Source organism: Solea senegalensis, linkage group LG9 (genome assembly GCF_019176455.1).
Source record: "Solea senegalensis isolate Sse05_10M linkage group LG9, IFAPA_SoseM_1, whole genome shotgun sequence".
Classification (NCBI taxonomy): Eukaryota; Metazoa; Chordata; class Actinopteri; order Pleuronectiformes; family Soleidae; genus Solea; species Solea senegalensis.
In genome coordinates this window covers 4345864-4417952 of record NC_058029.1, presented here as the reverse complement: position 1 = coordinate 4417952, position 72089 = coordinate 4345864, and the positions used below count along the sequence as shown (strand labels likewise).

At 39.6% G+C, this 72089-nt stretch overlaps 1 protein-coding gene across 2 annotated transcripts; it reads right to left on the bottom strand.

Annotated features, from left to right (window-relative positions):
- Nucleotides 1-27791: 27791 nt before the first annotated feature.
- On the bottom strand, nt 27792-69973 carry LOC122774533 (inactive phospholipase C-like protein 2). Of its 2 annotated transcripts, none has more exons than XM_044033915.1 (7): nt 69831-69973; nt 68641-69135; nt 46562-49045; nt 45215-45421; nt 38779-38854; nt 31794-31903; nt 27792-29393 (listed from the first exon to the last, which is right to left on the bottom strand). In XM_044033915.1, the coding sequence occupies exons 2-7, from the start codon at nt 68902-68904 to the stop codon at nt 29190-29192; spliced, it is 3345 nt and encodes a 1114-aa protein (XP_043889850.1). In that variant the 5' UTR covers nt 68905-69135; nt 69831-69973; the 3' UTR covers nt 27792-29189. The 2 variants fall into 2 exon arrangements, with proteins under 2 accessions (XP_043889850.1, XP_043889849.1); XM_044033914.1 differs by lacking the exon at nt 69831-69973 and adding an exon at nt 69506-69824.
- Nucleotides 69974-72089: the final 2116 nt, after the last annotated feature.

Genomic DNA, 72089 nt, shown 5'->3' with positions numbered 1-72089 from the left:
TGATGAAGGGGCTCTGGGTTTTTTTTTTTCTTTTTTCCTCCTGACTGTGTGTGTGTGTGTGTGTGCGCACGGAGGCAGGTATTAGCCCTGACAGATCGCACTGTTAATTGCTAATTGTGTTTCTCATTAGGCGCAGGGGTGACAGGTGTTGTTAGAGTGTTGTGAGTTCGGAGCTCTCCCATGAATTGTGCTCGCTCCCCGCGCTCCACATTGCCGATCCGCTCACTAATGGTTCCCCAGAGAACTCCCATCAGCCCCTGGGCTCGGTGCAGCGAGGGGTCGGCTTTAGATACTGTGTAGCAGCAACAACCGCATTGGGAGGTCTCCAAACAGAGAGCTTTGTCAAGTCACACTTGTTTTTTTTTTTTTATCAGTCACTGTCATACTTGTGTGTAAAATAAACAGTGTTCTGTATTAAAATAGGGCTGTAAATGTAGTAAAATTTGCAAAATATAGGTACACTTCACAGATACTTTGTTGAGCTTTGCTGTGGGTGTGGCCTCCAGTCTAGAACGATAAAATTTAGACAATAAGTTAAAAGGTTAATGTTAAAGCCATATCGAGCCCATTTACTTTTATTTTGTGGCATTTGGTCATGCTTAGCACTTTAAATTTGTATCATCCTTTTTGTGTATATGCGAATATGCGTTTGTGTGTTTGTGATTGGGGGACATATATTTCCCAGTTTGGATAAAAACTACTGGTGTTTCAGACTTTTCTTTAAAATGCGACTGATCTGGTTTTTCTAAATATATTTGTCAATGACGTAGCCGACAAAGACAGGAGATCCATCCGTTTAATTCACTAAAGCGTCATTTCAAGCAGGCAAGTCCAGCCAATGTGACCCAACATGAACGTGAATATAATTTGGGTCAAAGTGCACAAGGTGCATGCCTCAAAACTCCAAAAATCTTGTGATTGCATCAGTCCCAGTGAAGGTTTACATCTGAAAGTGGTTTGGTGAATTGGCGTTGAATACTGGAAGTGGCAGGGGCTAAAAACTGACCCCCAAAATTAAAATCTATTAGGTGATCTGGTGTCGGGTTTAACGTACATGAATGAAACTTGGTACACGCGTTTATTTGGCTGGGACGGTCAAAAACCTCAATGATGACCTATGCTCAAGCCCAACATGAAGTCCGCCATCTTGAATTGAACGCCAACTCAGATGCGATTTTGGCAATTCCCAACCTCTGGTGTTTGAACAAACTTGTCCTAGAGCTTTACTGCAATCATCTTCAACTTTATATTATAATTTTATAAAATAAAATTAAAATTCTTCTTTCAACATGATGAAAAATCAGCAAATGTAATTTTACATTTCAAACCACAGCACAAAATCAGGTTTTTCTTCTATTTTCCTCAAACTATTTACTTCATTCCACAAACTGAAAAGATCCAGCAGCTTGTCAGGACATGAACACTTCTCGCGGTCGCTTCTACATCCTCTCTACTTTCATTTTACCACATTTATTTCCACATAACAGGACAGAGAGGACTCTAATGTGACACACGTAAGACGCATGTGGCATTCATATTTAAAGCTACACTCAGCCGGTTGAGCGTTGCAGGTCAGTATATTCCTCGACTCCAGGGACAATGAAATATGAAAATGTGCGCTGTTTTATTGAACGTGGTAATTGCGTCTTAGGCCATCAGCGAGGACACAAATTGGTGTCTTGGTAAAGGCCTGATGTGTGTATTTGAGGAAGGATAATGGGGCTTCTGCCTCGTTTTTTTGTGCGATTGCCGTTAAAGCGTTTGCACTTGCCGTGCGTGCGCTCATCACTGAGGCTATTTGCTGTAAAATTAACAAACAGTGAGCCGCTCATGTGAGTCGAGTCTTTGTAAATTGGGAGGCGAACGACGTTTGCCAGTGACTTTTTTGTTGATTTTATTTTGATAATTCAGTTGCAATTTCACGGTTTTTATGAATTTGTTTTCCACCATGTTGGGTTTTTATGAGAGCGACGAGAGATTCAGTGCAACACTGAACATAATCACAGAAATAGACAGTGGAGAATGTAAATGTCTGGCTTTTAGATACATTTGACACTTTTGGCTTTATGTTTTAAAACTTAACGCCATGTACCTGTTTCTTTTAGACAATTTATCAGAGTGTTTTGTGGTTTTTAAAACTTGAAACAGGCTCCCAGCTTCTTAAATGCGAATATTTTCTGGTTTCTTAGCTCTGTGTTACAAAGAAATCATTAAAACAGAATCACTTTGGTTTGGTTTGTTTGTATTTTTAAATTTTAGGATGTTTGTTTTAAGGGTTTTTTAAGTTTAACAAATTATTACATGCAAGTCATAGCTGTTTTAAAGCAAAAAAAAGATGACGAGATGTTGTGTCTTATGAAGATAAAATTTGATATTTTTCTTTTTCAGGCAAAAAAAACCACAACAAAAAAAGTAAATTCCCTGAAACTCGGCCAATTTTACTTTCTTGAAAATTAGTTTTTGGACCAAGCAACTCTTTGATTATCAAGAAAACAATCGTCAGATTAAGCCTTTTTAAAAAATGACCGTGAGATGCAGAACTCTCGCTTCTGTCTTCTGCGAGCGACGCGCAATTTACAGTAAAATAAACAGTGAAAAACAATCCTTCACCACAGTCACAATGTCTATAGCTTTCATACTATGTCACAACCAAAACATTTGTGGTACCTGTTTCAAAGTAAAAGCACTCCTTGCATACGTTCTTCTTTTCAACAAGGCTTTTATAGTGAAATATTTGCCTCACCATAACGAAGCTTATTTAAAAGTCATTTATCGTTGGCGATATCCGAGTTGTGCATTAGACGCAGCTGATGAGTGACGCAGTGTACATGCATCCAGGTGTTAAACTGCTTCCTGTTGAAAAATAGAAAAGGAAAAAAAACTGATTTATTTTAAAGTGCTATGCTTTGTTGAGACTGTGAGTTGAGGTGTTGATAGAGTGATAAGTTTTAATTTGATTGAAATTTCAAGGGAGGCTTTTGTTCACACTGCTGTGTCGCTGGATTTCATGATAAATTCACACAAACATCAACCTTTTTCTTTTAATCTGACAGGAAATGTATATTTTTCATGTGCATTTTAAAGTAACATTAGCTAAAAGCTGCAGTAAGCAAGATTGCTGGATATTGTTGATTTTCTTGTAGTTTCATCCATAGGTTATATAAAATAATTGGGTTCCTAGAGTGAAATAAATCTTAAAACGCTACCGTAGTATTTTCATGTATACAACTAATACGCAACTTTGGGAAAAGTGATGATGTCGTAGCCCCGCCTCCTGCTAGGTCTCTTGCATTTACAATCGCCATTTTCATTGTCTTCCTTTTCTCGTGTTGGATTGTCCACGTCTTCTCTGATGTTGGTGTATTTCTGCTACAGCGCCACATACTGGCCTGTATGTGTATATTCTACAGTGGTTAGTGTAGTTTTGGCAGGTTTTGAAGAACCAAAAAGAAAACGGATCAAATCTGGAATGTTTTTGTTTCCATGTGGATCAGGTCGTAGTTGGGTTTTAGAGTTTTAAAACCTTTTAAGCTGCTTTAATAGTGTTCATATCTTTTGTAAGGATCAGACGACACAAATTCAGGGCCGATTTTCAAGCGATTTGGTCGTGACCGACGCATTTCTGGTGTCGGACCCGATTCTGAACGCCAGGAACGTTGTACGGACGCGTAGTGAAGAACAGAGATTTGACTTCTTGGATGCTAAGAAATTACAGTACAAGACTGTGAGCATCACCCACAAAGTTTCATTAGCCACTGACAACTTCTTGAACTTGCCCAATGTCATTGATGATTAGTAACATGGAGCCATGTTGTGGACACTGTCCCTCTTTCTCTCCACTGTTGACGTGAGATTCCGTGCAGAACAATGCGCGAGTAAAGTTAAGCAAGAGAGAGCAAATGACAACATGAAATGAAAATTCTAACATCTCTGTTGATCTTGAGGTCATGGGCGAAGACGCTCTTACAAGTTGCCCTCCCATCTTAAGATGTGTCAGTTTAAGGGAATATTGAGTGAATTGGTCCTGGAAAAGTCCTTGAATTTGTTGTCAACCAAGGTGTGGAAACCCGGTATATAAATGTAAATGATTTTGTTGATATAGGTGCGAGTCCAGCCTTTAATTCAAAAACACTTTAATCCCAGTAAATCTGTCTTTATTGTTTTCGAAGCTTCAGACAGATTCTGGCAAACAGTTGTTCAAGAATCCGAAAGTACTTTAACGTTCTGAGTTTTTGAATGATTCAGGATTCACCGCACAGACCGTGTAACTGATCCTTGAATTTGAGGGAATTGAATGTCTTGTTCCACCCCTCCACATATTAAACAGTTGTAACGTCCGTCCAACATAATCCCCGTTGTCCATTTCTTTGGTTGCTGAAGTTCTGAAGATCTCCGTTGTTCCCTCCAAACTTTAACAAACACCATAAGTAATAGAATATTCAAAGGGCGTTGATTGTTTTGGTGACTGGTAATTATTATTATTGTCGTCGTGCAGGCCCTCGTGTACCTGCTGCTTTTCCTTTGTTGTCACCGGCTACTAATTACAGCCCGAGGACGAGGGCCTCTGGTTGGCCAGGTTTAAGTGAGGAGTGTCCCCACGGTGTCACCTGCCTCGCTCCCTCACCGCCCGTTATTAGCTCCGTGTCGGCTCCTCTTGGCAGCCATTATTAGCCTGGGTATTAACGTCTCGCTGACTCACTCTAATGCCGAGATGAGCCTGTCACAGCACCCATGTGGATCATTGTTCCGGAGGCATCATGGGAACGTGCCGCCGCTCACACTGCTAATAATAATAATTACCCCTCAGAAGGCGGTTGGGTCCCAGCTCGTGCGGCCATGTTTACAGTCCCTGATTAGCATTTTGCTCAAGGGACAGTTGACATTTAAAGTGTCTTCAGGTCAATATCAGTGTTCCAATATTGATATTTTTATTACACGGTGAATATTGATGAATGGTGATTTATGCCACTGGTTATAACAGCCATCCATAAACTCAGCTATAGCTTTTATTACAAGATTGTTATTCTTTGTTCAGTTTACAGCATGATTTAACTTTTAATAACAGCAGATCTTCCACAGGTTCATTCCTCTCACAATGAGTTCTTACTACTTCTTTGTTTTTCAAATAATAAAAAGCATTAGGAAAAAAAATTATACAATTATTTTACTTAATCTCAGAATTCCAATTTTCTGAATTCATGCTGTTTTTTTTTACTTTCTTTCCAAAAAAATTTTTACGTCTCAATACTCTTCAGTAAGGGGAAAAACTACAACAATGCTTTACAGTTTTCTGCAGTTAAATGTCCCCCGCTGCTTTGTCAGTTGTTTTTATTTAGTTTTGTTAGGTCTGTGTCTGAAATCCTTTGTTCAGATTTACCAAAACAACATTAATCAAAGTTATAAGGGATGATTTGCTTTTATTGTGACTGTATTACGATACTTGGGTACCGATTTAGATTCATACTGCAAGTCTGATAGATTTATTTCACATATTGATTGTATAGTATCGATAATATGCAATTTCTTTTCCTCCTTAAACAAAAATTACATTCAGTCAGTGTCAGTCAATGTCACATTAATCTAAACTTAACGTTACATTGGTTTATAAAACTTACAACAATCTGTTTATAGTTAGTTTATAATTTAGCTTCTCCTGCCAATAATAAAATAAATCCAGTCAGACCAAGTAGAAAATAATTTTTTTAGCTTTTTCTTCTGAATAAATTAGAAATACTGGAGCCAAAATAAAAAAAGCCTCTCCCAACTCCCAGATTGAATAAATTCCTGATTAAAAACAACTTCCAATAAAAGATGAGTAAATTAGCGACTGCCAAATTGACATTTTTTAATAAAATATTGATCATTTTGTCATAATTGTCTTCAGCATCGACAGCCAAGAGCAGTTTAGCAGTGTTTTCCCTCAAGTAGCCTTGACCTTTTGACCTTTGTGTCACCTTTTCTTTTTCACTTTCCTCGCCAGTTCGTCAACCTTGACCATCCTCTTTGACCTTTTGTGTCTCACCTGTCTCCTTGTCCACATCTGTTTCACTACATTAGCATTTACACACATACACACACACACGCCCCTCTGTTTCCCAGCTGGAGGTGAGTTGAAATCCCTGGAGAACTTTTTATTTTCCAGCACACACAGCAGATCCATCCAGTGCCAATTAGCTCATTATCTACGCTAACAACTTCACCAGCAACCCATGCATTAGGTGAGTGATGGAGTGACACACACACACACACACACACACACACACACACACACACAAAGCCCAGCTTTTGTTTTTACTCTAAATCCACGCCCGGAAACGTCACCGGGGAGAAACTGTCTTCATCTTCTGTCATGTTTATCTTTATTAATGACACCATGTGACTCTGCAGACTCTGACACTCGCGACAAATAAGCCTCTGGTCTTTACTGTGTTCCTGGAAAGAGAACTGAAATATTCTACTCAAGTAAAAGTACCACTAGTTTAATAACATTTTATTGAAGTACAAGTAAAAGTACTAGTCCAAAAATGTACTCAAGTTGAAGTAAAAAAGTAGCTTGTTTAAAATGTAAAAGTAACTTAGTTATCTTTTTAACAAGGTTGGGGTTGTTTCTTGTGTTTTGCAAAAAGGACAAAGTGACACAAATCTCACATGAATTGTTTTTAATTAAAGACAAACCTTTAGTTATTAAATTGCTGACAAAATTAAACATTTTAACACACACAGTATCATTCAAGTGGGTCAAAGGTCACAAATGTCACTCAGATGAATGCCTATTCTTCTGTCCTCATAATTCACTGCCAAAGTTTCCGGTGGGTGAATTTTTAAAAATCTAAAAAAAGTAAAATTGCAAATTTTATAAAGTACAATTTAGTACAAAAAAAAGTACAAAAAGACTTATAGTAACGCAAGTAAATGTGATTCATTACTTTTCCACCTCTGGTGGTCAAGTATTAGTTAATTCAAAGAGAGTTCTAATGTGATATTTATCTCTATTAAAGGCTACAGAATTCATGTAAAAATTATCGTCTTTTAAAGTTGACATGACATACACTATAAACTGCCTTGTGACCTTGAATTGACCTTGAAATGATTCAGTTACACTCTGTGTTCTTTTACAAAACATTGATGAAAACATGATCAGCATAAAGATATACAGGCCTAACAATCCTAGCGATGGTATTATGGGTTGGATAAAATATTGATATGGCATTATATTCCCTATCTCTGCTCGTCGGATATAGTTATCAACATGTTGTTACCGTATAATTATAATCCTGCACCTTTGCCATTCAAGTCTTTATAGATTTTCTCACACATGCACAAAAACAAATAAAACAACAGATATAAAAGTACCTTCTGCAGTATTTTTAATCAGAAAGCGCCTCGGATTTGTACAAAAGGATTCCCTCCAAATGTGTTAATGCACTTTGCCTTTTAATGTACAGGAGGAAATTATCCCAGACATGTGAAAATTTCCCCCGTGTGTTGTTCAATGCAACTATTGAGTCTTCATAAGCACCGCTCTCAGTCACGAGCCAAGTCGTGCACCGGTAACCAGTTATTGAACGATGCTAATCTACGTTTTTATGTCTGCAGTGCAGTGCAATTATATACAGTGTTTAAAAAATAAATAACCTTTAAAGGAAATATTAAATACAGGAAACAATGTATGTGTTTACATGTACACACAAACAAACGTAATAATTGCCAATGCTGATTCATTAAGAAATGGCAAATGTCGTCCCGATTAATAAACCCAACCAATTAATTAGTCTTACATAATATGTAATATATACAGAGTTCCAAGGGCCTTGAGTTTCCTACTCGACATTCTCACATCACACTAATGTATCATGGAAACAACCTGTTAACAACCTTCAGAGTTCTCAGGATTCCTTGAAATCCTTGAAAGTTTGTTAATTTGACAAAAATACCCATTGAGTTGATATAGATATAAGCCCAGCCGTTTCTTAATATAAACTTTACGCCGCCAAAGAATCCCAAAAATACTCCAATGTTCAGGGTTTGTTTTTTTTGACTGATTCAGGATTCGTGTAAGTGGCGCTGACACTGATCCTGACACGAGCTCCGCTGTTACCCCGCGTGGAAGAACTCACCACCAGTCTGTGAGGTGTCACGCAGCAGCGGGGCGGGTGTGAACGCACCGCTCCGCTGATGGGATGTGACAGCAGATCCCAGAGCAAAGCAAGAGTGTCCACACACATCTTTGTCCCTGTCACAAAAAGACTGCAGAGTCATATATACACACACACTCACACACTCACACACTCGCACACTCCTCTGGGCTTGTGTGTGTGTGTGACTTACTCGTAAACACCTGACAGTTTTTGTGGATTAAATTAAACTTGACCACTGTAATTCTGCACAGGTAACGAGGCACCTTGCCCAGTCAGCAGCCTGCTCGGCTGCTCGCTTGACGGACAGGAAATAATTGGCCAAAATGTTGGTAATGAATTGACGGTTTTTATTTGTTCCCTTAAGCCACCGCCAGGCTTTTTAAAGATTCAAGCGGTGGCAGAAAGACATGACACGCCGTCTGTCACCATAACACGGTTTTATTCATCTCTTCATTCATTTATTTATTTATTCATATTCACACCGGCGTGACCTGCTGCTCTCAGTCTGTGTGCTCTTTAAAAAAACTGGCTCGGGCTGCAGCACGTGTTTGGTTATGAATGTATTGTGAAAATGAATCTGCGACTATTTTGGTTTGGATGGTCAGTTTTCTGCTTTTTCAGCTTCTTAAGTGGGAATATTTCCCGGGTTCTTTGCCCCATATGACAAAGAAAGTTTAACAAGACTCATGTTACTTACATTTCTTACCTTTTATGAACTAAACAAGTAATCGATTCATCAAAACCCTAGATTCATTACAACATGGAAAATAGTTGCTAAATAGAGGAAAATACTTTTATTGTATTGTAACTAATGCTGACGTTTCTCGTCCCCACCTGCCTCTGCTCTGCTGCTGTATACACCCAAACGCTCCCTCAGTTGGGTCTGATAGTTTGCTTGACGGAGCCTGTTTTCAGATTAAAGACGCAGCAAACAAATAATGAAAAGAATGAAAGAATAATAACGTCAACAAAAAGTATCGCCAGAACCGCAATGATGTTCTCAAATGTCATTGTTTTTGTCCACAAAGAGCAAAAAAAACAGAAATATTCTCCTTTAAGGAGATCAGTTATCAAAATAGTGGGCAATTCATTTCATAATCGATTAATAATTACGCATGCTGCAGTATAAAGTCATGAGGGCCTTCGACTGTCTCTGTTGGTGCTTCTTCAAACACATGATGTGACTTGCTTTGACATGAATTGGATCCAGAGTTTCTACAGAAGAAGCCTAAATGGACAAACTTGCCAATGTGTGAAGCTTGCCATAGAAAACTGGGATGAAGGATATGATATTTTCTGGGATATGAAGGCCACCGTAGTCACCTGACACGCTTGAGAATGGGAGGGGTGAGCAGTGTCAACATTACGCTGTGTTCACACCAGACCACGGGATCATTTTGTATACTTTGTGAGGCCATGGACGCAGAAGTTATAGAATTAACAGAATTATACCACAACATAAATACTGATATCGTAATTAATCTGTTGACTAGTTTTTTTGATTAATCGATTACTTGTTTGGTCGAGTTGGACCGCTACTGCGGGAGCTAGGAGTGGGTCTTGTCCATATGTAGCTCCCCAAGTAAACGGTGAAACTCACCAAGGAAGGTGAAGACGTTTCCACAAGAGATGGAGATGCATAACCGCAGAAAAAATGATATGTTACGAGTGTGGCCACTGGCAGGTACGTGACATCATCCAGAGAATCTCAAGACCGAGTTGATCGCTCAATTGCAACTTGAGCGATCGATGTGATATGTGCGATGTATGTAAACTTCTGTAAACCCACAACAAATTCGTATCGCATCTACCTCATGCTGGCCAATCAGTGTTGAGATTCTCCGAATGACGCCAAGTAATCGCCAGCGGCCGGACGCTGCTCGGACCCCAAAACCTTCTCTAAATCCTTGAAATACCTCAAAAGACAAAGTACCGACCACAAAAGGAGTTTATTTTCTTGTGTGTTTAATTTTTTTTTTCATTTTGTAGACATCAAAATTTGGGGCCTGTCTAAGATCCCCCCCCAATCAACAGTCCATCCAGATTCCTCCCTCTCTCTCTCTGTCTCTCTCTCTGTCTCTCCTTCCAGCAAACACTGTTTAAACAACCCGGTAAACATGTCTGTCTTCATTCATTACCCTGCTTCTCATCATGATCAAGCCTGCCGATTTAATGAGGCAAATAGATATTTCTGCGGTGATTGTCTCGCTCTCCCACAAAGTATTAAGACTATTAAATGGACACATCTGTTTTTAATTAGGAGCTAAAGTCACCTCGACACTGCCTTCCATGTTAATGGACTCTGATTCCATCAAGGCAAATTCCTCTCAGCCTGACAAACAATGCGGCGCGGTCGCGGTTTTTCAGTAAACAAAGAGGCCCGGAGTGAAAGTGAGGAAGGACGAGAGACAGCGATACACTCGGGCGAGACAAAGACAGAGATCAGCGTTTGTCCTACAAGTTCACGCACTATTTAAAATGTCACTCTGGTTATCAGTGATCTTTTTTTAGCCCAAACCTAAAGAGAAAAGGCTGTAGAGGCCTTGATTTGACAATGGTGAGATCTTTTTTTCTGTAAATACTGAATTATTTTTCCATTTCTTCCTAAAAGGACTCATCCTAATTGTTTCCCTGATTAATTGATTAGTTGTTTAAGACATACGATGTAAGAAAATGATGAAAAATGTCCATCAGAGCTTCCAAATTCCTCAAAGATGGATGTTGTCAAACGTTAAACTGTTTAAAATTATTCAGATTTTTTTTTTTTTGTTTATATGGAGCAAAGAAACCAACATATTCACATTTAAGAAGCTGAAAAATCAGAACTGGCTGTTTTATTTTCACTATGATTATTTTCTCTACTATTTGAGTACTTGTTGATATTTTCAAATATCTTGTTTTGTCCGCCAACCAAACTTTATCATTTTTAATGATTTCTTTGTTATATGGAGCAAAGGAACCAGAAAATATTCACATTTAAGAAGCTGAAAAATCAGGAAACTTGCTGTAATTATTAAGAAAAAAAGCATCAAAGTGATGAACCAATCATCAAAATAGTTGGCGGGAATGAACATTTAAATAATTTTCCTATTTCCAGTCCAGTCACAGTACAAGATCATGGTCATTCTTTACTGTTAATGCTATTTTTTCCCCAAAAAATACACTTATGTTATTATCAAGCCTGCAACTTACAATTATTTTCAAAATAGCCTAAACACCTGAGTGTTTTTTTGATTAATTGAATTATTTGGTCTTTAAAATGCAACACAATCTCAAAACGTTCCTGAATGTTTTCTACGTCCAAATAACTTGTATTTTCTCATTAAAATAAACTCACTCACACTGATTATTTCTGATTTGCGGCCATTTCTAGCACAAATACTATTATTATTATTTGTTGAATATTTGTTGAATAACTCCAGAGCATGAGAGCGAGTCAAAGTAATGCAGGGTTCACATTGTGTTGCTTTGAATCTTTTTAATTGTCTTCTTAATTATATATAATCAAGCGAATAATCAAATATCCCCATTCTGATCGATTAATCAACGATTTAATTGCCGCTGCCTTTGTGTTTTATGCGACTCATCTTCATGTGTGAGTGAAAACAACATTTCAACAAATCCTCCCCGCGTGGCTAAAGATTCAAAGGAGGCAAACATCTCATATTTTTCCTCATTTAGTTAAATAAATCCTAATTACATTAAGCTTTAATTAGTTTTCCAGGTTGTAACTATAGAACTTCTGTCAGGGCTGATTGAGTTTCACTTTTGTTGCTGTCGTGGGTAAAAGTTTCCGGTCCCAGTTTACGCATGTTTACATATGAAAACGAGACGCGCCGACATTCCTCAGAGGACAAAAAGGTTCCAAATGTGAGGATAAAAAAAAAAAAACAAAGTGTCACCTGATGCCTGCGAGTGTTCGGCGCCTGTCAGTGCTCACACACAGCATTTTCATAATAAAAGTTCATTTTTATTTATTTAAAAGAAATAAAAGAAAGAGCGTACCATATGCTCACAGCACCGGTGTTTCCTAGCAGACAGAGGGGAGCAGCAGTGCATTGTGGGGGAGCAGGCAGGTTACTGCGTTCCCCCGGCGTGCAGACGAAAAGGGAAGTGGGCAGGTGTGATAGTGAGGGAGGCGGCTCCCAGAAGAATAAGACGTGATTAGATGGAAAAAGTCATGAGCAGCTTCAGGAGCCCTGAAGGAACCGTGGTGACGAGTCTCTGAGCTCAACCTGCCATCTAGTGGACGTAATGCGTACGCGCACATAGATTTATTTATCACACATCTTCTTCTTTTTGGCTTCAGGTCGTCTTGTCCTCTCCCCTTGTAGCCTCATGTCCTCCTTCACAATGTCCATGAGCCTTCTCTGTGGTCCATCTTTATTATCTGGTGTCCCATATAAACATAATCCCCACACTCTTCAATCTGAACTATTCCTTGAATATGATCATTTCTAATCCTGGTCTAATCCTAATCTTAGCAACCTCCAGCTCCAGCACCCCCTGTCGTCTAGAATGTGCAACTGTCTCCAAGTCATACATCATCAGTCTTATATTAAGTACCGTAAAGGAGATGGTTTTGGTAGAAGTTGAAGTTTGTCATTTTACTTAAGTAAAAGTCTTAAAGTGTACGACATTTGCCATTTTTGTGAATATTTGCTACGTCCAAAAACACACGATTTTCAGTTTTCTGTAACAGAACAGCAAAAGAAACCAGAGCATATTCACACCTGAGAGGGGAAAATCAAATAACTTGCCCAAAAAATGGATTTGTGGGGATTTTTCTAGCAAAAAAAATACTATTCAAAATATTATTTGTTTAAATATTTTAAACTCTAGCGCATGCGAGCGTGTCAAAGTAATGCAGGGTTCATATCGTGTTGATTTTACGGGCGGATTTAGTTGGTAAAAATGTTTTTAATAGTCTTATTAATGATATTGTATGAACAGTCTTGTATAAAGTATCTTAAAAGTGATACTTGAGTAAAAGTACAGGAATGTTACCAGAAAATGACTTTGGTAGAAGTTGACGTTACTCTAGTAAGTAAAAGTTTTAAAGTGTGTGTGTATATATATATATATACATATATATATATATATATATATATATATATATATATATATATATATATATATATATATATATACACACATATATATATATATATATACACACATATTTATATATATATATATACACACATATATATATATATATATATATATATATACACATGTATATGTATAGATATGTATGTGTGTGTGTATATATATATATAGATGTGTATATATGTATATATATACATAAAAGTACATTTGCCATGGTGGCTCAGTGGTAGTGCGAGTTGTCTTTCAATTGGAAGGTTGTTTGTTTAATTCCTGGCTCTGCTATTGTCTATATGTGTCCTTGAGCAAAGACACTTAAGTGTGTGAATGGGTGAAAACTAGTGTAAAGCAGCTCAAGACTAGAAAAAGCTCTTTATAAATACAGACCATAATATCAACTCTTCTTCTTCTGATTTTATTTGGTAGTAACCCACCCTGCCTTCTTCACGTCTCTTCTGCACCGTCCGTTGCTTTTGATTTATTTAATTACAAATATTTTAGGTAAAAATGGTTTTGTCTGTGTTCAGACGTCAGGAAAAATAAGATTTTTCCTCTCAAATCAGTTCCTTTCAGAAGCTAATTTATTATTTTTATAATCAATTAATCTGTAGATTATTTTCTCCATTAATTGAGTACTTGTTCAATCTGTAAAATGTCAGATGTTGAAAAATGTTGATTGTGTTTACCAAACTTGGAAATGATGATGTTTTGAAATGTCTTGTTTTTATCCACAAACTAAAATTATTCAGTTATAATGATTTTTAATTATCATAAGGAGGAGAATCATTGTGGACAAAACAAGACATTCTGAAAAAATAAATAAACAATAATCGATTATAAAAACAATTGTAAATGACAGCTTTAGTTGGAGTATTTGAACTTTAATTCACTGAATTTACAATTGAGCCGTTTATAAGAAGATGGGAAAGATGATACAGATCAATTTATTTCCAGCTAAATTGATCCAATAAACACAGGTGCAGATGAATTTGGACTTGCATTGTGTTTTAAGTTTTAATGTGTTTTTTTGTTACATGGGAGTAAAAATAAAACAGGAGATATTCATATTTAAGAAGCTGAAAAATAATTAAAAAAAACCCACTTAAAAAACAATTAATTTTATTTTAGTTAATATTGTTATTGATAATAATTTTTGCTCTGTATTCATCTCCGGGATTAATATAAAATATAAAAACGTGAATATGTACATGATTATAAGGCAGAAGAGTGATTTATTTACACGCCAAATGATTACATTTCTAATTCAGATTAAGTGTTTTTAGTTCACCTGGTTTCATTTGCTGAAATTCACCTGCAAAACAACAAACATTCAATTTTAAAACAAGTTAATGACCTTTATTTAGAATAAGAACTGGTGCAGTTGATTTAATGTGTGCATTAATGTTAAGATTCTGTTGCATTACTCCTGTTTAATCACTAGGTGGCAGCATATGATCACTTTAAAATGCACATCTCCCCACACAACTCTTATTGTTATTTTGCTGCACACAACTGAGAGTCAAAGTCATAATATTCCTGTTTTTCTTGAAGAAAAAGACATTAACAGGAAGTCAAGGCAGCTTTAATTTTGTAGTTTATTTCACACACAGAAGCAACTTAATGTTCTTTACATTCAGTACAGAGAAATAAGTACATATTGTTATAGGTTTGCCAGTTATGGTGAATTTTACATATAAATCAAAGTTAATTGGATATAATGTGTTTTTTTGTGTGTGTGAGTGGAGATTTTAATCAGAGTTTGTGGTTTGTTGTGAACACTGAAACTTCCTGAATCTGTGATGTTGACAGGTACAACAGGGAACATTGTACCTGTTCCACTTCCTCTCTGACTGAGAACGAAGATTATCTTTCTCAGCTGTGGCACCAAAGTCGAAATGCATTCATTAGCGTGCGATATGTCACAATTTCAACAGAATTTCCATGATTTTGGCTCATTTTTATAGTGTCTGCAGTGGCCCACACACCAGAAAAGTGTCACTTTAAAACAGAGGACAACATTTTTATAATAATAATATGTCACATTATTAAAATATATAACTTTTAGCAGTAAAAATGATGTGTGTATATATATATAGCAGCTAGTCTTCTTTTTCTCTTTTTTTTAATTAAAGTTGTCAACATGTTATTGTTTAAATTCACAAATGTGGACGTAATATTGTCCTGACTGACACGTCATATTCTACAGATCTGCACTAATATCGTCTTTTGAATGAATGAATGAATGAAATTCTGTAAAAATTCTCTCTAATATCATGAGTCATATCGCAATTTAAGTCCAAAATAGTCGCCAGACGGTGGGAAGAACTGTTGCTGGTCTGGGCCTTTTCTGTGTGGAGTTTGCATCAGTGTCGCACCACGTGCTCCAAAAACAAGCATAATTGTACATACAGTAGGTGTGAGTGATTAAATGTTTGCCGTGTGTATCCCACCTTTCACTCCAAGTCAGCAGGGATTAGCGCCATAAATCATTTATTAATTCAAACCCGTTCAGCTCTAACTGTGATGTAAACTGTTACCGTCACATTTTTCTCTTTGCGTTCACCGTCTTTTCTGCGCAAATCAAACATTTGCATAAGAAAAAGGGCGTTTGGAAAACCCACCCACACTTTGTGTCTCTTGTGTAAACACAGTTCTGTTGACTTCCTCTTTTTTCCCTTCTCTCTCTGTCTCTTAACAAGTGCTTATTGTCCCATACTGCTTCCCTTCTCCTACTGATTCCCCTCCTCTGGCTTTTTTTTGTCCACTTAAACAATGTCTCATAAGTCAGAACAGGAACCAGCTGCTTCAGCAATTACATTAATATCTTTCCCGGAGTTTATTAGTTGGACGAGGATTCCTAATCAAGTCAGAGGAAATGAGGTGGTCCCTCTTTCCCAGCGTAAAAGCTCAACCCTCAATCTGCTCTGGTTGACACTGGACGTCCTTCGCTTCCTCTCAGCCATTACAGTTGCGGTGTCAAATCGTCACTGCTCGCCGCCCTGCCAACGTGCCTCTGAGCAAGCCAGGCGAGACAAACGGCCTCGGTGACCGCAGCCGCTGTCACTTCAGCGCTCTTTACTGAGCGCACTGTAGCGAGAAGAAGGGGCGCCATTATGCGGCGGCGAGCATAGTCTCCAGTTTGTTTAGGGAGCTGGCAAAACCCTGACAGAGCAGTTATGGCCGCCGTCCAAACAGAGTCACAATGTTCAGTGGCAGAGAACAAGTCGTTATTGTGTCACACGCTGAGAAATAGTGTGACATTGTCCATGACAACAGGTCATTCAACTGCACTTCCTTCCTGAAACCACTGCCAGAGGAACAGTCTCACTTTTATTTTTTTCTTAGCAGCAGCAGCAGCAGTGATTCAGCAGCACGAGGATGATAATGGTGGTGGTGGTTGGGCCTCATTTGAAAAAAAAAAAAGGAATACAGGTTTTCTACGGGTCCTTGAAATCCTTGAAAGTGGCCCTAAATAGACTTGGGTCATTGAAAGTGCTTGAGTTTTGTGCAAGAAATAATTGAAGTTGATATTGAGATAAACGTCACCCTTGTTTGTTTGTGCCATGGTGGCTCAGTGGTAGGGTGAGTTGTGGGTTCAATTCCTGGCTCTGCTAGTCTGTGTGTGTCCTTGGGCATGTGAATGGGTGAAAACTGTAGTGTAAGTCAGGTCATTAAGACTAGAAAAGCTCTATATGAGTACAGAACTCTTCTTCTGAAGCTCTTCCACGAGCATCTTCTGTCCTAGCACCTAGAGAAAATGCAACAATTCCTGTCGAGATAAAATAAAAACAAGAATAGAATAGAAGGAAATTTGTCTTTGGCTTCTGAACATAAAATTATAAAAAAGAAAATAACCTACAGTGAGTCATAAAAAAATACCATGCAGATAAAATAAAACAAGAGGTTAGAAAGAGAGTTAGAGGAAAAGGGAATTGTAAAAACGTGACACACAATTATAAAACACAGTCAAACTGACATATAATTACATCAAAAACAGCTCCTTACTGTAGTGCCAGAGTTAAGAAAACTCTAAACGGAATAAAAGATGCACAGAAAAATGTGTAAAAATAAAATAAATGCATTAATCGTAGTTTAAGATAAGATTAGGTAGAAACAAATAACATAAAATAGTATCCTGTAATAAAGCTCCCATCAAATTTCAAATCTAAATTAATCAGTTTTACTTGTTTTACTTGTACTCGTCTATTTTTTTATACCTCTAAATGAAGAGTTTTTGTTCTCTTATATCAGTTATCATTCTGCTAATGTTTAAGGAGTTGTTACTTCCTGTCTCGCCCTTGTAACAGGAAGTAGCTGCACTTCTGCACAAACAGAGACTAATTGTGTGTCTGGTGCTGGTGGAGTCCGCTTTGGGTCCAGTTAAATGTTGACATACTTTCTTTTGTCGGTCCCACACAATAATCCAGTCTTTTTTCTTCTTCTACCATCACGTAAACGTTCTGCCTGATGTTTGGTCCGACCACACCGACTGTTTAATGTCCCTTTTGCTTGGCGAAATAAAACACTAAGCGATTTTAACAAGGCGTCCTGTAGAACGGAGTGTAGCCTCGATGGCTGTAGGTGAGGTAATTTTTCCCTCCATTAAGTATCTCTTAAGATAAGCAAACCAAACAGTGTCTCATCTCTCCAGCTGAAGAGAGGGAAAAAAAATGTGCTGGAAATGGCCACTGGTTTAGCAGCTGCCAGAGACGAGGCACGTGTTTCAGCCTCGAGACGTGTTCAGCGGACATTGTCTGCGTTTAGTGAAGCTCCTCTGAACACTCATGACTCGGTCATGATCGCAGCAACTGTTGCTCTGCGGCGCGGAGCTTTCTCTCCACAAAGAGGGAAGATGGCGCTCTGGGACATGCAGTTTAGTGACCAGCAAAGCATGAAATATTCACAGAGAAAAGATATGAAGAGCAGGGGTTGGAAGTAACTGTGTCACTGTGTGTGTTTGTTAGCGCTGTAAGACCCTTTTTCTGGCATAAACACTGACCTTGTGAGGACCAGAAGTCCTCATGGAGACCCAAACCTGGTCCTTATGGTCAACTGGTCAAGGGTTGGTTAGGACTAATGTTTGAATTGTGGTTAGGTTAACCCTTAAGAAAAAAAACAAAAACCTGACTAATTTGTCCCTAGTGGCAGAAAATGTCACCTCAAAAACTGCTGTAAAAATATCACATTAATATTTTAAACCTACTTCAGCCTGAAATATACATATCAAATATTAATAATATTTTGGAAATTTTAACCCTTTAAAGGCCAGTTTGTTTAAACAACTCCACTGTTTCTTATTGAAAAACAAACTAAACACAACATTCATTTCAATAAAATACATTTCAAGGAGAATTTGATAATAATAATTATTAGGCCCTGAGATGGGTCAATGATTGGCTGAAACATAGATTTTAATGCATTGTTGTTTTTTTTTTGCAGTGTCAGATTTGTTTTAAACTTCGCTAATTTGTTCCTAGTGGCAGAAAATGTCACCTTCCCAAAAACTGCTGCAAAAATAATATATATCAATATATTTTTTCCACTTTAAATTAGTCAATCTTTTGAAACTAATTCAGCCTGAAATAAACATATCAAATATTAATAATATTTAGGAAATTTTTACCCTTTAAAGCGTTCAACCAGTGCTAGCCACTACTCTGCCATGTGGTCCCAAAAACACACTTATGTACACACTATATTTACCCTCTGTTTATTCTGTCACACATGAATTTACATCGATAATGAACTGAAGGAAATTTCACCGTTGAAACCGCAAACTCTTTCAAATTAATTAAATTATCACACACGTCATTTACACTCCTAACATTTTGCTGTTGTTCCCTGTTGTTGCAAGAAAACAGATGATCAACCATAAATCGTGGTTTATAAAATCATAATCTTCTCACTTATCCACTGTAGAGTCTTTGTCAGCTGGAGCCACTCGTAAAATGTGCTCTAAATACAAACTATTCAGCTCATGTCATATGCGGTTGTGATTGCTGCTTACCATCCACTACAGGCCTCTTAGTATTGTGGTGTATCTTCTTTTCTTCTGTTGTTGTTACAGACTCAAAATATTCCAATCTTTTTTGGCCTTGTGGTCGTTTTCCTGCCAGTCAGCTGCTTATAGGAGCTGAACGGGTGTTGGGTGTTGTTGCCCCAAAGATTTAAGAGTCAACATTGGGTTTGTCAGTAAAGTATGATGGTATATTTTGCTTTTGGATTGATCATCGTATAAAAGAAGCTACTGTATTTGAGGATGCCAGGTCTGGTCATTTTTGTCAGTTGGTCACGCCTCTTAGTCGTGGGGAGGTGACGACACCCTTTACAGTCTCGGCTAAGGCTTCTTTTTTTTGGCTTGTGCGAGTTTGTTTGTTTACCTTGACAGTTTCGACTGCATTTCCTGCAAAACTTCCTCAGTAGTGTCACGAGATGTTGCGGTGTCCTCCAGGGTTATATCCATGATGGAGTGACAGTGCAACCCTCTGGCGGTGAGAAGGTCTTCCACCTGCCATCAAAACATCCGGGTGGAGTAGTGGGGGGGCTGCTACATGACCGAAGTCATATGGCTTTGTGTATTTTATCCGATGGAGCAAGAAAATCAGCTTAATGAGTGAAGAAAATTATCGGCTGTCTCGATATCTTCGGTTCGGCATCCATAGAAAAACGCATGTTGAACGGAGCCTCCTGTGCCGCTGTTTTTTTTAAATTTGTTTTCATGGTTTTACCCCCAAAGACCTCACCTCTTCAGGTCACTTCCAGCGTCGTACACTTTCTCCCGGTCTTAAATGTCACTTCACTCCAATCAGACGAGGCCAAATAACATGTTGTGAATCTAAGCCGCAAACAATGCGTTCAGCTGACGGATCGGTAGCCCGAGGGAATGAGGTAGAGACGGGAAGAGCAGAAGAAGAAATAGGTTGTTAGCGAGGAGCAGAGATGGAGGTTGAGTGTGATGCATTCACTGACCTTTATTCCGTTCGGGGACCTCATCTGTGAAAGGTATCTGGAGGCCGTCACCATGTGTCAACCCCGCCCGCGTTCAGCTGGAGGAAAACTCCACCGTTACACGAACTGTTCCGTCGGCAGCGGAGCGACCGCAGAGTCGTCTGAAGTCGTCGGATATAAACTGAAAACCGAGAGCGCGCTCTGCACTGCACGTCCTCTTGTTTTACACCTTGTCCAAACATGTCTCGCGCAGCTCGTTTCGGTGCCACCGCTCTGCTGTAAACGAACACGTATGGAGATTTAAGGCAGAGGACCAGGTACAGCCATTCATTCATTCATTCATTCATCGCCTGTTGAATGTGCGAGTCTGTAAATCAGCGACGAGGCCTCGTCTGCCGCCTGTGATGTAGCCGATTTACTCCAAACAATGTCCACTGTTTAAAGTCTCCACAGTGACTCATGTCTTTGTCACAGTGGGGGAGCGAGTGTGTCTCAGTGATCTTGAAGAGCTTTATCAGCGGGGGCTTCAGCCCTCAGCAGGTGTGACCAGGCTGGAAAAGGTCACAGGGTTAAATGCCAGAAATCCTCTAGGTTTTTGGTTAAATGTGAAGCTAAAGACTCGCCTCGTAACATTAACAACAAATTATAAAAACAAAGGTGAAATAAAACAAGGCAGATGATCCATGACTCCAGGACTAACCATCTAACTGACTTACCAACTGACTAAATTACTTAATCATGGACAGACTTACTTACTCACTGATTTACTTCCTTACTTACTCACTGACTTACTTCCTTACAGACTTACTTATTCACTGACTAACTTCCTTACAGACTTACTTACTCACTGACTTACTTCCTTACAGACTTACTTATTCACTGAATTACTTAGTTACTGATTTACTTACAGACTTACTTACTCACTGATTTACTTACTCACTGAGTTGCTTCCTTACAGACTTACTTATTCACTGAATTACTTACTCACTGACTTACTTACAGACTTACTTACTCACTGACATACTTACTCACTGATTTACTTGCTCACTGACTTACTTACTCACGAGTTACTTACTCACTGACTTATTTACTCACTGATTTACTTACAGACTTACTTACTCACAAGTTACTTACTCACAGTTACTTACTCACTGATTTACTTGCTCACTGACTTACTTACTCACAAGTTACTTACTCACCGAGTTACTTACTCACTGATTTACTTACAGACTTATTTACTCACTGATTTACTTACAGACTTATTTACTCACTGATTTACTTACAGACTTACTTACTCACTGACTTACTTACTCACTGACTTACTTCCTTACTCACTGATTTACTTACAGACTTACTTACTCACTGACATACTTACTCAGGAGTTACTTACTCACTGATTTACTTACAGACTTACTAACTCACAAGTTACTTACTCACTGATTTACTTACTCACTGAATTACTTACTCACTGATTTACTTACAGACTTACTGACTGACTGACTTACTTACTTACATACAGACTTACTTACTCACTGACTTACTAACTCACGAGTTACTTACTCACTGATTTACTTACTCACTGATTTACTTACTCACTGACTTACTTACTTACAGACTTACTTACTCACTGAGTTACTTACTGACTTAATTATTCACTGACTTACTTACTCACCAACTTACTTACTCACTGATATACTTACAGACTTACTCGCAGACTTGCTCACCAACTTAGCTTCATCTTGTCATCATGATGATCAGGGAGTAGTTGAGGGTTTTTCTCTTAATGAAATATATGCTTCCTTAAGTGAGTTATATCCATATAACTTTATTTGCCAAATATCCTCTATATGGACTTTGTTGTGGGAGAATAAGCGGTGACAAAGCGTAATTTTTCCAGCCAGAAGTGTTTGTCAAACAGTGAAATAAAGCTGTGAACATACTATTAAAAGATAAGAGACTTTTAAGAGTGACGTGGATTTAATTTTTAAAGTGGTTAAAATCATCTTTCCTTGTGTCCTTATCGGCAGCCATGTTTTCAGTGATGACTCAATCTGTGCCACAAAGGAACCGCGTTGTTTTTTCATTGTGCGTCCAAAACAATGAAGGCAACAGTGCTCGTCCCCATTATCCACCATGTGCTCATTACATGACTCAGCAAAAGTACCTGTTTCATGATCAGCGACCACGTCTTTTACCACAAACGGTGTCAGTTGGCTCCTTTAAATAAACCGGGCTTTGACACATGGAGGCGTGTGTTTTGACACCGGGCCTCTGTTATTACACCGTCACACATTTTCACAAATGTTGAACAAAAGCTTCACTTCCCACTTTTTTAGTTTAGTATACTAAACCATTCCCCCCCCCCCCTAAAGAGAGGCAGTGTTTGGATAAATCACGTCGTCGTGAGCAACAAAGAAAAGGATGTGTTGACAAGTCGCTCGACACAGGGTTATAGTTTGTTTTAGTGGAAGTCCCAGAACAGAACAATGTTTTGTGCAAACAGAAAACCCCTTAATTTAAACTCTCCTCTGGCTAATAAAATCCATTTGACGTTATCATCATTCTGTTACACATTAGCGCAGCTATTTACGAGCGCATTAGTGGCTCATTGTGGTCGCGTTTACACGTTCCTCACGACCGTGAACGAACGGCCGTGTTTGCTCGGCTTATCGGTCACAGGTACGAGCTTTTAACACGAGATAAGAGAGAGGGAGAACATGAACGTTGATTAAAATAAGATCTGCGATAGGTATTTGATGGGAAAAACAATTTGTTTTTTTAAAGACGTCAGTAAATTCGGGGTCAGCTGTGGCTTATATTAGAGCTTTCATTAAAGTGTTTGTATTGTTTTTGTGGACAAACACATGTTTTTTACGTCTGGATGCAATTTGAACGACGAGCGAGTCACAGGCCCTGAAACGTGAAGCTCACAAGTAACTGCACATCTGCCGTGTTTTATTGCCTGTGTGTGTGTGTGTGTGTGTGTGTGCGTGTGTGCGTGTGTGTGTGCGCGCACGCAGACTCCAGCAGTCGATCGATACTAATGCATGTGATTCTGCAGCTTCCTCCTCCTTATTCGTTGTCTCTCATTGACCTGGAAAAGAAATGATCACATTCTCTTGTGGCCGTGCAATTAATCAATCAGAACTTATGTGTGTGTCAATTACGATTATGGACCCAAATGATAAAAACAAAACAATAATAATAATAATGATCGGTCTATAAATTCCAGGAACGTCTGTCTGTTATTCGCATATCTTTCAAACTGATGGTCCAATTGATTTCAAACTTAACTTGTGTCTTGCTACGGGCACGAGTAAGTGCAGTTTTACGTTGTTTGGATAAGTAATGCAAAAGATATCGTTAAATATATCGAAGCACACATTGGCTTTCGCCGCTCTACTGTAGCCACTCCCCCTCTCACTCACACAGCACTGTGGGCGACCTGAGAGGATAATGCTAAGTCGGGCTGCTAAAGATTATAATCTGTCAATTTATCTTCTCGATTAATATTTGTCAGAAATGTCAGAAAATGTTTACCAAACCTGGAAATGATGACTTTGGAATCATTTAATTAGTTTTAATGATTTCTTTGTTATATTGAGCAAAGAAACCAGAAAATATTCACATTTAAGAAGCTGAAAAGTCAAGAAACTTGTATTACTAATCGAAAAACCCTCTTTTATTGTCAAAATAGTTGAAGATTAATTTAGGAAATGATGAATCGAGTAGTTGTTTCAGCCTTTCAGATGCTTTGGTGTCGTTATTGTTGCTCAGGAGTTTGTTTGTGTCCTCCACTGTCTCTGACCATAAAGATGAATGTTTTTTGTGGAAGTGCTGACCTTATTTATCTTCATTCATCAACCCGCTGCTCTGATTCCTTCACAGTCTGCTGATTTGACTTGCAGTGTCTTGATTCACCTGAGTAAATATCCTTTCTGTATATCCAGGTATGACTTTTAAGTGATTTTTTTTGTTTGATTGTTTCAGTCAGAGTCGTTGGAGAGGAGAGACGGTGGTTCAGCGAGACGATGGGATGTGAAACACTTACCTCAGAGTCCTGCGCAGATGAAATGGAGAGTAATGGCAGCAGCGACCGGAGCAGGAAGGTCAGTGCAGTGTGGTGGGGAGATGAAGGATGCAGAGATGAAGTGTGGAGGTCAGCTCCTGCAGGAGGGAGAGACGGAGTTTATCAGTGGGGCAGGAAGAGAGGGAGGGAGGCGGTGATGGATTTCCCCACATCTAACTGTATCTGTGGAGGAATGAGGTGAGGACAACCAGAGAGACTCACTGATGCTGCAGCTGATGTTGCTGCGACCTGAGCTAAATCTGTCTTCTCATTTAGGGAATTGAAGGAGAAAAAGAAAAGAACAGCCAATATGATACTTTGTATGAGTCTTTTTATTTTTTGAAATGTTTCTCACTATTGCACCGTATTGTTCTTTTTTAATCTTATTTTATTATATATATATATATATATATATATATATATATATATTTTTTTTTTTTTATTCTTATTTTTTTTCTATTCTCTTTTTTTTCACAACTGTAGTGAATGTGTGTTTCCCCCCTGGGGAAATCAATTCAATTCAATTCAATCTCGTCTCAATTAGGGGTGCGGATCACAGGGTACCTCATGATACCCGATGCGATACGTGGTCCGCGATACCAATAATATTGCTATACTATAATGATTCTGTGATCAATCAATATATTGCAAGACAAAGTGAGCTTAACGCTAAAAGTTGTAAAGTGTTTTTACTGTTGACGCGTGTGGCAACCATAGAAATCTTAGAAATCCTACGTCGTGGTTTGAGAGGTCGCTCCGACTTTCCCAGTTGGAAATCCGACGCGAGGACTGAAACGCGCTCTGATGTCAGAGTTTTACAGATGAAGGGATTACCTGGGAGATTATCTGAGAAGGAAAACGGTGATTAGTTGCAGCCCCGACGACAAACCCGTTACACGTTCATCACATTTTTGATTCGTTTCCAGTTAAAACAAAAGCAAAGCCAACTGCTTTTCTGACATGAATCTTTAATGGAGGACACAGTTGTGGACTGAGAAATGAATATCAAACAGTAGGACTGAGTTTGGCAGTAACAGGGTAACTGTGGATATAATTCTACGATCAGCAGGAATGATTGTGAAGCCCAGTTTGAATTCTTCCAAAAGCGGTCGTGGCTCATTTGATTCAGCAGGTTTAATCCTAATCCTGACCTGCTCCTCAAACGTAATCCCAGAAAACGCAGCGACGAACTGTGAACTCGATGTGACAGGAAACACAGTGACGACAATTTAATTGTTATTATAATTCTTTTGCTTCTATACACGGCCTCCCATTCAATGTCTGCTAGACTCCTGAGAGACGCACTCACCGGCCACTTTATTAGGTACACCTGCTCCTCACATACCTCGCTTGTTACAACACAGACAAAAACAAGTGACTTTAACGTTGTCGTTCAGAAACTGCTGATCTCCTGGGATTCTCCACCGACTGTTTTACTGAGAATGATCCAAAAAATAAGCCGCAGTTTTTCTGGGTGAAAGTGCCTCGTCGATGCCAGAGGTCAGAGGAGGATTTTCTAACTCTAACCACATTTATGAGAAATAAGAGAAAACAGGATGAGCTCTGCTCTACTGGGTGATTCTTAAAGGCAAATGTTGCGTCACGTGTCAATGAGAAGAAGACTCGAGGCCAGAAGGCAAGTGTTGCTACGATTTGATGTAACAGTTTAGTCAGAAATTATAAAAGAAAATCTGCAGGGAGAGCAGCTCCAGTAAGAGTGATGTCATCACGTCCGGTCGAACAGGGACGACTCGATATCACTTTTCCAACTATTTCAAAACTATAACTCTCCAAATGTGTAAACACATTTTCTTCTCCTCTTTTAGAAGAAATACAACATGAGTCCTACACTTTTAGTCTGTTTGTGGCGAAGAACGCGATAGCGAGTATTTTACTGAAATACACACAGAACAAAAGAAATCTAAATTATTCCAGACTTCCTTAAACGCCCCCCTGAAAAACAAAAATGCAGAGTTGGGGGTGGACGCTGGGTTTCTCTTAACTATTCCATTGAATCATTCCCTATTCATTCCTCATGTTTTTTCCCCCACAGTATTTAGATGGGTAGGTAGATAGATGAGTGGGTCGGTAGGTAAAGAAACTTTCCTTTGACGATAAAATACAACACAGTCCCAAAAAAACAATGTAATAGCTATCAAAACGTAGATTTATCAAGTATGATGACGTGTGTGGACGCTACGTTTTTCGTAACTTTTCCATTGAACTTTTTTTTTTACCCCGCCTGCAATTTTCATGGCTACAATTATTTAAAAACACTGAAACAAGCAAACTGATCCCATTTAGTTTTCTCAAAACTACAGTTTCGTGGCAGTCATTTTGTAATAACCATAAAAATACACACAATAATAATAGAATCTTATTGCTAATTCCCCTGGATTTGTGCTGCCCAAACAATGTGCAGAAGAACATCTCTAAAAAAACAAACAAAAAAAAACACCATGTGTACCTAATAAAGTGGCGTAAAAGTGTATATTCGAACTTGCTCACAAATAAACAAAGGGATGAGTTTTCAAATTTATCACTGCAGAATTTTTGAACGACAGTGCAACAGTCTGGGAACATACTGAATTATACATTTCAAACAAACAAAAAGAACAATAAAGACATCAAATACTGCATCTGGAACTTATTCTCTTCACGAGTCACAAACGTCTGAAAGTAACAGTGGAATGAGTCGTTTGTTTTTGGTTAAAATACTCAAGAGTGTACAGTTGATATTGAAATGGGAGGACCGTGTAATAAACGTCAACATAAACGCCCAAACATATGAAAATAAGTCTGCGTCCACACCAGTCCAGTCGTGGTTCCTTCTCGTGCAGTTGCTGGTTTTTGCGATGTTTGAGACGATGTTTCTCTGCCGGGGGAAACTTACAAGACCAATAAAACTTAAGTTTTTCTTTTTTTCTTCCCCCACAGACATGTTTATATATTTATATATATATATATATATCTTTTATAAAATAAATCTTATATTTCCAAGTATACAATAATAAAATGATGCACTCTGCAGAAAAAGGAATAACAGGACACTTCAGATATTTACACATTGTAGTATGTTTGTACTATTTTGGCAGACAAGAACATGGACAAGTTCAGTGTTGTAAACAACTCTTTACTCTCATTCATATTCGATTCCTTCTCCTTCTTCTCCTTCTTCTTCTTTTACGTCTTCCGTTTCCCTCTGTCCCTCTGTCCCGGTACATTCACAGAAAAATTGTGCTTTAAGAAAATCTGTCACGACAAATCCACGGTTTTCCTTTTCATTTTTCTTGTTTGTGTTGTCTGTGTGTCCGTCACGGGTAAATCTGTGTGTCCACTGAGTAGAAGTGCATCGGTCTCTGAACAGTATTCTGTTTGTCAGTCACATGGCTGGTAGTTGACTCCGCCCCCCCCACGCAGCTCAAACAGGAAATGAGACACAGGGGGGGTGTAGATAGATTATTGTTATTATTATTATTGTTGTTTATTATGATATGTTTTTTTGTAAATATTCCCCTTTTTCAGTATTTTTGCTAGAAGCTTAAAGCAAGTATTTAATGCAGCTTTTATCTTCAGGGTAAGATGTAAAGTTGAGCACCTAAAACAAAAAAAACAAGACTTTTCTGTTGCTCTAAAGACGATGAATATTCACCCCTAATATTAGGGATGGGCATTTTGAGCAAAAATTCTACAGCCACCGCAGGAACTTTTTCTTATTTCCTGGGATTTTTGAAAAACTGTGGCTCGTTTCCACCAGAAATCACCCAGGGAATAACTTTCCCTCGACCCCGAAAGACTAGGGACTTTTCAGATTACCCGGAACTCTAGAGGGGCACGATGCGAGAAAAAAAAAAATTGCATCACAAGCCAAACCCCCGCTACACAGTTGTTTTTTTTCTTATTTATTAAATTCGAAGAAAAGCATTTTAGGAAACGATCGGCATAACCATGTTGACTGTTTTGATTGTGAGAGAACGCTAAATCTCACAGATTACCAGGAATTATTCCCCCCCCCCATAAATAAGGTCCTGGATGCTACTGTGTGTATATATACTGGGTTATTTGAGCTGAGTGAGGGATTATCTCTCGCTCCATCTTTCACCAGTGTGAGAGAGTAAATAAATCTGCCTCCTTCCGTATTTTAACGTTGGTGACGACACCGTGGCGAGACACGTGTTAAAATATGATGTCGAGACAAAAACGGAGAGTGAAATTGCTCGCCGAGCTCTGAACACTGACCACGTCCACGCGTTTCCTTTGGAAATGTCCGGTGTAATCGGTCGCTCCGATCTCGTCACGATCTCGTGAAATCTTCAACGCACCTGGGATAAATCGGTGGTAAAAATTCCCGTAGTCTAGTTTATGTTTTGCTAAACTGGCAGGAAATCGTGGATTGTGACATCCTTTAAACTCCTTCACAGGGAGAGATCAACTCGCGACGGTAACCTGATCAGCTGCTCGCCGCTCACACGTCAATGCTGCACAGTGTACTGTAAAAAAAAACAACAATACAGTATATATTCTAATATTTAAGCCTCTCGGACACGAGGAGGAGGAGGAGGGAAAAAAACGGCTTCAGTGCAACATTTTAAGACTTAAAAAAAAAAGCAATGACAGTGCTTTTCCAAGAACTTCTCATCAGACCTTTCCTGTGATGTGAAGATTTAAATGGTGGAGTTGTGGTGGCATTTAACTGATGATTACAAGGCAGACGTCTGTGAGAGGTTACAGCTGTGCTCGGGGATACAGGAATGCACTTGATGGAATGTGGAGCAACACTGGTGTGCGTGTGCCTGTGTGGAGTGGTGATGTCAGGGTAAAGACAAGAGACCGAGAGGGCGAGGAGAGAGCGTTTGGGTTGTTGAGCTCAGGAGGCAGGAGCAGGAAAGAGGTCTGGTTGTGGTCTCCAGGGGGACTGAAGGTCTTCATTCGTCCTCGTCGTTGAACTCCTCCCCCCCCGTGGCCTTCTCCGGGATGGCCTCGAGGCTGCGTCTGCCCTTCGACTCTGAGCCCGAAGAGCCGCCCGCAGCGCCGCCTTTGCTCAGGTTACAGGTGAGCACGGCGTAGTGGATCTGCTTGAGGTTCTCCTGGACCTCACTCTTGGCGTGCTTCAGTAGGTCTGCCTGGCCCTGAGAGGAAACACAGAGCACAGTGATGTCAGGGAGGGAAGACGGCAGCCGTGATGTAATGCAGGGAGACAGGATGTGTGCTTTCACTCACAGGATGTTCACTGACGCAAGAGACCGCACTAACAACAACACAACCTCATATATATACATATACATATATGTGTATATATATATATGTATATATATATATATATATATATATACATATATGTGTATATATATATGTATATATATATATATATATATATATATATGTATATATATATGTGTATATATATGTATATATATATATATATATATACACATATACATATATGTATATATATATATATATATATATATATATATATATATATATATATAGATAGATATAAATTAGGGCTGAAGCAGTTATTTATTGATTAATATTTACTAAAACAAGTCTTCAGATTTCTTAACACTCGAGGACATTGTCATTTTTTATCTTCTTTTGACATTTTATGGACCAAACGATTAATTGAGAAAATAATCAACAGATTAATCAATTATGAGAATAAAGGTCGCAGCCCTGCAGTAAATAAAACAAGAACACAGACGGCTGCGTAAGAAGAAAACAACGAACAAGCAAAGCATTAATGAGAGATGAGGAGGGGCGTGGTCAAATGGAATATGCTAATGAAAAATAACTCGTTTTGAGATGTAATTTCTTAATCTTCTCAGGGAAACACGTGAGTAGAGTGTTCCCCTCCTTGCGTGTTGGAGGTTTCATGCTGATTAACCAACCATATATGACACCAGGTTCCTGCCAGACTCTGACACTTTTAATGGACGGTTTGTGGGAAAGAGTTTCAGACACAGGGGACTGAACGGCTGAAGGCTCTGGACCTTATGGTTGCTAGACGGGGCAGGAGGTGTGATGAGGAGGAAGGAGGAGGAAGATCGGAGGGTGTGTAGATGTGAAGTCATGTCGTGTGGAACCTCCAGACCAGGGAGTGGGTGACATTTCTCTTTCCAGAGGGCTACACTGACATAAATAGAAGATATAGCTGAATGCTATTGATGTGAAGGTGTGGAACTGTAGTAACTTTGTGTAGCTCTCCACAGATCCTGAGCATCGTGTCACACTGTCACAATTTATAATACTTTTCTACTTTCCTACATGGTTTTACATCGTTTCTGTTTCTCATCTGAGCTCCAATTCTGTCATCACAACTGCTGATATCACAATGTTGATCTGTCAACTAGAGGTCACCCATGAGGACATTGTGGGCCAGATAAGACTGGTGTGTGAGCCCCACGGCTGTGTACTCAAGTCTAGACTGTATCAACAAAACCTCAAACGGCTCTGTGACGGCCACTTAACAGGTGCTTTTTTTCCAGGTGTGTGTGACCAGCGGTCCTCATGGAGACCTAATGAGGCAGAAGCTCATTTCTGAGGACTCTGGTTAGGTTTAGGGCTAAGATTAGAGGTTAGGGCGACCAAATGAGTGGAAGTCAATGCTGCATTGTGACATCTCTAAGAACAAACATTAGCCGTGTCGTGTTGACATCTCGCTCGTTGACTATCTCATTGCTCTTTGACCCGTTAGCTCAGGTTGTACGTGTGATATCTTATTTTCAGGAAACTGTAAACAGGGCTTGACAACACTTGTGTAGGAACATGTCGGTCAGTCTTATTTTATCCAACTCTAACCTAGGTTTCCATGTGAAAGAAAAAGATCTGCGTGTAGGGAGAAGGAAAGCAGACGGGGTGCAGACTTTTAGCCTCCAGAACTGTGTGTCTACCGTCCGTTTAACTTCAGGTTTCAGGCCTCCAGGTCTGGCTATGTCACAGCCTCTTCACGTCTAAGCCTCTGTGGAATTCAAACTATTCAATGTCGTCCTGTTTAAACTGTCTTATAGAAACAACACACACAATGTCCCACTGAAACGCTTCACTTTCCAAATAGTATTTTCAAACTCAAAACTTAAGAACCAGTTGCAGTTTAAAATATACAGCCTAAAAACCCACCAGAGCATCTGAAGTAATTACAATATGGGCCAGCAGAGGGCCCTACCTAACCTAAAGTGCTTTCCTGTAGAAACACAAGGTTTTCCACTTCTTAAAAGTGAATATTTTCTGGTTTCTTTGCTCCATTTAACAAAGAAATCATTAAAACTGAGTCATTTTGGTTTGTGGACAAAACAAGACATTTGAGAACATCATCATTTCCAGGTTTTTGGAAACAACGAGCAACATCTTTCAACATTTTTAAACCAGTTTCAGTTAGAAAACTCGCGCCCCAAAAGCCACACCCACACACTCTGTGACCTCTGACCTCCTCATGGAGAAGCGACACGTCGTGCAATGTGGCGACTGGACGCGACTCAAACAGGAAGTGTGAAAACATCAGAGGCGGCGGCCGCCGCCGCTCTTCTCACCTTCAGGATGGTGATGTTCCATGTGAAGCTCTCCACCGCCTTGTGCAACTTCCTGCCCTTCAGCCCCTCCTTCGCAGCCAAGTCGTGGAGGTTCTCGTGAAATTCCATCGCTGGGAGAGAAAAATAAACACAAGGACAAGTGTCCGGTTTGGTCTTTGTTTTATAGAGTGGTTTGGTTTGTGAGACAGAGAGGTAGCTGTGGGATGACAGGAGACTGGAGGCTGCGGGGGGGGATGTGACTGGGAGCGAGGTCTGTTCTGTTGTTACTGTGAGGAAACATTAGAGCTGCAAGTCTGACATGTACTGTCAACATTTCACAGTCTCCTGCTGCAGCAGCAGCAGCAGCAGAGGGGGTGGAGTGAGTGTAAGCACAGCGACTCTTCCTCTTCTCTACATATCTGCAGAGTGATGACGAATCACCGGGTCTGACAGGTTAAACTTCACATGTCAACAAACGTAAGCTGAGAATTAGATTTTGGATGTGAAAACCGCTGTAGTTGGAATCTTTTTGACTTCCGAGTCTTGAGTTTCAACTGCTTTCAACTTGGAGACACATGGGATTCCAAAACGCCTGCCACTCTCTCCTACTTTTACTGCAGTATGTATTGTTACATTTTTATCCGTGGATGTGTTGTTGTTATCGACTGGTATGCACTAGGGAGTGTCACGACGGCGATTGTATATCGAATACCGATCGAAACGACGCCACAATCTCCCCTTAATGTCGACGATTTAACCACGCCCCCAGGGTCTTGGTTAAATAGCCATTGTAGCACAAATACATTACCTCCCCTCTTCCCTGAAATCACCGGTGTGAAAATATTTTTGAATTTTGTTAAAGGTTGTGTTGTCGACGAGAAAACTGCAGTGTTAACTATGTTATTAGCGTGTAGCAAAGCACGGGACATCTCCACAACAACGTCTTCAAAATCCAACTCGCGCTTAAGCGATAACTAGCGCTATAGACGTGTTTCAGTGGTGGAAAACCCTGGATTTAAAGATTTTATTGCCAAAATAAGACTAGAAGGACGATGCGGTTGTGTAGTAATGTTAAGGAAAAGGTTATTGCAGGTCTGAGCGGTGCAGATTTTTTTGTCATTTTCTTAATCCCGTAAGACCTGAAACTGTGCAAACACCTGCTCTCGAAATGTTTAATTCCCGTTTATTGAAATGCAAATTTGTGTAAACAATGAGCAAATGTCTTACGCTGATCAGTACAGCAGAAATTTTGATCCGCATCTGTCTCCACTGGGAGGGAAAAAAAGATTCTTTATCTGTACTGGACTTTCATCGAAACACTAAAGTAAATAAATAAGCAAAATATTAAAAAGTTTTGTTATTAAACAATACATTCTCAGCATCTATGGAATAAAACAAGCAATTTTAAGGCATAAAAGTGCCTTTTATTTGACTTCATAATGTGAAATCTGGAGTGGAAACTCCCATGTGTTAATGGAATATCAACGGACAGGAGGGAGCAAATACTCGAATAACTGCGGAGAGGCGAGAGATAAGTCAGAGGAAGAGACGTAAGACAAAACAACATTTTAGCCCTAAGGCGAGATGAGTGAGAGAGAGAGAGGAGAAGAGCCTGGGAAACGGAGGGAACAGTGGAGGAGAGAGGCGGCGTAGGCAGACAGACATGACGTTCTTTCACTGTGGATTAGCATCAGGGCATCGAACACAGAAGGGATTTGTCTCCTGAGGAGGTTTCCTACCTCCTCTCTTCCTCTCCTAATTCCACATTCCACCCACCCCGTACTTTCGCATGACTGAGTCTGAGTGAAGACATGTTTAATGTTGAGTGAGCTTTATAGTTCACTGACATTACAGCAACAGGCAGCCAGAGCCTGTGAGTTAAATAAACCAAAGACAGACGGAGAGACAGCCGAGCTGCTGCTGCTGCTGCTGCCGCGTTCAAAGCTTCATCTCTGCTGTAATACAGCGGCAACTACAGAGACGAACGCGCACTCTCCCGCTTCAAGCTCTGTTATCAACTGGAGTCGGTTCGCGGCCCTGTTGCCGTGGAAACATGGGGCGAGAGCACGTGAGAGACCCCCTCCGTGTGAAATTGCCATAATGGGTGTGGGGTTGGACGTTCTTTAAAGCCTCCGAGCGGAGGAAACGTGTCTGTCAAGAGACCCGGGGCGAGAAAATAACCTCAAACAGCTGAAGGAGCAGACACAGTCGTCATCTTTCATGCACATGTGCTTTTATTTATTTATTTTTTTCCCCCAAAACCAGTTTTCTGTGTTTTTAACCAACATGTGAAATTATCTCCGTCGCTTCAATTTCACCGTCTTTAAGCACAGAGCTGCTGCTGCTGCTGTGCATGTGAACCATGACTGTGCTAAAAAAGCTGCACAGCTTCCTCTCTCTCTCACACACACACATAGACTGGGCTAAGTGGCACTGCAGGTTGCCTAGCAACATCTTTATGGAGTCTGGCAGGCAAGAAACTGGGGGGGTGGGGGGGCTCATTCTTAGCGTGGCGTTACAGACTGTAATCTGAAGATGGGGACTGTACAGTAACGTCTGATGCTCGCAGCGGGAAACTGCGACAGCAGAGAGTGGCGGAAAAGAAAAACTGATAATTGATTATTAATTATTGAAACGTATGTGAGAACTATCAGACGTGAAGCAGAGGAAATTGCGACAATTCACGAGAATTACACAACAAGGGCTGGAATTACTTACTCCGTTGTTGGTTTGTTTCTCGAATAAACATTTATACAATGAAATGGAAAATTGAGCTCCTCTAACAGACGTCACGCAACCAAACCAGCGTCATTTTGGCAGGCGACGCTGTTCACTGGCTGTTTTTGAGATGGTGGAGAAACCCTCTGCTTGTAGACTCATCGTCACTTTACGTCTGGTACTGAATCGCGACGCTGAAGAGTCACAGTTTCCCGGTCAGCAGTTAAGGGGAAACTTAAAGGAAATGTACAGGAACTTAAATCAAAAGCGCGTTATTGGTGTAAAAACGTGTCGGACTAAAACGTATTTTGAGATATTTAGATAAAAACTTTTATTCTACTTGACAGAGTTAGGGTCACAATCGTTAAGTACCGACCAGGAAGTTGTGGTTCTGGATGCTAACTTAAGTGTCGCTACAGCTACCGACGCTAATTAACTTAAATAAGTTTATTTTACATGTATTTACTTCGATGTGTACGTGTTCCCCAGAGTAAAATGAGGGAAAGTTGATCAGATTCCACTTCTGGAATAATGTCCACTGTGGGCTGTTTCCATACTTGTGAGAAGCACTAGGGGGCAGTATAAGGATCAGATATGTCAGATTCTGTGATATACTGCTCAATCTTCTTTGAATTTAAGTGCACAGAGAACTCTTTTCCTGCCAACATGGCGGTGTAGGTGGAGCTTTAGCCGAGACTTTGAAAGAACGGTTGGCTTTTGCGACATGTCGCGCATATTTTTCGCACAAATTCTAATATTTTCCACTTCCACTAAATTCAGTGAACACCTGAATCTTGCAAAATTCCAAGTTGAGCTGCAAACACCTGACTGTGTTCATGGGTATTTTCTCGCTCCGGGGAAAAGTGAGCGCTGTCTGAGTTGATGTGATGGATTATTCACAGCGATAATAGCTGCTGCTGTTGTGTTGTGTTGTGCCTGCTCTGAAGGGGGAACTGGGTTTGTACTGACCCAGTTTCTACACAACAGAGGAGTGCATGAAACCACACACTGAAGTACAAACACACACACACACACACACCGCTGGGACAAAAATATGTCAGTTCCGAATGGAAAATAAATCAATGTTCAAGCTCATCAGTTGCCATCTGTTGTGTCCTACTTTGCAGTTGTTGGCTGAAGTTGAATTTGCTCGATCTGATTTTAACTTGATCAAACACAACAACAATGCTCTGAGACCAAGAAAAAAAAAAGACCATTTTAACTCTTTTGATTATCGTTTCATGTAGTTTTTGTCCATCGAGGAAATCTGCATTTTTAGCTTTCTGCCCTTCTGCTGCCTCTGTTGGTACGTTCATGTCACTTAATCCAAACAAAGCATTTCAAAACCTCAAGTCACAAAATAACACTTTCCAACTCGGTGACGGAGGCAGCAGTGGATTAACAAACTCCTGTGTGCCGTGCTGTAAAATCACTCATTTTCTCTATGGACTTTGGTGCAGGGAGAGAGAGGTTTGAATCAAATTGTATCTTTGGCGGATTTTCTGATACGGGCAACACTGTCCAGATAAACATGTGATGAAACTTTAGATAAGTGCAATCAGAGCCTGTAGTTTTTGTCTTGACGAAGTGGTTTCAATGATGTTTAAATAATACCGATACAGTTAATAGTACAGATAAGATAATGAAGTCTAAACAATCTACTAAAGTGGTTTTAAGTTCTTCCACATAGTAGAAAAGATCTTGAATGTGATTAAAATGATCAGGGCAGCTGAAGGAAGTGAATTGATGTAGATTTTTAGATAATTAGGGCTAAGACAGTGACTCAATTATAAATATTTTGATAATTGATTGATCGTTTTGAGAGTTTTTTTTTAAAGAATTACAACAGGGTTTGTGATTTTTCAGCTTCTTAAATGTGAATATTTTCTACTTTCTTTGCTCCATGTGACAAAGCAATCATAAAAACTGAATCATTTTTAGTTTGAGGACAAAAAAAGACATTTGAGAACATCACCATTACCATGTTTGATGTACATTTTTCATATTTTCTTGACATTAAGAAAATAATCGAGAGAATAATCGTTATTAGTAGCCCTACAAATAATCCAAAGTAGTTGCAAAATATGTATATATAGGTTGTTCTAAAGTTAACTTTTTTGGAAATCCCCGTAACTTGTTCTCGTGTGCTACGCCAAAAACGCCGATTACTTCTTCATCCCACAATCTGTTTAACCGCTGAGGACAGGAAAGTGGTCGACTGGAGGGAAAAGCACACGGCACCAAAGCCCTTGATTAAACGAGCCACTCCTGCTCTTCTCTGGTGTGTGTGAAGACAAAGGAAGATGAATATTTTATAAGTCTTCCATCTGGAAAGCAATAAAGCTGAGCTGCGGTAACGACGGTCCATCTCTGCTCCGTCCTGTCCGCTCACCACCAGTCTCGCTCCGTGATAAATTAGCTCTCAGTGCCACTCGGATGAAATTCCTTGCCGCAAAAGTGCTGCATTATGAAGCACATTAATCCCGTAATTGAATTTCTGTCTCGTTATCGTCTTCGTCCCGCGCTCACTGCGACACGTTTCATAAAAACACTGATCACACTGACCACCGAGTGTTATGTAACCAGTGTTTTCACACCTGAGTCTGTGTGTGTGTGCGTGCCTGTGTTTAAATCCGTGCTTCTCAGAAACCATGACTGAATTGTCTTTGGTTACATTAAATGGACACGTAGCTGAAGGTGAGAAAGGCAGAGGTGGATAAACAGATTAAAGGCATAAATGAAGGTCTAACCACTGTGATGTGACTGCAGGAAGATGATGAAGAAGAAGTACTAATGGACTTGCTGTGTGTGTGTGTGTGTGTGTTTCGCTTTGATGTCCACTGTCTTCTCTGAACCGTGTAAACCAAAGCTGGACTCTTAGTGCTTTTACGTCATTGCTTACTATTCTGATAGCTTCTAAAATGTGAATATTTTCCAGTTTCTTTGCTCCATAAAACAAAGGAACCATTAAAACTTTTATGTTTTAACATTTTATAACTTTTAACATTTTATGGACCAACCAAGTAATTAATGAATCTAGAAAATAATTATTAGTTGAAACCCTAAGTCTAACTCTTTAGAAATCCAGGTCAGTATTGATGCCAAATGTCGGTGAAGCTTCTCAGTCATCCAGGTTATAAACCAGGTCTATTATTTTATTTTTATTTTCTTAATTAGTTAGTTGTTTGGTCCAGAAAATAACAAAACAATAATGAAATGATGATGTTCTCAAATGTATTGTTTTTGTCCACAAACCAAAGTGATTCAGTTTAAATGATTACTTTGTCACATGGAGCAAAGAAACCAGAAAATATTCACATTTAAAAAGCAACAAAAAAAAAACACTCAACTATATTGATTATCAAAATAGTTGACAATTCATTTAGTAAGAGATTCATAATCGAGTCACTGTCTCAGCCCTAATTATGTTATCATTTAACAGTTCAATTTTATTAAAATGTATGTCAAAGCTTAAAAAGAACAACTTGGCAAAAAGCTAATATTGTATTGTTTGTTTTTGTTGTTCTTTTGAACAATTTCAGTCTCACTGTATCTGAATAATTTCAATTTCAAAGTACTTCAAACTACATAATGAGGTGACGCCTTGATACCAGTTTTTTTTAGATCGACTTCTTATGTTATGACATTTTTGCTGTTGCATTTCACAAACTGCCTGACAATCACTCATCTCTTTACAACTTGTGGCTTTTGTTTAGCATTTACGCACTATTTAAGGTTTACTGATCACATACTTTTCTTATTTTCTTCATTCAGCTACTTATTAAATAGACTTTTTTTTTGACAGTAAAAACAAAAGCTCAGTGAGACGCCAGTGTCTGGGTTTCTTCAGGCGATTTTTGTTGGACATTAATTCGGTTTTTGTGATCCTCAAGGTTTACTGGTTTCCTCTTTTCTCTTTTGCCATGTCAGTTTCATGTTTTGTTTTGGCGTTCTTCCTGGTGCATGTACCTTGCTTCGTTCTGATTTTCTGATCATCTGCCTATCGCTGATTCGATTCACCTGTGTTCAGTTTTCCCTTGTGGATTGTGTCTCTGTGCTCTGCAGCGTCTTTGTTGGTTCATGCTGTTCGTTTTCTTGGCTTCTGCTGTGTTCTGGTCCCCATATTCTTTATCATAGTTTTGTATTTTGTCTTTTCTGTAATGTTTGACCAAAACCTTATCTACTGTTTTTGCCTCTTTTAAAAAATTAAAACCAGTCCTGCATTTGGGTCCAAAGACTGATATGAATATAAAGTATAATATAACTTCTGGATAACAGCATCATTTACCTGCTTTTTGTGTCTGTAGAATGCGTTCATATACGCCCTCGTGGGTCTCCAGAAGAGTCTTGCTGGTCTGGATCACCTAAAACGAGACAAACATGTTGTTCACATTTGCATCTCATTTCCACATCAGCACAACTGGTATTCCACAATAAAGCCAGGCGGCAGTCCGCTGGTCTGGTGGCATGTGGTGTTTTTTATCCAGGGAGGGCTCTAAAGAAACAAGCTGTTATTACAGGCGCGTTAGAGGGCGAGGTCACTTTAATTGCATTTTTGAAAGCCAGGATTAGAAGGAAGGAGACGCGAGCATTTAGGGTGTTTATTAAAAGTTACCGCTTTTTTTGGTGTTCTTTCTTCAGGAGGGAAAAATAAAAGATGTGGAGATCCGGATGCTTTGGTTGTTTGTTTGTTTTTTTTTTACAAAGAGTTAAGCGTTCAGATGTGAGTCATTTTCAAACGCCACCACCTCCCGTGTTATCTGTGAAACTGCAGCTGCTGGAGATGCTAAGTTTGGCTCCTGTGATGTTATGCTCGGCCTTAATTGAGTGCACAGTCTCTCCTGACCTACAAACTGTTAAAACTCTCATGGTGGCCTTTAAAGGCAGACTCAAAGGGCTTTGTGGATCATTTATTAAATCCAGACGCCGCATCCTCCCCACACTGCTCCAAAATAAGCTTTGGCTTTCAGGCGGCAGCGCGGTGCTGTTGCAGGAAGGGTAATGATGCATATGTAGCCTGTCAGAGTGAGGTGAATAAGTGCTGGGCCAACACGGTAACTCACAGACCCTCCGGATTCTGCGTCTCTGATTGTCTTAAGTCATAGCTTAATTGTCTCATTTAAAGATGATAATAAGTTAGCGTCTGCTTGATGCTGCCTTGTTTAAAATTGACTTGAACATTCACTTGCTCCCTCCCCTTAAGTGCCTTAAGTGCCCCAGCAAGGTTGTGCCACACAGCCACACAGCCGGGCTGCCGTGTTCTGCTGCCAAGACGAGAGGGAAGCAAAAGAAAAACAACATTTTTATTCCAGCTCGCAGTCACAGAGCCATTGTGGCCCTGACATCAGTTCTATACGGCGAGCCAACTCTGTGGTCAGCCACCGAGAAAACGAATGAGAGCCAATGTGGAAAATAGAAACATCTTTTTAAGAAATAAAGTTAAATACACATTTCATGCATGTACCAGTCTGTTTGTTCTGGAGGGATGTGACTCAAAAACGAGGAAACTGCTGTTTTTTATTGAGTCAAATTGAGACGTTTTGACTTGTTTTACACAATTTAACCTTAACCTTGTGTACCAAGTATTGATTTAAATTTGAAACTTAGTTCATATCGTCCTCCTATTATTCCTGTAGACAATTGGGATAGTTTTACTGCTCTCAACACTTCCCTTAGCATGCATTCAGTCTATGGTAGTAAGTGGGAATCACACACATAGTTTAGGCCACACCCACACTGCTCAGGTATTTTCCAGTGCCAAAAACTGTTAAATTAAAAACCACTGCTGGCTCCAGTTTTAGTTTGAAATGTGTGATGTGCTGTGTTTTAGTCTGGACGGACAGAAACAGAGATCTTATCAGCCACAACTCAACAACCATCTACATTAACCCAGGGTCTCATTACAGAAATCCTTCATATTCACTTGTTTGTCATTTCTCGTTGGTCACACTTTCCTGCTGCCAGAAACCAGATTTGTTCTACTAATACAGCGTGAGAAATTGCTGCAACTTCCAGTTACTGCTTTTGTTTCACAACAGTTGAGGATTCTAGCCTGCAACCCTGTAGTTGCATGGCCAATCCTCCCTTCCACTTGTCCAGAGGTGGTCCTCTTATTGTCCAGAAATGTCTATTTATATAGCGGTTTTTCTAGTCTAGTCTTGCTTTACACGACAGTTTCATACATCACATCTACATGCGGCACGTTCCGATCACTCATCTTTCACACCCATTCACACGGTTGCGTGTCTTGCCCAAGGACACATCGGCATGTAGACTAGTGGAGCCGGGAATCTAACCCACAACCTCCCAAGTTTAAAGACTGAAGTACTTCTTGGTGTTCGCTGATTTTGTCCAAACAATATTACTTTACATTTTTATTATTAAAAATAAACAAAAACAACAATTACAAAGACGCTTTTACTCGTCACCATTAAATAACAACTTCTGTTATTAATTTGTGTTAAATACACATTAATCGTCTTACTGCAGGAACCAAATAAATGTGTATTAATCCCCCGACACATGTACGAGATCTAAAAGCTGCAGAGCACCACAAGTTATTGTTTTTTTTTTCCCCCGAAAACCTTTTAGTAAAAGTGAAAATTAAATTTGAGTGACAGGTTTATCTCATCAGTAAGTACCTCGGGGCTGACGCGGGTTCACGAGGGTCAGACGAACGACTGCTGCTGATTTTACTCTTTCAATACGTTTGTTGACTATAACTACCCATTTAAAGAAAAACGAGTGAGGAAATCCTTAAAGTTGACAAGATTTTCTTAAGACAATACAAACGTCCCGATTCTTAGAGGACGATAACCAGCTGGTGCTGTCCTCTTCACGGGGGTACAAAGACAGCCTCACAGACCCGCAGTGGTGGTGGTGAATCAGTGTTACGCGACAGCCACTCATGACTAAGTGATTGTGGCTGTTTGTGTCACTCCGCAGCTGCAGCGGCAGCACTTAGAGCCGTCGCACACGCTGTGATTACTTCCCCCGATGGGCGAAAAATTACAGTCTAGGATGGCAGACGTGGCGTCTTCCATGTATTTAAAAAGGCACATGCTACAAGGTAAACGGGAAGATCGTGCCGTGGTCGTACAATAACAATTACCTCCAGTGAAGAGCTTGGGTGCGTTTAGCTATCTACTATTATTACTAGCCACAAATCAATGTATTTTGAAAAATATGTTCAGTGACATTATGCATGTCAATAGTAAATAGATTGACTAGTGTATATTGTGATACTGTCATAGTAATAAGGCAGGTTGTGTTGCTAATGGGATGGTTTTTAAAGATATAGAAAATAAACCAATCTTTCATTTTATATCACTTTTTATTTGGAAGATTCTATACTGTTGTATAAAATGCTTAGATCCACATCCTTATCCTGCACAGATCTCGCAAGACTCTTGCAATCATGTGAGATTGTAAACAATATTTTTTATGATCCACCAGGTTAGATAGATCCCAATGTTATATAGGTTGCAGCATTAGTTCAGTGAAAATCCCTTTAACCCTCTTATGGCCATCAAGATAATGAGGCCGCCTGGATTTATTTTGATTTTATGGCTGTAGAATTGTCACAAAAATGTTCCATGACTGAGTGCTCCGGGCCCCTTTTTATCCAAGATAACTTTCGCTTTCGATACCTGGCAGTTATTCATCCGTTTAGGAATTATACAATGTGTGACGCGCTGGTGAATCTCGTCTGGGATTGGATGGTCCTGAGGGGCTACTGTAATGATGAGTATATGGACGCAAAGCTCTCCTTTCTGCTTTCCGGTATCCATGCATTGGTCTTCTACCACTTTATCCTCCACATGAGGGTTGCGTGGGGTGCTATTCCAATCTCAGCTGACATAGGGCGAAAGGCGGGGTACACGCTGGACAGATTGCCAGTCCACCGTTTTTTAATTTTCAGATATTGCAAACGGTCTAGGAGTTACGGTAATGTGAAGTACCCATGCCAAATCCTTGAAATCAGCCGCTATAGTCAGTTCTGTGATGAGTGAGTTAAACTCTGTGTAACTTTAACTTTTGTCCCTTGGTGGAATCTGCAAGGTTATAGTGTTTGATTAAAGTTTTGTCCGTGACAGGATTGTATTCTTTGGCTCCAGCGTGTTTATAACTTTCTGAATGTTTTGTTCTCCACTACAGAAATTGGCCGTAGATCTTTTGGTGTTTTGCAGTACATCTCTTGAGCTTCTCAGTCTTAGAGTCCTTTTGGTCAGGCTGGAATCTTTTTTTCTTTTTTCTTCTCTAAAATCTGTTAGGTTTAGAGATTCCTCTGGTGGTACTTGGAGAAAAAAATCAGACGTACTGTTCTATTGTATATTCCTGGGGATTGTGATCAGAGTGGAGCTGAGGACTTTTGATCGGAGTGCAATCCATCAATATCCATCAAAATTAATGGATTATTACCCGCACAAGATTTCCAATGTGCCTGGACTGTCTATTTAAGCACAAATGGCAAATAAAAACCTTGAACCTTGAACCTATTATTATTATCCTCCTTTTTTGCTAGGGATCTGTAGCTGAGCAGCGAGTGGAGTGCAAAAGATGGTGAGCACACATGGGGCTATCTTTAATGCACGAAAGGTCCATGACAGTATCAGGACTTTCATATAATCCAATGAAAATTGGCAGATTAATCACCGCACTGATAATTCATTAAAAAAGCAACAGATTGGTATAATATTCAATTACTGCCAAGCAGAGAAATGACAAAAACATGAGTAATTATGTTTTCTGGAAAAACATTTCAGCCATTTCTTCTTTCCATCCATCTCCCATCAGTGACCTTCATACATCTGTTATGAACAACCACTGAAATCAGACAGAATGATCTTGCACCTCGTCTCCACCTTTTCCTCGGCATATAAATGTCCAGGGACTCAGACCTAGATTCTATTTTTTTTGCCAATTAGAGAGTTGAAAGCCTGGTTAATCCCAGTGGTGGATTTTGACACTGCACCTAGATTTCTGATTGTATTGTTCCATACATTATTCACACCTCTCCTTATTTAATTTAAATGCCAGCCCCTTGCTCGTCGTCTCCTCAGGCACTCTGCTGATGATCAAGGCCTGCAGCCTCATACCACTTAAGCCCCCCTGCGCTTAATTTATTCGACTTTGGTCCCCAAACACCAGTCATTTCTCCTATCTTCTCCTCCAACTCAATTTTCCCGGGCGTTCTTTCCATCAGGGCCAATTACCTGGCCCTCCAGTCTGAACAGAGCCAGAGGGGTCACCTTAATTTGTCCACGTCTCAAGCCTTTACAGCATTGTTCCCCCTTTTCAAATGTTCATCTTTGAGAGGGATGAAGTGTTTTATAAAGAATAACACAGCTGGAGCCAGTTAGCATTTAATGCTGTAGTTGTTTCCCCTTTTTCACCCAGTTTTCTAGATCTAGAAATGATTAAATATACATTCAGTAGGTTACTTTACCACAAGAGTTTTGCAGTTATTGCTGCCTGCTGTTCGAAACAATGGGTGCAAAGCCGACTTTGCCAATGATGTGTTGTTAATCAGTGTAGATCCAGAGAAGAGGATGTGTTGAGGATAATGGCGTTGTCTGGAAATAGCCTCAATGGAATGTTGCATAACTTGCAAACATTGATTTTACTGAACAAAGCCCTGGGCTCATTACCTAACAACCTCCCTGTGTCCTCATTATCTCCCTATTACACCCCTACATGTGTTATTTTAGAGTCCCTGTTAAGTGAATACAGGGTTTTCTCCTCTTCACACTTTATACAGCATATGATAGAAAATGGTCAAACATGTGAGAATTGTAACCAGAGCAAAGACTGAAAACAGTTTCTTCTGTTCAGGATTTGTTTTTGTGGCTTAATGATGAACTGGAGCCATAGTTAGAGAGATTTCTTTGTCCTGAAAATGTGTCTCACCTCGGTGAAAAAACACAAAAAAGATCTGTCACACAGTTTAAATTTGCTCGATGAGGAAATGTAGTGGTGAAGAAGAATAAGAACAGATAAAAGTAGCTAAATCAGCTCTGTGTTTGTGTACAACATGTCATTGGACTGTGACCAAAATGGTGAAGATGTCGTTTCTGGTGTGGTTTAGTACCAGAGTGTTTTTGTTAATATATCCAGTATTTCAGAGCAGATCATTTTACATGATTTGAAACAACTGGCGACAAATCATTCAAATGTAGTAAGATGATACAATTTCCGTTGCAGTGACAAAGTCAGAAGAGATAGTTTTATCCCTTTACAGGAAATTAAGGCTTTAACACTTTTGGTAGGGCTGCAATGATTACTAAATGAATTGTCAACTATTTTGAAAATCTATGAATTTGAGTGGTTTTTTTTTCAAACATGAAAACGAACTCAGATTTTTCTTAAATGTGAATATTTTCTGGTTTCCTTGCTCCATAGAACAATAAAATGGAATAATTATGGTTTGTGGACAAAACAAGACATTCAAGAACATCATTATTTCCAGCATTTTTCAACATTTTCTGACGTTTCACGAACCAAACAAGTACTCAGTTTATCGAGAAAGTAGATTAAGAGTATGAAAATAATCATTACTTGCAGCCCTACTATTTTGATCTGTTTCAATCCTTTCTAATTTTATAAATGTGAATACTTTTGCATTAAGCAGTCTCACCACTAGATGTCACTAAATCTCACACCCTGGACCTTTGAGTGTTGGTACTGTGCGTTTATTCAGTGTAGAACTCCTGACTCTGACTCACCATGTCATAGGTGGTGACGACTTTCTTGAGGAACTCTGGCAGCAGGCCTTGGGGCTCCAAATTTGGGTACTGGTCGTTGAGGTTGAACACAAGGAGGGGCGGGTTGAGGTCGGGTCCAGTGAGTCGAGGGGAAAGGGCCAAGATGCACTGCTTCAAGTTGGCCACCGCTGAAAGCCCACACAGCTCTTTAAAGGACACTATGGCATTCTGCAGAGAGGGTAGAGAAATTAGAGCTGGGCTTTTCAAGCAGTTATGCTTCTCTATAGTGACATGCCAAGAAAAACAAAATGTCTGATGGCATAAACATCAGTTAACGTCTGAAAGAGAGGGTGACTTAATGTTCCATCTTACTTTACTTTTAGTCTGGCACTGATCTAAATAAAACATATAATCACAAGCCCAGAAGAGTCGGAGCCAGTCAGAGGAAGTGGCTGCAAGGTCACTAATTACCTGTGAGAATTTTCACTGTGGTGTTTGTGAGCTACTCATGATCTCTCAATTCTTTTTTTGACTGACACCAGTGTCGCATGGAAATTGAACAAACACACACATGCAAATCCTAATCTTCCTGTGAAAGGCCAAATTTAAACCCAACACAAACAACCAGAGGGGCGAACTGCGACAGGATGGCCAAGAAGTGTGTTATATTCTCAAGGCCAGTGGCTTATCATCAAACAATGCCTTCAATATAAACACAGCTACCAAAATAAATCCCCAATACAATGCCTGGAGAGAAACAGCACAAGACCAACCACAGAGTGTTGTGTGTAGAGTGAAACATTTGTCAAAAAATGTGTATCTATCGTAACAGAGGTTAGAAGTTAAGGTGCACACACATGTAAAAAACAACATTACGCTGTTTTCATGAAAGTGAACAAACTCGCTCGACGTGAGAAAAAGAAAGAGGAGGTGATCGTGGATTAGAATACAAATGTGTTGTAGTTGAATCGTATTGAATGTCTGCTGAAGCCAATATTCAACATCTGTTGTAGCAAGAAAAACAAAGTTTTACTTTATCCTTTCCAGTTCATATGTATGACATGGAGCTTTCAACATAATGTACATTTTGATGCATCCCATCATAGCTTGTCTCTGCATCTGTTTTGACTGCTTATTGCACAACACATAACCGATAAATCAAATCAGCTTCAGTGAAGCCTGGTGGTTTTCAGAGAGGGAGCCTTTAGGAGATACTGGAGAGTCTTTGTAGTAGATCTGGTTGTAATTATGTGTTGTATAAGCTGGACCTGAGGATATAAAGTATTTACTGCTCATTTAGAGCACTCATTGAGAGCACAAGCAAAGCAAATCCAACGTCTTCAGTAGAGTTGAACATAAATGTCTTACCTGCATGTTTTCTCTGAGGTCTGTTGCCTCCCTGAGTGGCAGAATGGCCGTTTTGAAGACATCATCCACAGCCTTGATCAATAGCACTCTCATGCTGGCATACTCTCTACTCCTCTTGCTCTTTCGCACAGACAGGCCCCTTTTGTGTGGTTTACCGCCTCCCCTTCGATTCGTTATGGCCACATGAACAAACAACAAGGTGTGTGGCAGAACTTCCCCGGTCAGAGACTGAAGCGGTACGTGGCGGAAGCCTGGCTGGAGACACTCAAAGGGGATTGTGTATTGGCCAATAAATTCGTCCCCAATGTAGTCGTCATCCAGCACCACAAAGCGCACCATTGCGAGCTCTGGGAGGTTTATCTGAAACTCAAAGCTCTCGTCAAAGAGAGGGTTGTCCCCATTCTGGTTGACCGTTTTAGTCCTTTGCTCAGCGCAGTCGGCAGGAATGCCGTGGATTTCCACATACACATAGGGGTCAACTACATCTCCTTTGGCACCTGAGCCTTTTGGTTTGGGGAAGTTCTGTCCACTGATGATCTTGATGTGTAGGAGCTGCGGAGAAACACCAGGCACCGAATCTTTAGTGTTGGCACTAAAATACGAAACCTGCTCCCTCATGATGGCTGGACGCAGCACAAAGCCGCAGTTCCCATTCTGACGGAACCAACCAATGTTTAAATCCATCATCAAGCCTGGAGTCTGATAGTTCATTGCCACTATCTGGCAACCACACTTCCAGAAATCTTGGGGATTCATGTTGCTTGAGTCGATCCTCATGGGGCTTGGGTAAACCCGTGCCAGGAACTTCTTGTTATAGTTCACAAAGTCACCGGGGAAGTCAGTGGCACAGCGACTGGCAAAGACCTCATTGAAAGAGCAGAGCTCCCAGTGCTTCTGACTCTGGAATGAAGTTGGGAAGTCTCTGAACTCCACAGACTTACATAAGGTCACCAGGTCAGAGAGGTCCTTTGACAACTGGAATTTCTTGGACGCGATAGTCTGTTGTTCTGCAGACTCGATGCTCATCCTTTGAGACATCTCTGCGCCCTCATCCTCGTCGGTCACCTCACCTTCTGAAGCAGTACAGTTTGTGCTTAATTTCTTACCCTTCAGCAAGATCTTTCCCTTTAGTTCAGAAGGAGAGGGAAGGTAGCAGTCCTCTGGTTTAGGAGAAACAATGTACATTTTGTCTCCAAGGATCTTCTTGAGGTGTTGAAACATGACTCTCTGCTGCTTTAACGAGCAATGGTTTTCTAAACACAGTATCAGTGGAAACTCGGACGCGACAAAGGAGTATTTGTTGATGACATCAATGACACTGCGAAAAGCGATCTGCGTTGTCATTGTGTGGCCAGTGTAAATAACAGGTTCGTTATCGGGCCCGTCCCACACATCCAGCTCTACACAGCGGCAACCCATCTTAAGGGCGCGGATGTACCCGGTCACATCTGAAGGACCTCTGAACTGATCTTCGATCAGATACGTGTTGTGGGATGCATTAATGTAATAGTGGGACAGCGGCTGGTTCATGTCTTGGCAAACAGTTTTTTGTTCAGGGTCAAATATATGGCACTCTGCTGACATAAGATAGTTGGTGAAACCATCGAGAGACAGCCAGCCCTTAAGCTGGCCCTCCTTGGACGGTTCATACTTCTGAATTACCTCTAAGCTGGTGTCTTCACTCACTTGTGCCATTCCCTGCTCTGCTTCCAGAAATATCATCAAGTCCTTCGTATCGAGAAACTCTTTGTTGCTGGAGAACTGAACAAAGAGGAAATAAATTTCTGGCCTGGTACAAAGATCATGAAAGACCTCAATGAATTCCTCTTTTGTCACATCAGTAACTGCTTTGTCTTTAGATTTGTGAAGCTCCTTGAACTTAAGTTCTATTTTCACATTTTTAAGTCCTGGATTCAGCTTTTTGACAAGCTGCACAGCGCCACATATCGTTATTTGTTTGCTTTTGTTACCATCTGCCTCATCAAAAAGTTCACCTAGCCACGATGAGCGCATGTTGTTCTGACTGCTCTCTATCATATTTAACGTATGTTTCCCATAGGAGATCAGGTATCTCAGTCCTGTTACCCATATGTTTGCTACATCTGCAGTGTTTGCCACCAAGTCCAAGGACTCATAGTTCTCCCCGAAGATGACTGAGAAAGCACAGTCCTCTGATATCTGATCATAGGTGCCATTAGTTCTAAAAGTGTCCGTATTTTTCCCTGTCCGAACCTCCTTGATGGATTTTACATCAATTTTGGCCTTTTCTGACTCCTTCTTTGAGGGCTCCCATCTCAAAGACTGCATGTCGGCGTCCAGGAGGAAGTAGCGGTGGTAAATGCGCGAGTTGGACCGCACTTTCTTCAACTCGGAGCCGTCCACCATTGCATTAATGCAGTCACTTGCGCTGCTAATTTTCTTCTCAGTAGGCATGCTACTGAATGAAACTGTCTTCTTTCTTTCTTTACGTTGTCTTGAACCATCCTGCAGAGAAACAGAAAAACAGCAAATTATTAATTACAACTGTACTGTATAACTGTAAAGTGGATCTTTACAGTTATACAGATTTCCAAAAGGTTTGCAGTTTAATTATCATGTTTAATTATGTTTGATGCATATGTATGAAAAACAAGTTTTGTTTTGGTACAAACATACAACACTTCGACTTAGGGAACCCTGGCTTTACTATATCCATACTCATACCAACCACTGTGTTGTTTGCCACACAGTACTTACTCATGGTACCTGTCACTGTAAGTCAGAGAAACAGCAGCTGACATTTTTCAACCAACCCACTCTTTCTGTTGAAGCAGGTTAATTCAACACAGGAGGACAGGACACCATTTTATATTTTTTTGCAAATTTAAAACCTAACCTAACACAGGCTGTTGTTCTTCATAGTACCATGGTACATCATGGAACTTAATGCTACCCCTTAATACAAAATGAATGCATAGTTTTTATTCCACGATATGTTGTTGCCAACTTAAGAATCCCTTAAGCTGCTCTCAAGAAAAAAACAACAACCTTGAATTTAACTTTCCTTTGGGATAAAATTAAATGCTTCAAACATTTGCAACCTCTCATATAATCAAAATCAGATGTGCTTATCTCACACACAAAAATGGGTCTCTCGTGGATCACTGAGTGCAGGAAAAGATGGGCAAAGACCCAAAATGATTGCACTGGTTGGACATGAGATTTTCATCAATAATCAAATTATTGTGTCGCAAAAATTTGCAAATTATAAAAAGAAATAGTGTTCTTTCACAATTATCTGATAAAAAAAACTTTCAGTATGATGTAAATCAAGCATTCTGAGAGAGAGAACTAGACATATCCAACTCCAAGTTTTCATGGAAAGTTTTTGGAAATTTAACAGAAATGCTCCACCCCTTTGCAACCCTAGATATCGGTATTGGTATTAGACACAAAAAAATAGGTATCGGGCTAGAATGCAGGATTTTTAGTAATTTTTCAAACCAACACATTCCTTTTTTTACTCTAAGGCCTGTAAGCTGCCACAGTTTCATAATAGCTGTTAACAGTCCACACAAATCGATTTGTATACACAGTATTTTTCCTTGCAATTGAACGGGATGCGGCAAAATCAATAGCGGCCGACCGCAGTGCAGCCTGCTGCTCACAGCACAGTCCCAGGCAAACTGTCTGTTTATCTGCACAATTAAGATGTCACACTCGATCACATGCAACAATAAAATTTGATATGTTGGGAGCCAACATGACTCAAACAAGAATCCTGACCAACAACACAGACACCTCAAATACAATCAAGTACTTATCAAACAGAAGCCTTAAAGTGTGGAGTTGGATCCAGCCAAAAATAATATCATAAAACACATTACTGTGAAATGTTTACTCTGACTGGAGGAATTTCACACTTGTCTGGAAGTGGACATCGTCAGGTAGAAATGTAAACACATTTCTTTACACTGCCTGCTGCGTAAGGTTTCTTCTTATTATTATAATAATATAAAGGAGAGCTTAAACCCTAAATGCATGATTGCAGATAATCCTTATGATCTGGGCAGGAATGTGGTCTTTTTTTCTTGTGTTGACCTCTCGTTACAGTCGCTGCTTACTGATGGTATGTGTCTGGTTCCTGTTGTATTTTTAGAGCTGTAATGGACGTTTTTCACCTTATGATCTTCCTGTGCTTCCTCTCGCAAAACTGGAATATAACAGTGCACACACGCAACTCTGTATGTCATTGTTTCCAGAGGGCACAGAGTCCACATGCAGCTCCTTTCTTTAGTGGAAGTCAAATGGTCGGGGGAAGTCCATATAGCCTCCGACTGCAGTTGACTTTGTTGTTTTAAGTTGTTTTAGACTCTCCTATGCCATCGGTTAATCTCTGTTCCTCAAGGTTCCGTTATAAATAGGAAAAAAAAGCATAACTCAAGTATAAAATACAAACAAGTGGTATTTCAATGTAAAGTGAGCACACGCAGCCCTGATCCAGACCTTGAACAATCATCCAGGTTTCCTGTACTTTACCAAAAATAGGACGGATTAAAGGATTTCATTGATTTCACTGGTAATCCTGGGTGAAGTGCTCAAAGACGCGCAGGTAGCATAATTTGAGGGGGGGTGCGTTTAAGTCCACAGTGGGGTGGAGTGTTTGGTAAAACAGTATGAGCTGGAGCTGAGTGTTGCTTATTTTTAAGTGATTTTCTATTTTCTTTTTAGTTGTGTTTAATAACGAATGACTGAAGGCTTTATTTTCCACTGGTAGTACAATAAATAAGAAAAAAATGTGTTATTTTTTTACGTAAATGAAGGATATTTACATGTTAGAAACAAAGAAATTGCCTATTTAAGCCTAAAATTAAGAATGTCTTAAAACGTGACTTTTTTGCATATAATTTTGTTTATTCCATGTATTTTTTAATCAATATGTAATATTAAAACCAGGAAAACTCATCACAGATACCTTACATCAATATGACGATGTCCAAAATCTAAGACAATATCTTGTCTCATGTCACGATACAGATATAATATCGGCATATTGCCCAGCCCCATGTAGATGTAAATTTTCTTCATTGTGTAAAATAATTTAACGTAAACAGCAAGCATAGGAGTCGAGGAGGTAGTAGCGGGTTTCCCAATAAAAGCCAATATCTGCAATACCGATAACATTGTGCATTCCCTACAAGAATAAATGAATGTCAGAAGAGCACACTATAAAAAAAAAAAAAAAGGTTTACTGGATGCCTGCATGGTGCGTCTTAATAAGGAAACAATAACAAGGATAATCCCAGCAGGCAAGATAATGACTTTTTGCTTTTACATATGGCTTCAATAATGTGAGGAGTGTTTTAGAGTGTGTGTGTGTGTGTAGACATGCTTGCTGAGTGAAGAAGATGGAGTCAGAGAGAGGCAAACACTTAAAGAGGCGATGAGAAAGCAAGATGGAGGGAGAGAGAGAGAGAGAGAGAGAGAGAGAGAGAGAGAACCCAACTGCTGTCGATCCCAGAGGAATCTGAATCCCCTTATGGTCTGCGTCCTGCATTTTCATCTGCCTCAGTGAATGGTTATGAACTATCGACATGACTGAGGGGAAATCACAGGGGAGCCATTACTCTGTGCTCCAGTGTTCTACCTACATCCCAACATTGAGTCCATCACATTACTCCAGAGGAGGAGTGGGTTTCTGTTATCAGTCAAATTAATCAATTCAGCGAAAATTTCATGTGAAAACAGATGACGCAACTGACTGGTACAAACCGGTTCACCTGTTATTTCCATTGAACGGTCAGTCATGATTTTTTTTATATATCGCTGATTTTCTTCAGCTTATAAAATGTGAATATTTGCTGGTTTCTTTACTCCACATAACAAAGAAATCATTAAAGCTGGATATTTTTGATGCTGTAGACAAACGTGACATTTGAGATTGTTATCATTTCAAGGTTTGGAAAACACCAGTGAATATTTTCTGAACCCAACCGCTCATTGATTGAACAAAAAGTAATCGCCTAATTAACTGATGATGATTAAATGCTTTATCCTGGATTCAAACCATGACAACATGGCAAGATTGTTTTAGGACGCGCTGCTGTATCACAATCGAGATTGGTGCATCCTCAAGGTGGCATGTGTAAGAATATACATACATGTCTAAATGTTCTTTGTGATTTGGAGACTCAAATTTTGAAAAACTCTCGGACTCATTCCTACAAAAATTCTATCAATTAGCAGGAATATCTCGCACATTAACCCAAGCACTGCAAGTTCCTTTCCAAGCTGCATCATTAAATAACACGACAGTGGTAACACTAACAGATGAGTTCAACGAGCAGAGGCGGCTGAGATGAAAACAAATCTGAGGTGTGAAAGAGAGATGGCAGAGCAGCAACAGTCACTCGGCACTGGAGCGGCAACAGAAACTCAAACAAAATGACTCACAGGGAAAAACTAACTGTTAAACGATATAATAGAGGAACTACGTGTATTCATAGTTATGACAGGCATTCTGCACTGACTATAACAAAGTATAAATATAAGCCATCAGGGCTCAGTCGTAGTCGGAAGTTGGAATTTCCCAAATGAGGGTATATTCCTTCAAGTAGAACGCCCCTTAAGTCAAAAACACTGCTACTTTGACTGTTCTTTTCAATGTCATTTAATGTCATATTTATTTCACAGTAAATCAGTTGGACACATTGTTCCGTTCAATTTCTATCCATGGAGAATTGTTTATATCGGCTCGTATTGCTAATCATGGCTGCATGAGATAAGTTTGTCTTCTCAAACTTGAACATGGTCCCCTCGGGGGGTCACGACACTCTCAGTTCCGACATATACGACTTCCAATGTTCCATTCCATTGTTCGTACCTATAAACTTTTCCGTAAACAGGGCATCATTTCAAGCAATGTCTTCATGCATACATGCGTCGTACCCCGGAACGACTCAAAACTCGACTTTGAGATTATCGTCACCCGTTTCCTCTCAAAACGCTAGTTTGTGTGGATTACAAGCCAAAACCATGCAAAGAACAGATCCTCTACTCCTTAAATGAGTTGCCATATTTTTGCCCGGTTAAATGCACCGTGAGCATTTCAAATATTTAAATAGGATAATACAACATTAGAAATGATAAGACGTACATTAAAGTCTTCTTGTTTGGTTAAATTAGCATAAAAAGAGAACTGTTCTCCAGCTGCACCATGGTCAAACCCCTCAGGAGTGTACGTATGATGGCCCAGATGCTGCTGTTCTCTATCCAACGTATGACATCAGTTCTTGTTCGAATGAAGTGTGAAAAAGGTGATTACCCAGGGAGTCCACTTTTAAAGCTTCATGAGAGTAACAACTCTATTTCTGGAACATTGTGGTTGTAAGTCACCGCTACCAACACCAAAAAAAGGAACAATCACTTAAGATGCATTCCCCACCCTTCATGACTTTGTTATTTCAGGATGTTCACTGTGTTTCTGTAATTTTAGTTTGACCTTCCACCATTTGCATCAGGTAGAATCGCCTCAGTTGATTGTGTGATAACACACTTCACTTCAAATAAGACAAAGAGGAGTTTCCGAGACAGTTTCAAGGCACAGTCCTCACAGAGATGAACAAATCTTAGCTCAAGTCTCAAGTCTTTTGAAACCTGGGCCAAAGAAGTAGATCAAAGTGGTCTCTGAGGAGCTTTGTCTGGATCATGGCAAGATTCAAAGCTTCTTCTTTTCCAAAGAAAAATATCAGTTCATGAAATTCTCTGCATTTTCTTCTGGTTTTTAGGACAGAACACATCTATAAATAATGACTTATTTTCCTCTATGTCCACATAAGCATTGAGCTTTAAAAAGAAATATGCAGTACTGGCGGTACTTTGTTTTTGTTTTGATTTCCCCCCCCCCCAAAGCCTACCCCATAGTTAATTTTAAAAATCTGACTTGACGTGAGACACCACAGACACAACAAACTTTGCATCCGATTTTCAATATTTTAATTCTGATCCAGTCGAGAGGTAGGGCCACACACTTCAAGCAAATTCATGCAGGAAATTCCAGGGAACGCCTCAAGTTCAGAATACAATATAAAACTGACATGGATGCGGACTGTAGGCGTCTGTTAAACACTCGCACTACACGATCATTTGGATTTCAAACTATACAACTTAGAAGCGCATCTGACCGTCTGAAGTCATGACAGCATGGCCCAGCAGATGGCACATGAAAAGCTGCATGTGCTAGAATTTCTAGTGCTACGAAACAAATCTGTGCTCAACCTTGCATGACTTATTCTAAGTGTAGTAATCAATGGCATTGTGACGGCAGAGAGTGTCCAAACATTATTTGAAGGAATAGCGAGTCACGTAATCATCGTTTGAACTTGATTTGACTTCAGTGAAAAAGGTAACGGCCCCCGCGGCCACCGGACATTTTCTGGAACTCCTCCCGCCAGTCCCTTACTGAAATTTCTGTAAACAGTAAAGTATGAATGGCGTCACGTGAGAACACGGTGAAATACTCCGTGTTCTGTCTCTTACATCCTTGACACAGGCTCCGCCCATCACCTCAGTCTCACCCTAACAATCTTCCGCTGGCGTTATTCATACGTGGAACTCAGGACAACGTCCAGACGTGAGTCTTTTGACATTGACATCTGGAGTTTGTGTCCTGCTACCAATCAAACCATGCATGTCTTACTTTTTTTAAGTTATATAATCTAAGTGATTATTTCAGTCAGTTGAAACAAAAGCATAGCATTCTTCAAGCACTAGACTGTCCATTGTTTTTTTTTAGTGACAAGAGCACAAAACAAAATTCAAGTATGACTAATGCTTTACTAAAGCTGGAAACCAAACGCTTACTGTCTGACACCAGAACATGCTGATTTAAATTGATATGGAAATGTGCTTTCTATTGCAAAATTAAAATATAACAGCAGTTCTTTTTCATTTTTTTTTTTTTTTTTGCTCTTGGCTTTGTGGGAAAACTTCTTAAGCACAAACATTGATTAAGCTTACAATAATTTGTTAATACAGAAAAAAAATGCTTTGCCTACAGGGGGAATAATCTGACACCGCTTTTTTCTATAATTAATTATTTTCATGTTGTTTTTCACACAGAAAATGTCTTTTTAATACTGTAAATGGCAGTGGGGAGGGAAAAAAATAAGTCAATAAATGGTTTGGAGGAGGATGACTGGTGGTTTCCAATAACTTGCTGATTAAACATAACCCTATCAAGGCCATCACCGGTTTTTCACCTGCTGCACATATTGGCTATATAACGGAAATTAATGGATTCCCTTCTTTTATCATTTACACACCACCTTTAACTGTGACCATGTCAACTTGTATGGCTGCCAGCCCAACAAGAAGACAACATTTAAAATCATTATCAGTGGTATTTCTCACTTCACAGGAAGCATATAATCCCCGATGAAAATAAAAGATGAAACACCCATTCATAATCTTCCCCAGAACCAATCTGGGGTTATGAACTGCTGACAGCCAATGTGATAGTGGAGATTATACAGTGTATGTGTTTTTAATACATAAAGAAAGCTACAGTGTCAGCCTATCATTCAAAATTACTGTAATAGAAGTAGAAAGTGATTCAAAAGTATTTTTTTAATCTCTTATTCAACAAACTATTCAGTTCCAAGGTATAACTCGGTGTTCCAGTGTGAAATCTTTAGACAGTTTAATTGTCTGAATTCAAGTAAATGTGATACTAAGGTGTTGTTTTTTTTACTAATAAATCCAAAGTGCTCATCTGTAATTAACATAGCTTTAAATGTCCATGTATCCATTTATGGGCGAGTAGTGACATGGCGTGTCTAGGTTAACACTGAACACTGGGTTAGTGCTGAAAAATTATCTCATTCAAATCCTGATCAGCCCTCAGCTGGAAAAATCATCAAGCAACAAAAAGAAAAACTGCCGTGTGTCACAGTTCAGACTAACAAAAGAGACAATGAACGTTTGTTTGTTTAAGTCTATCATTTATTTATTCTGGGGCTTGTTCTTTAGTAGAATAGGACTAGCATTATATTGTACACTGCTGCTGATCCTGAGGACATATTCCATTTCATGTGCAAACATTTAAATGACAATCGAGGGACCGAAACTCAGCGTCTGACAAAGCGTTCATGCTGAGAAAATTAACAATATTTGCTGTCAGTATTAGTGTATTGTCAGGACAAGGACTAACAAAGTCTTTGTTCAATGTTGTTCTCAGAGGCTCGGTAAATGTTTCCAAGTTTATTTAACTTTTTTTCCCCCATCCAAGAGTACATTTCTTGTAAATAGTTTTTTTTAAATTGAAAATACTGTGCACAATTGCACTGTAGTGCAGACCGCAAACGTAGATTGGAGAGACAGACCATTAGTGTTGTTCAATAGCTGGTTACTGGAGATATGGAATTTCATTCCGTTTGTTGTCATTAAACTGAGAAAAAAAGAAAATGGGGCCAATAAATCTGCATAAATTATCAGCCATTGGCTACACCGACTTCTCAAAATTGGCACAGAGCATAGAAAAACACATTTCGGTCGACCTCTAGTAATAGCATTATCGATATAGTGTGACCTGACTTCTAAGTGGAAGGAAATGCATGGATGTGTCAAGGGGAATAATGGGAATTTGAAAGGATGAAGTACCTACGGAACGGCTGTTGTATGTTTAGGTTTCTTGAAAATAGACGTAGACTGGCAGGACGTCAGTTTCACATTTCCTCTTTAGGGAATTTTCCAGTTCCAACGGTGAACAGTCTGATCGAATTACAGTGAGGGAGAACTCTCCGTCATTCATCTTAGAATAAATATTATCCTCTATCTTTCCTCATGGATAGTCTATTTAAATCGTTAATCAGTCCATGAGCATGAAGTGACAATATTTATCCACAGAAACGTTCCTAATTTCAGTACGAATGTGACATCGCAGAGTGACGAGCTTGTGTGGCTTTCACAGTCCCACTCAAATCACCGTTATTATTTCCATGAAACGGGAAGCTATTTCATTCGTGTGACAACAAGCAAACGCCAGTGGACTAAAATGATAGAAGGAAATAGGATTTATTATCATATTGAGACGAAGAAACGCAGAATTTCATCACATCTGAGAAGCTGGAGCCATTCATTTATTTCATTCTCCGTGGCAGCAACAGTCTCCAGCAATTACCAGTGAAGGAGACTGTGTCAACATACTTGATGATTTTAATAATGCATGAGCACATTAGAACTGCTAAACCCTAAACATACATAACAGCAGTGGTGTTTACTCACTGAAGAGACAAGGGATTCAATACGCCTACATGAAAATCTGACTAAATTCTGAGAATTTAAGATAGCAGCGTTTTAACAATTATTTATAATTAACCCTCATGTTAAACGCTCAAATACTGTACGTCTCCTCTTTTCTGTGTGCTTCAGTGGCTGTTACAGTGAAATATTAACACATCAACCCAACACTTCCAACACTAATGTAGCAGGGTTGTAATCACTGCCAAGTCATTTGAGCCACCCTTGAAATAAACGGTTGAGTGGAACGGCCTCTTGTTTGAATCGGTGACACCTGAGCTGATGAATGAATAAGCAATGATACAAGTGTGTGACTGGATGATGCGGTGAATCGCCTTCAACACACGCCACCCTGAAGACCAAGAGCAGCAGCAGATACTTGTGTCAAGGATGGATGTCAAAAGGATCTTTACTTAATGACCCCATCAACTGCCAACAGTAGGGCTGGGCAACAATTCAATTACAAAATGTGTTGCAAAATAACATTCGTTAAACGGAAATCAGAGTTTCTCCTCTTTACACATTTTATGTTAGAAAATAGTGGCTGAGAAGATGTGAAAATTGGAACTGAAATAAAGAATGAAATTGGGGATTTTTTAGTCATGCATTGGAGCAATAGATTCCTCAAACACTATCATGATATGAGAACCCTCAGTAGACTTTATTAGCTGTTTAGCTTGTTAGTAACTGTACCTGCTCACTCGTACACGACTGCCTTTAGTTTGCTAACTAGCTGAGACGGCTTGACCTTAAATTCAAGGACTTTCAATGTTGTCTATGTACAGTGCCTTGAGATAATGTATGTTATGATTTGACGCTATACAAATAAAATTGAATTGAATTGACCCATCTCTATCTCGGGCACTTCAATCTATCGACACACTCACTCTCACATCTGTTACATAATTGTTACACCATGTCACAAAATCAGCATGAACATGACAGCACCTCCTGAGGTCTGTTCAGGTGTCTGTTCAGGATCCGTCATGTGGTACTAAGAGTCTGAACATGTAGCTTGTGAAATGATGTCATATATTGCGATACGATGTGATGAGGACCATGTTTGGACTAACAGCACTGCTGGTCCACCATAATCAAAGCCATACTGTTTTCCACTTGAACAGGGTCATAGCACAAGCTACGGCTGTTTTCCTTCCCACTACCAGAGCTGTGAAATACATGTTACTTACAAATCAGTAGGTGAGAACTGAGGTGTGAAGAAAAACTGTTCAATATACCTCCTGCCATTAGAGCACCACGTACAACAATTAAATATTTAAGTGCAAAGACTTGTTAGAAATAGACAAATTAACTAAGACTGAAGCCAGTACAGTGTCCGTTTTATTTTGGAGTAACATTTATTAGCAGCAGTGTTGATCAGTTCTCCTCCAAACAGAGTACCATGAGGGGGAAAAATAAAAAATCTATATTTGACAGCTTGAAGCTTTTATGGGCCCTTTTCTTGGCAGCCATTTTGACGGTTCACTCACAATCTCATACAGTATGTGTAAATAATCAAGTTAACGATGGCCGAGCTCCATTTTGCTTCCTCAGTTTCAGAGTGCATGTTGACTCACTGTCACTGTTCATTTTTATCAGTATCGGCAACATAAAGGTCTATTCTACATCATTATCTCTAAATGCAGATAAAATAAACAAACATTTTCAGCTCAGTAAAGTTTTTTTGTTATCATTTATTGTTTAGTTTTTTGTTTTTTTTTTAAATGTTGATAAGAAAGCCAAATATCTCAGACGCTGTTAATTTCATGTTGACTTTTTCCGAAGCTGAGATAAAAAGTTTTCTGTGACTCAGAAGCAGCCTTGTATCAGGTATTAACATCTGACTGTGAAAACACAATAAATATGTCTCACGGGCCTTTCCCTGTACAATCTTTTTGCTTTTTTGTTCTTAAAAAGTTTCCATTAACACATTATCATTACGAGAAATGACACACACACACACCCCAAAAAGACATTAAACACTGTAGTATGTCAGGCCTGTATGTGGCGCTGTAACACTGCTACAGAAATACACCAAAAAAGGGGGACGACGTGGAGCATGCTCATAAAGCTGTGCAGAAGAAAAAGAAGATAACGAGACTATGACATCATCAATTACCAAAAGTTGCATACGCAATATTTTTCCCTCTCTGTTGTACGAGTATATCCCAAAATATGTGATTTCACAAATTCTTAGTATATCATTTTAATATCAGATCGTAGTATCTCTGGAGATTCCCACCCCTACAAAACACTGGTTCCATGCAGGTAGAAGCTGATACGATACAAAGATTTTGCAGATTCTCATGTGTCCAGGCCACAAGCTTTAGCTAGCAGGTACATTGCAAAATTCATTTGAAAAAGCCAATACATAGACTGTAGGGCTGCAACAATTACTAGATATATCAATTACTAAATTAATCATCAACAATTTGGATAGTCTATCAATCGGTTTAAGTGTTTTTTAAAGAACTAAAACAGGTTTTCTTATATTTCAAATTCTTACATTTGAATTCTTTCTGGTTTCTTGGCTCCATAGAACATAGAAATCATTCAAACTGAATCATTTTGGTGATCCACATTTTATGGACCAAACGATTACTCGATAAATTAATTGACAGATTATGAATATAATCTTAGTTGCAGCCCTAATATCAAGTACAGCCTACAAGCCCTTAATTTGAAGGGGAAGATATAGCACTTTTTAGTATTTAGTATTTTTGGATCTCTCTCCTAAGAAGAAGTAAAAGTTATAACTCACACAACTCGGCTGTCGACATGTGCATGCCTTGCTGCACACACTTCTTAATTTGATGCGGTGATAAAACAGGAAAGGCGTTGCACACTTTTGAAGTATGTACCTTTTTTTAATCTCTTTTCAAACAGGTGCAACAGCAGCACTAAAAACAAACACACAAACACAATATGCCATTACAGAAATGCTGGCTTTGATCCATTCCTTTTGAAAGGGTTTTTAAAAAAATACTCAAAACAAACAATCCTCGTCGGCGAGTCATTTAAATTTCTGGTTTTAGTGCGACTCCGCCCCACAACAGAGCAGACTGTCAAACGCTGTGTAGGTGGCTGTCAACAATGGCTGTCTAATTCTTCTCTGGAGAGGATGTGGTCATACAGTATGTTGTGGTGAGCTTGAAATAACGTAACCTAAAATGGTTTCCAAAGAATCACAACGTTCACAAATAAGACTCTGCAGCAGCAGCAGCATCATGCATGCACATTTCTCAATTGTGTCCGTGGATTCATTTGCCGCCACTTGTGTCCAAATAACCCCCCCCCCACCACCAGAAGATAGCCGAGCCGATTCCTCGCGAGGGCGTGACTACTTGGCGACATCTCCAAATAAACCGTTTGGATTGACATTTTAATATTCTAAGCTTTTATTGGTGTTTTGCCATTATTTGAATGAGAGCGTAAGAATAGATGTTGGGTGGAGCAACAGCACCAGTTGGAGTTCCGCATTAAAAACTAAAACCAGGTTGTTATTTTTGTTTTAAACAAACTTTTTTTGCAGACAGTGCATTTTTCGAAAAACTAAAATCACTTCATATGTGCTCCTTGCTTCTACACGCACACGTGTGAACGTATGAATGCATTACCACCCTTGCCACCAAAAAGGTGTTCAACAGAAACCTGTTGTTTTACTGGTTGTTACTACGAGAATGTGGTGTTGTTGCCAACCACATCCTTCTAACAAATGAGAGGCTGATAACAAGAAACGAAAGCTCTCACCGGCGGTGTGAAACGGGCTCTCGTGTTAACGCGGGTCCACCCTTTCACAAGCCTGAAGTCAAGGACATGGCATTCTGGTTATTTGATTTACAGAGAAGAAAAAGAAAAACATATTGCTTACCACATCAGACTTTCATATTGAGTAGCAGTAGTAGTAGTCGTCATACTAGCAGTTACTGGTGCACTGATAATTAATGTGTTGGGCCGTTTTTAATGATGATTAAAGTAATGATTACTTCCACTACTAATGTAAATGTACACATTTTTGTCCAAAGATACTTCACAAGTTCATCTATGATTACTTGTATCATGTATAATATGCAGACTGCAGAGAAACACTACAATACTGAATTTAAGCAGTTTAAAGAATCATTTGTCATTATTGAGCTGTTGTGTTTTACCAGAGGGACAGAAAAATGGAAATATGACAAACATATTGGCCAAACAACAATATAACAAATAATAAAAAATGTGCTTTTTCTTTTTTAACCAGTTACTGGACATCATCTACATTTTGTGTCTTCACTGCAGTGCAGTTATAGACAGTATTTTCACTTTAAAATGAATATTAAATATATGAAAATTAGCATTTTTTGATTGAAAAATAAAGTTTAGTTTCTTAGCAACAAAAATGTGTAATCTGTAACATCAGGCAACAATTGCTGAAAAAAAAATTAAATATCGTCCCGATTAATCAGCTCAACATATTAATCGGTCAGTATCTACTCTGGTCGCATGTCTGTGCTATTAAAAGTGGTATTCATGTGGTAGAGCAGTGAAATATCATTTACATCCGAATGGTTTGTTTGTTTGTTACGGATACATTTTCCAGATTACATTATTTCTGACACTAAAACTTCTCCTTTTTTTAATGTAATGGTAACTTAACATGACATTCTCATTTTTGGCTCCAACTTATCAGCGGCTACCATCTCAGCTGTGACTCACTGGACGTTCATCCATCTGTGTGTTGTGTTGCTAAGCGAGCGCCACAAAATCATTACAGAGCGATGCCCTTGTGTGTTCCATGTGCCTCGTCATGAACATTCTCATTACGCCGTCTTGATATGGCGCTTATTGATCTCGGGTCACTGAGTTTCTCGGGATAATTTCCCTCCCTGTGTGTGTGCATGTACTGGCACCGGGCCACGGTGTGGAAACCTGAACACCAGTTTACATGAAGAGCAGGGTTATTAACTATAAGTGTTGCATGAAAGACATTTCTCTGGCACCGATTACTTAACTTAACAATAGGATTTGAGTTGAGTCCAAAAATGTCTTCTGAGTGTAAAAACATCTCCGGGTGATCACATAAGCGTCCGCATGTTTCGGCAGAGCCTGTGGCTCTCACAGCGCTGAAATAAATCAGACTCAAATGGTTCCTAGTGTGGAGCGAGACAGGTCTTTGTGTAGTGAGCGATTACTTGGAAATTTACAAGGCAGGAAAGTCAATATTACGCCCAATCAATCTGCAGGAAGACGGCACATCAAAGTCCAACACCTACAGTGTGCCAAGAATGTGAGGTGAGCTGCTGTACGAGCTCCCAAAAGCAGAGAATAACCTAACAAGGCAACAAGTCATAGATCTGATTCTGCTTTTGATTTTTTTTTCCACTTGATAATTTAGTTTGCTAAGACTGACATTTTAAAACAATGCTTCTCAACAAAGTCGTTAAAAGAACTTGGGTATATTGAAAATTAGGGGTGGGACGTCCTTCCGACACGATGATTGCTACAACGGGCAAATATAATTTTCAGTTTCACTCTTTGGGCGTCGTTACTTTATGTCTCCTCATGGTGGCGCTGGTCAAATGAATAAGGGGGAAACTTGCGCATAAGTTACCTGGCCAAAGAAGAGGGAGTGTACAACGGAATAATGGTGGCAAAACATTGATTATCATAGAATTGTTGTATTGTGATATTATTGGTAACTATTTTGACAATCCATTAATTGGTTTGAGTGTTTTTTTTTTTAAAGTCTTCTTCCAAAGTATGACTATTTTCTGGTCTTTTTGCTTCAAGTGACAAATGAAATAATTGAAAGTGAATAATTACGAATTGTGCACAAAACAAGACATTTGGGAACATTCTCGTTTGGCAGTGTGGGAACCACACAACCACCATTTTTCAATGTTTTATAAACTTTTATGGTTAAAAATAACCGTTAGTTGTATCCCCAGCTGATTCCGATGAACACTCTGTCGGTATCGGACAGATGTTGATGCAGAGCCATCTTTACAGAGACCATTTTCATGTAGATACAAGTCTGTCACACCTAATATCATTTTGAATTGATAAACAAAATCAATGCCAAGTTGTGTTTGGTGGATGTATTAATACTAAACATATACAGATAAATCTTTACTAAAGGATATGGAAAATTCTCTAAAATTTCTTTGGTTGGCCCAAAAAAATTACCCCATTTGTGGGTCCCAACCCAGTCTATGGGAACCACTGATGTAGGCTATGATAGTGTTCTGTAAAGAGTGTTGTGTAAATTAGTATGAGCAATTATGTCATAAATAATAATAATGTTTCCTTTGTTCACTTTGGCCAAGTCATTGTCATCAAACTTGTTCCTCCACAGTCTTATGACTGACGTTATAACAGCGACTGCTACAGCAGCCAAGACTTGCGTACAAAAAATAAAAAAGATAAATATGCTGATTTTAGCTCATGAAACTGCCCCAGAGGGTTTTGACTACAGTGTGATGAAGTGTCGTGATCTCTGTTGGCCCTTGAGCAAAACTCACAACCACAACAGCGATGAGATGACGACGAAACAGAGATTTAGGCTTAAAGTCTCACTAAAGCAGCAGTACGCAAGACTACTAAAAACTACAATACCGGTGCTAAAATTATTCTTTGATTATACAAAGTAAGATAGTATTGTTTGTTAACTCATTCAACTAAACAAAATGTGCAACCCCGAGAACAAACTCAAAACTTAAAAACAGACCTTAGTCGGATCTGTTTACTCTTGGTGGGAACGCACGTTCATGCACACAGTGGGCGTGTGAAATGCCACGACCCACTAATCTGAATTCTGATCAAAGATCAAACAAACACCAGCCCCCATCATTTCCAAGGATGTCCAACCCCATTTGTACATGACCCAAAAATAATCCCTCCATTTCTATAAACACTTCTCAGCCTATACTGACAAATTTTATTGCATTTATTCTCCACATCTTTTCCTTTTTTTTTTCTTTGCAGCAGAGCAACTTAACGCCAAGTCAAGCAGTAACGATTAATCAATAAGTAAATTATTTAGCAACTATTTTATGTGGGATAAATCAATTTTCCTGTTTTTGTTTTAATTTATGATTAAAACAAGCTCTCGTCTCTTCAGCTTCTTAAATGTGGATATTTTCAGGTTTCTTTCCTCATATTACATAATAATTAACACTAGAGGTCGACCCATATTGGCTTTTCTATGGTCCGATGCCGATTCTTAGAAATCTGGGCAGCCGATGGCTGATAATCCATGTTGAATTTTGGTCCAAAGATGGATGGATAGTTAGAGGATTTATTTTTTTCCTCCATCAAAATAGAACAGTTTATTCTTAACGACACACAAATTTCAGATGTATTTCAGATGTTGAAATACAGTATTTTCAATAAAAAAACAATGTTTAACACGTAAAATACACAAGACATGTCTTGTAAAAGTAAATAACATTTGATATGACCTTTTTTTGTGACTCATAAAAATGCTGAACTTTATTTGTAATAATGAATAAATAACAAATGACCAATGGTGATTATTAAAAAAATGCAAAACAGCCGATTAATTGGCCCAACTGTTTCAATGGTTTACTGCTGATTAAACTGAATAATATTGGTTTGTGGACAAAACAAGATATTTGTAAACCTCATTTCCAGGTTTAGGAAACACCAATCAACACTTTCTTATAGTTTATAGATAAAACTACTGGTGAATTAATCGACAGATTAATCAATTATTTAAATAATTGTTAGTAAGTAACCCTAACCCTTATGTTCACCAGCTTTGAAGATCAACCAATAAAAACAGTCCCCTCTCTTTGAAGTACCCTGTAATTTGTCAATTAATCTAGATTACAAATCCAGATTTCAACCGTTTCTGAGACCAAACATTGTATAGAGATATTAATCGGTCTGTTATCTCCGTATCCCTCTCAAACATGAACATGCATTTCAGCAGTTTTAATAAGAAAAGTCAGACTCAGCACCTGCAGCAGGATGAGACTTCTGGGGGTTTTCTCTCACCACCACCAGGACTCTGCCGGGTTCTTCCTCAACAAAATGAGACAGTTAATTGTGTTACTCACGACTACATTCATATTCAGCTTCCACGGCACCGCACCTTAACCACGTTAAGGCAGACTGTTCATTAATCTGTGCACGTGTGTGTGTGGGTCAACCAGAGAAATATTCAGCGGCTCTGCGTGCTATTTAATTAACGGCTGCCACGATCAGTCTACGTTTGCTGCTGTGCTGAATTGACTGAACTGTGCATGCTACTCTTCACATCACAGCCACTGTCTCATCCCCATTCAACTGCAGTTCTTCATTTAGAACACATTTGCTGCCTTTATTTGCCTCTTACCAAACAGACTAGCTTCTCAATGAAAAGGTAGGCTGGTTCACTGGTTTATTCCTGTACGTTTCTGCTCTTGTAACACTTGTGCTTCCCCTTCTGGAAACATTAAAAATCATAATTTTCTGCCTTAGAAACATTACAGTGAAAATGATACTGTTCCAACAATAAGGAGAAGCTCTACCATACATGTTATATGCAAATATTCAGCCAGGGTATACTGTATAATGTGCTCCAGCAGAGCCAATTAATGGCCTGTGTTGTGAAATCCATCTATTTTCCTCACGACACTAATGGGCTCAGACTACACAAATTCAGGGCCAATTTTCAAGTGATTTGGTCTGTGAGCGTTGGTATTGATGACTGGACGTTTCATGTAACACAACTGAAGAACTGAGATTTGACGTCTTGGCGTCTTTGGTGCTCCACGGCAACCCAAGACGAGAAATCGGGCATGTTATTTTTTTTCTATTTGCCTGCCTAGTCTGACATCTCCAACGACATGCTCCTGGACGTTGACCAATCGGACATCAGAGTGCTATGATGTGGTGTAACGAGAGATACTGCTGCTACTGTTTGGTGGAATAGTGATACCCCGAGAAACGTTTCATTAAGATTCGGCAACAGTACCTCTGCCTCTTTGGCGTCTCCTCAGCAGACGACCACGATAAAAGTAAAAATAACAAAAATGTTGGCGAGAAATATCGGAAAGACTCTTCTGCAAACCAGTGAGTAATGATTGACAAGCTCCTTGCCCCGCCTCCCCAATGACCAATGAACTCCCAAAATGTCATGAACAACGATAAGTCTGGTTCACACTTGCCGTGTTGCCAGTCCCCCAAACAAGACAAGACAAGAACCCGTTCTACTGTGAGTGATAATCTGACATGGTGACCATCATGAAAGACTAAAATATCGTGTACTCTGATGCCAGTATTCACCTGCGTCAATATTCTCTCAGACTCGGTCGGGTTCAGACAGAGAAATGTGTCCCACTTACATGAGTGGAGTTCATCTCCCTTGACTTAGTGCAACTGAATCAATCGATGAAAGCGACAACAAAACCTGATCCTGTATCACAAGCTACTGGTGCTCGTCATTTAATCAAGCTAGCCTTCATATCCTTCTACAGTACTTCTGATTAACCTGATTTTAAATTACCGCATCGCATGCTGCCTTTACCACCATTTCCGTGGACCTTCCTCTGCCAAGTGAAATCTAAGCCTGTAAGTCAAAGATATCTTAACAGTATTGTTTGCCATGTTTTCTCGCCATTAAAACTTTATTGCAAATGGAAAAATAAGCTCTAAATAATCTCACTTTCTTGAAAATCAGAGATTTTACATCACGACACACACATGTTGTCAACCATCCCTTTTACAGCCTTAGACAAAAACAAATGGGATGATGGGGGTCAACAGTTCAAAAGCCTCTAACCACAAGCCATCAAGCTCTTGAACCACTGATTCTGACCCCACCCCAATTTAAAAAATAAATAAAGCACACGCACTGCTTCAATTGTTTTGCATCAGCTGCTCAAGACTTTGCACTTAAGACTTTTAAACCACTTCAACTAATATGGCTACACTTCTGTTTACTACCAAATGAGTGTAAACCAAGCACAAAAAGAATTCCCGCCTAGTGATAATGTTGCAAAGAATCTTCTTTTACCCTTTCCCCCCCGACAAAAACGTTAACATTTCTGAAGTAAACAGAATATAGTCGGAATAATTGTCCATACAATAAGGTGAAGCTGTCGAAGAATCATTACTTGCACATTATTCATTCTAAATACTCGGGTGGGCATTTCAAATAATGGTATTATTCATTGAATATTCAGAACTATGGTGCATGAGAGCTAGTGGAAGTAATGCAGGGCTCACAGTGTGTTGAGCAGCTTCAAGAAAGGGTTTGGGGAAGACAGATATGTTTATATAAAATTAGGGTTCCCACACCTTGGTGGACATCAAATTGAAAGACTTTCCAGGAACCAGTTCCCTCAAATTCAAGGACCGAATGACAAAGCTTAAGATGGGAGGGCAACCATGGTATCTACTTTTCTTGACTCTGCATCTGAAGAAGTGATTGTCCTTGGGATCTTGGTCAAAGTCAGAGCTAGTAATTTTCCTTGGTGACACAGAGATCTTGGAATTTGCATTTCCCAGGCATCAAGTCATCATTTGCTCTCTCTTGCGTTATGTTACTCACCAAATGCACACATTTTCAAGGATTTCAATGACCCATGGGAACCCTGATCATTGATAAAACATTTGTGAGTCTCTTTTTACTCATGCCCATCCCTAAGTACAGGATGTGCTTTTGGACATCCTGTGTTTAGTGACCATGGTTATGTGCACACATGTTTAACATTAAGACAGTGAAATGCAGAAGAGTAGAATGAAGGCAAGGGTTTTTTTTATAGTGTAACTTCCACTTTAACTGAACGGGTCGAACTTCATTCATGGCTTACCTTGATAATGCTGCTCCTGCGTGGAATCTCGTTTTTGCCGTCCAGTCCGACCGAGGTGTTTGCGGTTTCCACCCCGGCTTGGTTGCCAGGAGCGACTATCGGGGTGCGAGAGCCGACCATGTTCTCCGGGATCCCACAGTCTCCATTCACCAGCGACACCAATTCGCAATGCGTCTTCCCCGCCGCCTCGTCGCCGGGCACGGCCGTGTTTCCCCCGTCATTGAATGGAGATGGGAGGCTGTCGTCCTCCCCAAACTCCGCCATATAGGCACACACACACACACTCACTCGCCCTCTCTCTCTCTCTCTGTCTGTCACACACACACAAGCTGCTCAGTCAGTAGCAAAGCCTTGTGTTTTTGCAGCTTCACACTGATTTCCTGACTGGCCTGTCCGTGTAGCTTTGTAGCATCCTCCTCCTCATCATCATCATCATCTCCGGGTGCACATAATGTATGTCAGGTCACATGGTTCTTCCTCAGCGTGCACGCCGGTCTGTGAAGAGAGAACACACACACACACATTAACATGATGTTGACGATGATTAGCATCATCGGGAAGCTTTTGCATTGAAGCACATCGCAGCAGTGACGTGTGTGATGCAGCGTCCTGCAGCCACGAGAAGACGGAGCGAAGCGGATGTGAACTTAGAAATCAGTGAGGTGTCGCCGTTTTAAAGCGTTTTTAGGAAGAAATAAAGCAAATGTTGAATCTCTCTATGTCTCTCTATCACACACAAACACTCAGCTGTACAGTGATTCTGTGGTAATAACCGGTCACCCCTCTCTGCTCTGCTCAGCATTCACCACTGACGTTTAAGTTACAGCTAATTAAAAATAAAGCGTGCTAAGTTGAACGCATGTACCTTTCTTTTTTTTCTTTTTAAGTGCCGCGTCTGTCCACGGTGAGGACCGTCCTCCTCCTTTGAGTTGTCGCTGCAGCTGAGGACACAGACAGCCCGGTCTCTTCCCCTCTCTGTCTCTCTACCTCTCGCTCTCTCTCTTTCCTGTCCGTCTGTCTCAGCTAGCTGCCCTGAGCTAGCTACCTACAAGCTAGCTGGCTAGCAGGTTGTGTGGTGTGTGAAGTTCGTTACAGTCCACCAGCAGTGTGTGTGTGTGTGTGTGTGTGTGTGAGAGAGAGAGCGAGAGAGCCGTGTAAGCAAACAAAGAGCGGCGTTCGCCTCCACGGACCGTGAAGAATAATCCACGAGTGAAGTAGTAAAAATTAGATCCGGTGTTTCCTCTGCGAACCGGCTTTCTGCTCCGGATTCGTTCCCACTTCATCTAAACTTGTGTAGGCGTCGCGCACGCGCCACGAGCGTTGACAGACTGCGCTGTCAATCAAACCTAATTATTAGATTTTTTTTCCCTCCTCCTCCATAACAACTCCGGCCCCGCCCCTTTTCACGTTCATCTTTTTGGTGAGCCCAGGAGTGTCAACACTTTTTTAAACAGTAAAAGCAGAGGTGGAACGTGGACTGAAATAAAAAACTGAACTTTTTGTTAAAGTCTTACTTAAATGCAAGTAAAACTTTTAAATAAGTACCTTATTTAAATGTTACTTTTTTAACAAGGTTAAACAACACAAATCTCACATGAACTGTTTTTAATTAAACCTTTACAAATTACACCATAAAGTATTTAAACACACATAATTTATCAGTGAAAATGTTCACAAATGCTTTAACTTTCTCCCTCACTCAGAGACCTTAATCATTATGTGAATTAATTAACTTAATTCATAGAGATGTAATGTTAGGGGAAGTATTTGAGAACCAAAAGAGAATGTTCTATAAAGGTTGTAGAAAAGTACCTTTAGGGGAATGTTCTGGGAACCAAAAGAGAACATTCTGGGAACTGAATTTGCAACCAAAAACTATATCAACCACAGGATAACCTCGAGAGGAACCTTCAGAGAACTTTCCCACAACCAAAAGGTAACATTCCCAGAGTGTTCTGTGAACCAAAAGTTGTTATTAGGGTACAAAGCTGTTAAGAACACATTTGCTGAGTCATTTCAAAGACACATTTCTCCAACTGTGTAACATATGTTGTTATCAATAACAAAAAATGCCCCAAACATGACTCAGCTAAAATGCTTTGGCTGATTTTTATACATTTGGATAGTATTGAGTTCACATTTGTATCCAATATCCAATACTGACCGATACCAACTCCCACCCCTAACTGTCACTTAAAGGAGTATTAAAGGGCAGTTGTTACTATGACGACCCCGACCACGTTGAGGAGGAACTATGAAGTAATGGAAAACGATACCAAAACGAGTAGAGTCGAGCCGAGTAGTGCTAGAACTGCATAATGGAGAAGCTCCATTAGTTTGTCCATAGTGGGCTACTGTGAAAACATGGTGGTCCAAAATGGCTGCTTCTGTAGAACTGACCTGGCACTTTTTAAATATAACATTTGTCCCTTCATGTTCCACTTCCGGATCATTAATATTGGCTGTGCTTGAAGTCAACCAGGATATTATCCAGAAGCTACACGTGACAGCAGCTCTGAGACGCTCACATGACCGTTGTTTTTTTCCTGCTCAGAGTCACACTGTGTGTGTGTGTGTGTGTGTGTGTGTGTGTGTGTGTGTGTGTGTGTGTGTGTGTGTGTGTGTGTCACATCTTCCTCTTTATGTGGAATCTGCATGGAGGGCGATGAACTCTTCTTATAGAGGTTGAAGTACTTCTTGTTGGTTTCCTGTGATAATAAACCCTGGGAAGTGTCTTACACGACCAAACACTTTCATAATTAATTCATAACCTCTGTGACTTGATCGTTTTTAATCCGATGAGGTTACATTTACTGAATAAAGTCAAAAACAAACATTGATCTTTGAATAAAAGACACAGAGACTGAGTTGAGACGCACAATTCTACATGATTTGGTGTTTTTTTTGTTCACAGTGGTTCAGGTTGAAGCAGAGGAACTTAATATTGTTGAATAATGGAAAGAATTGTGCAGCAGAGCCATCTGCTGGTACTGAGGTGCAAGGTTGTATATGGCTTTGAAGGTGAGGAGCAGTATTTTATAATTGATGCGTTGTGTGATGGGGAGCCAAATTATTCGTTTGGTCCACAAAATGTTGAAACATATTGATTAGTTTTTTTCTCCAAACCTTGAATTGAACGTCTCGTTTTGTCCACAAACCAAAATTATTCCGTTTTAATGATTTCTTTGTCGTACAGAGCGAATAAATCCGAAAATATTCACATTTAAGAAGCTGAAAATTCCAAAAACCTTCAAACCAGTTCATCACTTATCAAAGTAGTTGATCGATAATAGTTGATTAATAATTTATTAATAGCTGCAGCCCTAGTGGCGTTATGCAAAATCAAATGAGGCCTGAAGATAAGGGTTCAAAAAGATCAAGAGTAATCAGTACTTAGTAGCATTTTGTTGGTATGTAACATTTTATATGTAGTACACTAACAATATGGT

Excerpts from the sequence above, each read along its gene's own strand:
- LOC122774533 (XM_044033915.1), bottom strand. The coding sequence starts at position 68,904 with ATGGCGGAGTTTGGGGAGGACGACAGCCTCCCATCTCCATTCAATGAC. Across the intron at positions 49,046-68,640 it reads GCAGGAGCAGCATTATCAAG|GATGGTTCAAGACAACGTAA; the intron begins GTAAGCCATGAA and ends GTTTCTCTGCAG. Across the intron at positions 45,422-46,561 it reads ACCTCAGAGAAAACATGCAG|AATGCCATAGTGTCCTTTAA; the intron begins GTAAGACATTTA and ends CCCTCTCTGCAG.